Raw genomic sequence first — 72,089 nt, 5'->3', positions numbered from 1 at the left:
CTAATTGAGGAAGGGAAGTCTGAGTTCCCTGTTGCTGGTGATGGCAGTACATAGGAAATCCTTGCCCAATCCTCCCACCCAGTACTCGGCATGGGGCATGGTTGGAGAGCCAAAGGTCAGAGTCAAGGGAAGTGCTATATCTAAGGTGATTACAATTTATTAGGGTTATAAACAAATAAATCCTCTGCACTAATTAGGGAAACTGGCAGAGGAGCAAATAACTTGCAGCTGAAAAGATGAGCTGATAAGAGTCTCCATGATCAGAAGACTGTGGGTGCTGCCCATTTCCAGTCCCACAGTGAACTGCAGGCCAAGTTACAATCAGTGCTTCTCAGTGAATCCCATGGTCTCTGATTACAGCTCTCATCTCTAGATCCTCTTGATTTTTATTTAAGAAGAATTAACTTGAGCAAAAAAGGAACAACAGAACTCTTAAAAAGGTTGTTTCAGTGAAGAAAACACAGACTACATGGCTTTGAAGTACTTGCAGGTTGTCTCTGTCAAGTACTCCTATGGGAAAGAAACAATACTTTTCAAAAGAGGAAAAAGCATCCTTTCCCAGACTCTCTCCTTTGACATCTAAGTATTACTTTTTCTTATGTTTGGAAGGATGGAATCAGGTTTTCCCTTTCACCAAGCCTCAAAATTCTTAACAATGGAAAATTTTCTTGTTTAATCTTTTCACAGTGGCTTATTTGGGTTTTGGCTTTACTGCTTCTCTCCCGATTCTAAAGACTCCATCTGTAAAGCACACCCAGTGTATAGAGCTGGCTTAAATTTTGTCTGCTGCTCTTGTTATTAGGAGCATTTTAGTGATGAATGTTTATAACACAGCTTGAGGAATTTCATCCTCCCCTGGTAAACTGTGTAGGAGATTGCCTTAACGGACAAAGAAAAACGTCTCCTGGACTGCAGCCAGTAGCTTGGACTTGCTTACAAAGAAGAAAATATATGTTTAACCTTGTGGTATTGTGTATAGAAGACATACTAAAAAAATGTATGAGAAAAATCACCTCCCTTCTCACAACCTGAAAGGGAGCAATTGCATGATTGATGTGTTTTTCACTATTTTATGGCAAATCACTTAGGTGTGACAGGTTTAATTCTGCCTCTTGACCAGATGTCTTACAAGGCTGTCTTCCTCTATTTTCTTCTGAAAATACATCTAAATAGGGAAATAAATTACAGATAACTGTGAAAAACTGAAGAGAATTAAAATGTATGAAGATCTGGTAATAGGTTTTATTCACAGCTGTAGGAATTCTGACTTGAATTAACAGATTAAAAGCTGCAGCTTTCCTCAATAGTTTGCTTGAGCAAGACTTGGGACTTGAATTCAGCAAGCCATGATGTTAGTCAGATTTATGCTTGTGTAGATTGTTTAATCAGGGTCTGAATAATGACTTCAGGATTCGAGCTGGAATCTAGGTGCCAGAGGGTGTTCAGAGCTTAAGTTGAATTTACTGCAGGGCAGTTTCTAACCTACACTTAAGAGAAGCAGAATCACCGTGTCTTGTCTGGCTAATCTAATATGTTGCATTTATTGTAAAGGAAATATATGTCCTCAGAGCTATATTGAAGAATGGCCACTGACAAGAAGAGACCCTAAAAACACTAATGCCAGAGTTGTTGGTCATTTTACTGCTTGCATAAAAACTGTAGATTCTGCCTAACAGTTACACAGGAGAGTTTCAAATTGGGCCTAAGCATTGCTGAGCTAGGAGCCAGGGTGCCTGGTGCCTTTCACAGCCAGCAAACAGTAGCAGAGATCTATGAATCACCTGTTTCTTCCCCTTACTCACTGGTCTATATTAAATGTCCTCAACTGTATCCCCAGGGAAAATGTTATGTGCCAGAATGGGAAAAGCCCAGCAGGGATAGTTCCATATAGCTGATGGAGTGGTTAAAGTTGACAGGTCCCTTCTGCCACTGCATCTCAAAAAAGGAAGAGAGGATGACCATTTTTTCTTGGAGCACCTTATCACTGCTGCTGCTTCTGGGCTGGAGGAGAATATCTGCCCAGCTGCTGGCATTGCCTGAGGTGCTCAGGAATAGGAGAGCAACTGCTTTTTCCTTTACTGGCACCCTGGAGAACCAGGAATTATCTCCCATATTTCTGCAAGACACTATCTGTCCAAATAGGATTACAGTGGAAATACAGGCTTATCCTAGCCCCAGCTCTCAGGTTCACAGGATCCCTGACCCGTGGCAGCTTCCCCATTCAGATGTCAAGAAGCCCAGAAGGCATGTGAGCTACTGATAGAGAAAGCCAAGTACACATGCAGGGAAAGAAGGCAGTTTGGGATCCCCCCTGGCTTCTGTCACAGCCAACGTGCTGCTCAGAAATCTGTCAATTATAGTTTGTTTTTAATTTCCTAATGGATACATTTTCTATCTGAAAACTCCAGCAGGCTCAGCACTGTGTTGCTGCTGCTGTTCAAAATGAGAAAGCCAAAATGGCCCAGAGAGCCTTGCACAGGGAAGGTGCAGAGCCCTGGACAACCTGGTGTTATGGAGGGGCAGAAGTCCTTGCTCCTCCAACCCAACAACAAACACAAGTCTGAAATGCCAGATACTCCCTCCAGAATCAAATATGTGTATTTGCTCTAGTGTGACTGCCAAAACAGTGCATGTGATTTGCTAGGTTTAAATAAGGGGGTTTACACCATGCTAGTCCTCCAATAAAAAGTTCTGTTCCCTATTACAGTCCTAGTCCTGGTCAATATTATTTGAAGTTAAATATAAAGGGAATTCTTCTGCCTCTCTCCTCCACCTACCCACTCAGCTCACCCCCCAAATAAGTGCTTTATTAAACACTCAATTGTTTAATAACTTGCACTTGTTCCCTTAGCTAACTGAAATTAATTTTAGCCAAGATGGACAACAGCATCTATCTGAAGTGTGCAGAACTACTAAAATTACTGGGTCCAAAAGCACTGTCACTGAAGCTGGGCTCTTGAAATGAACTAGGGACATTGCTCCTGATAAGTAATATTGTTAAAGTGTTGCTGTGACTTTGCTGGCTCAGTTTAATCAACAAATCAACTAGCACGTGATTTCTTTAAACTACAGCTCTCCACATACTACCTTTTTCAGTATATTAAAATGTTAAACATGATGAAAAGATTAAACTTGTGATTAGTGCATGTTTTTCACCTTCTCAAGGTATTTAGAAGCAGATTCCACAAAGAAAATGAAGTAGAACCTAAGTAATAACTTGACTTTTTAAACTAAATTCCCATAATGATGCTGTTTTCCAGCTTGGTTTGAGCTAATTTTTATTGTGTCTTACTGTTAAACACTGATTATGGTTTTAGAGCCATCACATGTAAAGACTGCCATTGCTCCAAAGAGATTAAAGTGTAAAAAACACAAAAGATGCAGATAAGAAAAAATGCACTCAAAACCCCATGCTTATTTAGAACTATTGGTCACGCTTCTTTGCTGCACCACACTGCTGTTCAGTACAACCCTTTGGGAGAAGATGGCCAAGATAAGCAGCTTCATGATTTCCCCCTCATTCTCCTGTTTCAGTTCAAAGCAGATTGCAGGACATTTTGCCAAAGGTTGAAACTAAGTCATCCTTTTAAAGACCAAAGAGACAATGATGATCACATGATCTGTCTCCCCACATAATAGAATCTAGTATCTGTCTCAATTTCCATGACAAGGATGTCCTGTAATAGGCAGAGATCAATACATCCTAGGCACATAAAAGCAAGACTTGGCACTCTGCAGTCTGAAGCAAGTGGACAACTACTGATATCCAACTTGAAAATCCCTTTGAAAGGGTCTTTCTCACACAGAAGTCACAGAAAGCCTATACCTATGTACCCTGGTTACACTCTTAAATTCAAGAGGAAAGAATCCAGGTCATGGTCATCTTTGTTGCAGATACAAACTCTCTTGGCATTGAAAATACTACAGACTTCCTTTATTTCTTGATCCTTTGCTTTTACCTCCAGTTTTGACTTCTGATTACTCCACTTCTGGGCATCTATTCTGTTGCTTCCATTTATCTTTGTTGTTTGCTGGATGGGGGATTTTGGGGGGTTTTTTGGTTGGTTGGTTGGTTGTCTTGTTGGTGTTTGTTTGTTTGGGGGCCGGGGGTGTTTGTTTTGTGGTGTTTTATATTTGGTTTGGGGTCTTTTGGTTGGTTGGGTTTCTGTTTGGTTGCTTGGGTGGGGGTTTTTTGTGTGTGTGGGGGGGGGTTGTTGTTGTTGTTTGGTTTTGGGTGTGTGTTTGTTTGGTTTGGTTTGGTTGTTTAAAAAAAAACAAGAAAACAAACTTAAAGGACACAACACTCTGACCTGAATCTTGGTGAACTCTCAAAGTGCACTTCCATGGGATGAGTCAAATCAGTCGTCCTTTCCCTTCAGCTGTTGCCCATGTGCTCCTGACTTTTTTCTCACACCGATTTTAACCATGAGCTGATTCAGCCCACCAGTCTGGCAGAAAACTAAGTCAACAAAAGAGCGGTTTCAACCAAGTCATTGCGTGACCTAGTAAATACTGGATTTGGTGCGAGGGAGGATGTAAAAGCACCTCCTTCAGATGGCAGCAAGCTGTGTCCAGGCAGGTTTGTTTCCCTCCGACGGTCTGTTCTTCCCTCTTCCCTTTCCTTTTATCCTAGACTTCAGACCATCTGTCTGCTCTCTTTCCTCTGCTTTGTTAAGACTCATGGTTGTGTGTTCATATCTCAATCTCCTGAGGCCAAAATTTTAAAAGACAAGATCCTAGCTTCAGCAAAGGAAGCCCCGAAGCAATCAGTGGCTACTACCTGAACCCCATCTCTCTCCACTGCTGGGCACCACGGCTGCCACCGCTGCCCACAGGGCGATTGTCAGAATATTTCACAGCCAGACCTGCAGCTGACCACAAGCCAGCAAAATTAGTATCCTAGCGCAGTCCCGTCGGGTCTGACCAGGGATCTCACACGAGTCAGCTCTGGTGTGAGGCTTCCTGTTTGTCGCCGGCGCACCAGGACTCGAAGCACGTCGCCAGCATCGTTTAACGCCTCGAAATGTATAGCAAAACACGCAGACAAGTAGGGAACACCAAGGACGGGACATGTACGTGGACTTTTCTTTCACTATAAACAGGCTAGTTTCCAAGGACATCACCGGCCTTTCTCGCTCCCAGAAAAAGCGAGTCCCACCCGCACCGACGCGGGTTTATTCAGGCGGCGCCGCGGAGAGGGGCTGCTCGGGCCTGCCTCTGTGGCAGCCGCAACAAACCTCCAGGAAAGCGTCCAGGCCTCTGAGTGACCCCGAGCCGCAGAACAACCTCCGCCCGGGCGGCTCGCAGGCTAGCGGCAGCCGATTCGCGGGGGCAGCCCCGCGGCCCCGCCGTCTCCGTGCGGCACCAGCCAGCGCTCCCGCCGCGCTCCCCCGCGGCCCTCCCCCTCTGCCCCAGCCCTGCGGCCGTTGCGCGGCGGTGCTCGCGCGCCACCCAGTGGAGCCGGTGCGGTCCGGCGACGTCCTCAGGCGTCCCCCAGCGGGAGCGGGATTTCTCTCGGGTCACAATGAACGGAGTCGCCTCTAAGCGGCCCTGTGGCCATGTCAATGAGAGGAGGGTGAAGCCCTGCTCGGGCCTAAAGTTTCCCACAGCCTGTTGTGTGTGGGGAGAGACTGGGGCCTGGGCAACTACGGAGGGCTCCGTGCTCCTCCTGCCCTGAAGGCACACATGGTGTTATGTAGGGCACAATACGAGGTGTAGAGCTGGAAAGGCATTGGGAGCTGCGAGCTCCTGTCCCCTGCTCTCGCAGGGAGGCACATTACTGCCTCTGCTCTCACAGGTGTCACACCCCCTCTGAACAGCAGCATTTCACACTTCATTGTAAGGCACTTTTGCAGCCCAGCTCCTCTGATAGTTCTAGTTTCTAGGCTGTGCTTGCCCATGGCTTTTCTGCCAAGTGCATGCTTTAGCACGGGTACCCCTCCCTCCTGCTCCCCCCCGCCCAGCATGTGCGTAGCAGCCTCCTGCTCTGATCACCAGCCAGATCCGAATCTCTGGCACCTGCACCACTTGGCAGGAAGCAGATGTTGTGCATTTTGGTGGTTGCAGGTTTGAGGTGAAGAGACAGTAGCAAATGGCAGGGTGTGGTGTGGTTGTGAGACAGCTGTCATGGCTAATACTATGTGTGGCCTTGGGGAAGTCATGTGGACCACCTGTGCCTCAAACTGCCCCAGCTAAAGTTTCTTGGTCAGGGACAGGGGAAAACAAGGCTGGTTATTGGGTGTAATTTGATTAATGCATTGCCTTGGAGGCAACCAGTACCTGATTCATGCCTTGACTTTCCTAGGATGGTGCTGCTCATTGCTGCACAGCCCCACATTGCCTTCCAAGGTACTATATGCTAGCCCTCATCAGCAGTTCCATACATCATGGCCCAAAGGCATAATTGCATCACGACACTTAATACTGACATGATGCTGTTTCTGATAAAAATATCAAGGAAGATTTAAATGTTATTATCCGTCATTAGTCTACAGCCTAACACAAGTGAGTAGAAAGTTGTTACTCTGAGATCAAACAGATTACCTGTTCCACATGTTTACAAATCCCTTTTGTGCTTGCATGTGGGAGAACATTGCAGGAAGCTTTAAAATAAGCACATTTTTTAGTGTTCTGTGAGAAACGAGCTCACTGCTAAATTTTAAATACAATCAGTTTATTGTAACGTAAAGGCAAACAGCTCTGGGCTCATAGCAAGTTCGCTAACAGTTTCACACAATTCTTTCTACATTTTTGAATCAGGATCTGATGCAAATTAGTAAAATTGATTCCTTACCTACATGACTTTCTGCCTTACAACACTGTTGGCTCTTCAGAGTAACTCTTGATGTATATCAGATTCATTCTGAGTGCAGTGTTAGATTTTATGCTTACTTCAAGCTTCTTGCTCAGTAGGACTTTGAGTTGTGTGAGGGATGCAGATCAATAGACTTTTAAAAAAAGAAAAAGTGCCAAAAAGGATTGGTTTGCATCTGGAAGATACACCTTATTTTGCCATTTCCTAGCCTTTCCAATAACTATAAGAGCAAATCAACCTTTACATCCCCCGTTCTATTACAAAAGTGTCAGGCACAATCTCATTTAAATGAAAACAACTTCATCAAATTGCTTTGATATTAGTTTTAGTTTTGCCAGCTCTGGGACAAGTTCATTCATTTCTGCCTTTGATTTTTCCAGGTATTTCATTTGCTTAAATCCCACTTTCCCAATCCAAGGCTATTGAGTAAAACACAACGTACCTCCCTTATGAATATGGATGATCTTGAAAAACTGCTTTAGTAGGTTGCTAAAGTGGATTATGTAAGTATGCAACAGAAATGTATTAAGTATTTTATGTGCCTATTGACATACAAGTCTGTTTTTGCATGTGCACTTGAAAAGTGGAAAACAAAATAAGAAAGATGTTTCCATTGTTGGAATCTTACTCTGTTGCTCTCAGAAATAACTGGTATTTTGGTTTTAATATAAATTCACACAAGAATGAAAATGCTTCTGAAACAACTAGTCTGACCAAAAATCTGCCTCTTTAAAAGAACTGGAGTGATGTTTCCTGAGCTGTTTTTTTCTAGCTGTTCATCAGATTTGGATTTTTGAAGCTGCATGTTCAGTGACTGCACAGTAGTTTTAAATAACATCTGTTAGAAGTGACTATAGAGGACACATTTTTACTTCTTTCACAGAGAGCAGTATTGTTTATACTCCATAATGTACTGGATTTTTTGTTACTTCTGCTAAAATACTGTTAGAAAATTTAGGCAATCAAAGAGCCCAAATCACAATCTGGACCACCCATATACCCTACTGGTTTAAGCACACAAATACAGACTTGAGTGAAATATTTCCAAATTAAAACAAAACAAAACAAAATACAAACCAAACCAAAACAATAACAACGAACAAACCCACAAACAAAAAAACCCAAACAAACACAACACCACCAATTTTATTTTTTTTAAGGCCATCATTACCATTCTTGGATCTTTTACAAGAGCCTCTTTTTGCCATAAGGGAGCAGCACTAGAACTGTGAATGAGCAAGACGCTTGCAAACTCATCTCACTGAAACCATAGAGGTTGCCTGGTTTATTTACTTTTTAGTCTTCAGGAACTTGCAGCTCAGCAATTAAAATAATAAAATCTACATTTATATATTACTTTAACAGATCTGCTTCCAGCTGACAAAGGGGACTGAAACAATCTGCTACGCTAAAATACTGTGTATATAAATATATTTGTGTGTCTGTATACATGTGTTGTGTGCATTGAATACAGTAGAAATCCAGTCTTGTTACTGTATGTAGAAAAATTTTTATAACTTATTAGGGAGTTTCTTTTTGCTTTTCCTTAACTCTCCAATTTTCACCACTTATCCATTGTCTTTGTCCAAAAATGATCCTACAGTGACAAAGGAAACCCTTTGCCAGTACACAATAACTGACGAAGCGAGGTGACCTCTTGACCTGCAGTCTATCCTGCCTGAAAAATGTGTAACCCACAACCAAACCTTCTAGTGTCAATATGTATGTACAGAGTAATGATTTGGGCTGGATTAGGTGTGTACTTCTAAATCAAGTCTCCTGATTATCCCAGATTGGCAAGCCTTGCTTCACCCCATGGACTAGGCTTGGGGTGTAAGAGTTGCACATTGGGAAGATTCATTACAGAAGCACAACCCTGTGATCAGACTGGTGCAAGTCAAAAGTTAATCTGGGGCACAGCATGGATGTCACAGCTTCAGCACCAACTGTTTTACCTACAGATGCACACCTGTCATCTCTACTGCTTGCTAACATGCACAAAGCCTTGGTGGCCTAAATGGAAAGTTAAAATCAGAAGGGAAAGTTTTTGTAAGCTCAGAATTGCTAGCAGTGAACAGGGGAAGAAATTATGGAAGAACACACTACATCACCTGGATGAAGGGTTTTTTCAATGTGAAACTACAAATATCCTGGGGCCACATATTATTATGCAGTATTTCCTGCAGGTGAAATAGGTGAAACTCTTTAAAATACTTCAATAGGCTCTAAAGTAGCATTTTGATAGAGAAGCTCAAAACAAACAAAAAGACATTTCCCATTAATTAGAAGAAAATACATGGGGTGATGTGGACTGATATGTACACACACACACACACACACACGTGTACTTATAGTTTGACTGTTTTGACTTCTGACTCCTAAGGAATATATCTGTATGTGTAAAATATACATTTGTACACACATACTCATATGTTTTTTTATGACTGTTCATATATTTTTCATTTGGAGTATACCCAGGCACTCCCAGGACCACTTTTGTTTGTGAAGGAATCAGGCAGTGCTGTGGAATTACGTCTAATGTAGCCTTGAGTATTTATTCCTGTTGTCAAGACAACATATACAAACTCCTTGGGGCTGCCAACTCTTATCTCTTACATCAAGGAAATTGAATCCTGTACCTTGGCCCTAAAAATTAACATCACTTGCATAAATATATTTTGATAATGTCCTTGAGATTTCTGGTAAGATGAAGACAAACACCAAGAAGCAGGAACAGTGTGTACATCTTTTTATAAGATGACGTGACATCAGTGACCATTTGTACTTAGCTGAAATTGCAGCAATGGATCCTATCAACACAATAAATAAATAAACAAATGGTTGTATGTGCAGTTGAACTAATGAAGCCAGGTTTCCTATCAGGTTATATCCTGTAGATAAATTTTCTCACCTCTAATACAACGTAAGCTGTGCTTTAGTTTTTTTCTGTCGTTACAAAATGTGTCTCTTCTGTGTGGATTCTCAGTTGTGCAATAAGCAGTGAGCAATCTTCCCCATAGTAGAAGTACTAATTCAGGGCTTTCTCCTTTAATTTATAAACTAATTCAAAGAAACTTGTCATAAGCTAATTTCTCTGCTGAATTTAGCTGAGATTAGCCAAAGATGCAAAAATGCTGGAGAGGATGATGAGGTATGGTTACACATGCGCACACACACAGCCATAAAGGCAGCGACAGTTACAGTAACTCATCTCTAAGAACTACTCTAAGCAGTGTATCTCTATGTGAAGACAACAGAAAAGATCAGTGTGCCCATCCCTTTTTAACTCAAATTTTTTTTTTTTTTTTTCATTAAAGGCACTGCACAATTGTTTAGGGCTAGAGCAGCAGACAATGCTGACAAGTCTGACCATGAATGTTTTTGCCTTTGAGGCACACTTTGAGTACTGTGTCCAGTTCTGGGCCCCTCAGTTTAAGAAGGACATTGAGACAATTGAACGTGTCCAGAGAAGGGCAGCGAGGCTGGGGCCTCAAGCACAAGCCCTATGAGGAGAGGCTGAGGGAGCTGGGATTGTTTAGAGAAGAGGAGGCTCAGAGGAGACCGTCTTGCTGTCTATAACTACCTGAAGGGAGGTTGTAGCCAGGAGGGGGTTGGTCTCTTCTCCCAGGCAACCAGCACCAGAACAAGAGGACACAGTTTCAAGCTGTGCCAGGGGAAGTTTAGGCTGGAGAAAGTTCTTCACTGAGAGAGTTGTTAGCCATTGGAATGGGCTGCCCAGGGAGGTGGTGGAGTCACCATCCCTGGAGGTGTTCAAGAGGGGATCGGACGTGGCACTTGGTGCTATGGTTTAGTCATGAGGTCTTGAGTGACAGGTTGGACTTGATGATCTTTGAGGTTTCTTCCAACCTTGGTGATTCTGTGATTCTGTGAAGACAGTTTGTTGGTTTGGGGTGTTTGTTGTTGTTGTTGTTGTTGTTGGTTGGTTGTTTGTGGTTGCTTTTTTTTTACAGCAAAAGATTCAGGAGAATTCAATACAACTTGACAGAAAAGTAGGACTTCCAGCAGGCTGGCTGCAAGTCTGGTCAAAGGTATTTAAGTTTTCACAATATCTGGTGATTTATTAACAAGGTTGATTTTATGCCTACAAGACAGCTGTTGTAGTAGTAAGTATGAAGTGTTACTAACATATTTAAAGTTTCTGTATTTGTTACCAGCAGTAGATTAATCTCTTGTCAGGTGTTGTTTCAGAAAGAACAGCATACCACAAAAGAAAATCTAGAGAAGAATTACAGCTAAGGAATGTGATGTCAATTGTAAAATACAAATGTTTTCCATATGAAAAAAAATCACCAGTGAATTTCTTGGCTGGAAACAGCATGCCATGCATCAGTTGCTTACAATGTGATCATTCTCTCATCCATGGAACACAACTGCACATTAATAAGCTAACTTTTCTAATATGACACAAAAATCTGCCCATGTTGAAAATTTCCCAAAAGCTCAGTTAAAATATGTGGCCTGGTTTTGTACAAATAGTGCTGTAAGAAGACTAGCACCCTATACAGGAGTGTCAGTGTTGCAACTCTGGTGTGCAGAGCTCATCCCCAAACATTTCCCTGAGGCCAGGGGTAGAGTGACGCAGAATGTTCACAGTGCCTTATGGCCCTAGAGCTGCTGAGTTGGAATTTCTGTATCTTGACATCTTTCTTCTGTAAAAATGGGCTGAAATTAAGCTACAGGTTCAGGAGCCACTGGGTGGAGAAAGTGTTATAGTATTATTACCTGACAGAAGGACAGCACATGGACAATCTGGTGACAGAAGCTTTGTCTTCTTAGGAAGTAATGCTAAAAGTACACCAAAAATACAAAAAGTACATCGGGCTACTCATTTTATAGCAGATGGTGGTCTGAACTTGCATATTTTTTAGAACCTCAGATAAAAAGTTTCTTTTGAACTAGGAAAAAAATTTACATGTGTAAGATCATTACTTTTCTAATTTTTTTTACATTTATTTTTTTAAGAACATATGTCAGATTAAGGCCAATTTAATTGTATCAAATCTAGGTAAATTCACATTTAGTACCCTAGTTTGGGAAGCTGTTTTGTTCTGGCAGTTTTCTTACATGCATGCAATAATTACTGTGTTTCCGTGCTGCTCTCCCTGGCTAAAATAGCCAGAGGTGAGAAGCAAATAAGGCATTCAGGGCCAGACAGGTACCCCAGTTTTCACAGTTGCAACACACCCAGGCAACTGCAGACAGCAGTTCTCCTGGGTTATTGTTTTTTAAAACAATGCCCACTTGTCTAAGGCCTGTAGCCTGAGACAGCTACTTTGGAAAATCTTTGAAAAAACTTGCTTAGTTTTTTGTAACCATAATCTTTTGTTTCAGCTTTGTTCTGTGTTTGCCTTGCAGTTCTCTTTTAAAAATATTTTCCTGTTTTAATTGGCTTATAGAAAAATAGATGGTATTGAAAAGATAAATGTGATGGTTTGAGGCAGACCCCCTCCCCACCACGGGCAAAAATAATGACTCAAACAAACGGATTGCAAAAGTGATGGAAAGTTTAAATGGAAAGCAGTGAGTGTTTAGAGAGCCAGAAGTGCAGTGACAAAAGAGATCCCAAAGCAGACCCAAAAACATCCCATCCCCACCTGAAGGTACACCCAAGACCCCCAGGGCTCCTTCTTCTCCCCCCCCCCTCCCCCCCCCACTGCTAGGCTAGTCTCAGCTGGCCAGATCTGAGACTGCCCATCCCCCCATGGCCTTGGGCCTAGCCAGGCCCAGGCCGGGAGACATCTCCCCCAAGTTACTGGGTGGCAGAGAGGGAAGAAAGAGAAAGTGCCAGACCCTGCGCTGGATCTTATAGTGGTGCAGAGAATTATGGTAAGAAATACCTAGTTTCCTGAGTCCGCCCACTGGGCTGGACCTCTGGACACAGGAAGCACCCCACGTAGCAGAGGGCACCCAGCCCAAACTGCTACAATAAAATAAAGGTTCAAGTTTTCCATAGTGTTTCTGAACATTTGAAACACCGACAGGGAGATTTGTGTAGTCTTGTTGCATTTTAAAATCTAGTGGATTATATAACCCAATTACTTACAGTGAAATTTCCTTTTAAAAATAATTTCATTTTAGTGAAGTTTCCATGAAATCAAAGAGATTTCCTCGGTTAAACAATCTCAAATTACAAACATAGGAACAGATTACACGCTGTGTTTTGGGGGTTTCTGAGCTATGAAAACTGTAGCATACTGAAACAGTACTCATTTTTCCATTTTAATAAGATTTTACTTTTCTCTCAGATTGTAGAATAGAATAGAATAAACCAGGTTGGAAGAGACCTTCAAGATCATCGCATCCAACCTATCATCCAAAACCACCTAACCAACTAAACCATGCAACCAAGCACCCTATCAAGAATCCTCCTAAACCCCTCCAATGATGGTGACTCCACCACCTCCCCAGGTAGCACATTCCAATGGCCAATTACTCTGCGTAGAATTTCTTCCTAACATCCAGTCTGAACCTCCCCTGGCACAGCTTGAGACTGTGTCCTCTTGTTCTGGTGCAGGCCACCTGGGATAAGAGACCAACCTCCACCTATCTACAACCTCCCTTCAGGTAGTTGTAGAGAGCAATAAGATCTCCCCTGAGCCTCCTCTTCTCCAGGCCTCTCCTCAGCCTCTCCTCACAGGGCTTGTGTTCCAAACCCATCACCAACTTTGTTGCCCTTCTCTGGACACATTCCAGCAAGTCAACATCTTTCCTAAACTGAGGGGCCTAGAACTGGACACAGGACTCAACGTGTGGCCTAACCAGTGCAGTGTGCAGGGGCAGAATGACCTCCCTGCTTCTGCTGTCCACATTGTTCCTGATACAGGCCAGGATGCCATTGGCCCTCTTGGCTGCCTGGGCACACTGCAGGCTCATGTTCAGCCTACCATCGACCAGTACCCCCAGGTCCCCTCTCTGCCTGGCCGCTCTCCAGCCACTCTGACCCCAGCCTGTAGCACTGCATGGGGTTGCTGTGGCCAATGTGCAGAACCCGGCACTTGGATGTGTTCAATCTCATACCATTGGATTCTGCCCATCTGTCCAGCCGGTCGAGGTCCCTCTGCAGAGCCTCTCTACCCTCCAGCAGATCAACTCCTGCCCCCAGCTTGGTAGTTCAGATTGCAGTTTGATCTCGCCAATGGCTAGTTTTATCCTCAGGTTCTTCAAGGAGACTCAGCAGCTGTAGGTATTTTAAATGAAGTCTTTGAAAATAGACACTAGACTGCTTTACATTTTCTAATTTGCACTAAGACTGAAATTTTTTTTAATTCTTAATACTTGTTTGAATAATGTAACATCATTTTGTTCACTTTTAAAAGGCAATTAGTTAGTTAGTTTGTTTATTTTAAGAACTGCATTGTGTTCCATTGTTTCTGAGTGGTACGGCTGAAGAAAATTCCAACTGTTGAAGATCAGGTTCTTTCATTGCACAGATACAATGGTTTCCATAATGGTTTCCCTGAGACCTCACAACAGAACCCTCTGGAAACCTTCAGGAAGATGCATGGGCACAACAGGTTGTCTGTGATGGTCCTTCTTCCATTGAAAACCAGAAACAGGAGGCACAGGAGTCAGATCCAGAAATATTGTCATAAAGGAGAAAGAAGGGTCTTCCATCATTGGTAGAAGTTATGTCTCAGATGGGACACAGAAACAGTAGTATCTCCCACACCCTCTCAAACCCAAATTCCTCCATGACTTTGGGCAGTATATTATGGGCATTGGAGAGATCAGCTCTGGACCCTTAGATGGCTAAAACTGAAGCTTCTGTGCCAGGACTGCTCTCCTTCTGCCAACTGGGTGGGGGTTCCCCGTGATTGGTCAGCTTCAGCTCTCCACTAACGTAGAGGAAATACTGTTTCTCTGGGGCCTAGGAGTAGCAAAGGTTAAAGTGTAATGAAAACAAGTAGCCAACAGACTGAACAAAAGCGACTGAACCGATGAATTTGCCCCTGCACAGCGCATTCGGGGCACGTCTGAAGCGGGTGCAGCCCGCGCCCTCCGAACAGCACCGCCCGGCGAGATCTCCAGCGCTGCGGCCCATTCGAGCTTACAGCTGGAGGCCGCGGCCAGGCCAGAGGGCCGCTCGCCTGCCCGTTCTAGGGCTGCTAGGGTTACAGGGCGACCGCAGGGCCAGCAGAACACAGGCAGGGGTGGCCCGGCCCACGGCCCTCCTTCACAGGGCAGCGCTGCCCGGCCGGCGGCTGCGGCGGAGGCCCGTCCCCCTTGATCCGGGTATCGCCGTCCCGGGGCGGCCCCGCCACCGCCCCCAGTGCCGCGGCGGGAGAGTTGCGGGGCCGCGGGGTGCCGCACCTGGCCCGGACTCTCTCCTGCTCCCGGACCGGCCCGCCGGTACGTAATGGGGGCGGCGCGGGGTTCAGGGCTGGTGGTGCTGCCGGCGGCGACGACCCCTGCCGGGGCAGCCGGGGCTTGGGCGGGCTGCGGGAGGGGCGGTCTCCCACGGGGAAGTAACCACAGAGCTCCGGCAGCCCTTCAGCGCAATGGGGTCGGGGCGGCGGGGAAGCACCCCTCCGATCGGCGTGGGCTGCGCCACGGCCTGACAGCTGAATTTCTGCCGCTCTGAAGCTGCGGAAAATCCAGTTAATGAGTTTCTCGCTTTAAAGCGATAAAAATCCCAAGATGTGTAGAAGGTTAAAAGCGAAGGCTGCGGTCCCGCGCGTACCGGTGCAGCAGTGTGCGCTTCTCATCACCCTTAGTCCCTTCCAGCCCCACAAGCGTCTGGATTTCGCTGTCATCGCCCATAGCCCTTACTGCAGAATCTGCTAGAGTTGTATGGTAACTTTGTGTCTGCAGCGTGCGCCGGTGTTCTAGCCTTATACTTCAAAGCGAAGTTAAGTCATTTGGGTAGACTAGGATAAACATCCTTAACTCCAGTTATTGTCTCACTGTTTTAGGAGAGTGCAGAAATGTCTCCCTTTGAAAATAGAGGACTAATACTGGGCATAATGGCAGGGACTGCTGGAATAAGCCTGATGCTGGTTTGGTACCGTAAGATCCGAAAACCCAGTGCATCTGTGCCTATACCTGCGTTCCTAGATGTAGGTAACAGGCTTAATTCGGTGGGCTTGCAAGATGAAGTTCCTAATGAGCAAGGAGCAGTAATGGTTTTACATGGAAGGCAACTGCAGATACTGGAAAAATTGAATGGCTTGCTAGTCAGTGTGGACGAACTGAAGAGAGAGGTGATATTTCTGAAAGAAGCTGTTCCAAAGCTTGAAGAGCTTGTTCGAAATGAGCTTCAAGGCAAGGGAGACGTTCAGAGGGTCAGCCCATCACACAGAGCAGCTAAGCGGAGAAAAGGTGAGACAGCTACTGCTGCAACAGAAACTACCAGCTCTGAGGAGGCGGAAAGTGAAGGAGGGTGAGTCAATAATATTTTGAATGTACTACAGTATGCATGCAGTGCAAACTGCATGATTACCAATGTGAAACGTTGTATTGTAAACAAGAGCCCTTTTAAAGTTTCCTGTGCATTTTATATTTCTTTATATTCAAGGAAACCCACAAAAATTCAAATTAGTACTTTTAATTCAGAGAAAACTCTGAGTGCACTATAGCTGAAGTTGGATTCATGCCAAGCATAATACAGATATTTAAGGGTGCATTTGGTGACAATCTGATACAGTATTGCTACATAACTATGCAATAAGAGGCAAAGTTCAGAACCATGGTGTAATTTTTAAAGTTCCTTCTAATAAGAATGCAATCTTGTCTCCTGTCTCTACCAGAGTTTGTTCAAACCATGTGCATGCTCTTGTGCTTTTCATGATAAACTGTCTTCTGTGGGTCTTAAAGAGGAGTTATTACAGTGTTCTGCCTAAAGGTATTACATTCACTGAAAGCTCTGTCCAAATGCAACACTTGTACAAGTGGCAGTATGTTTATGTTTATTTGCTATTGTACACACTTTATGGTGACTGGAAAATAATCATGAGGGATTCAGGGTACTGACTCAGTAAGGTAGAAAGTTCCTAGTTTTTATCACATCTCGTAATCCCATTGTGGCTAATTAGATCTTTTCTACACCTGAGCTGAGTAACACGCTGATGTACAGATGTACCTGGTGTCCAGGAAAAGGACTGTATTTTTGGGTTTTTTTTTCATATGTTGCCCAATATACCCTCTAGTAATAATGTAAAAATGGTGATGACATTACTCTCTTGTAACAACAGCATTGTTTTGATACAATCTGATTATATTCTGATATATAATTTAGTAAGGATATGTTTACAGCGACTGTTTGTTTTTTTAACCATCTTCTCAGTGTGTTACACATTCCTGGGTAGGCAGCATTATGTCTGTAAGTTGCCTGCCTTAAGTCACTTTTTTTTTCTTTTAAAGATATATTAATTAACTGTAATATTCTGAAGACAGCAACATGCTGCATTTAATAATGAATGGAATTCTATTTTTTTAAGAGTGTCTCCAAATTTATTTTCAGTTTCTGTGGGCAGAATTTCTTATGTTACATCCCAGCCCACATGCTTCACAAGGCTTATATTTTGATACCATATTTTGAGATCTGTCAGTTGTATTATGAACCAGTTCTTTATTTTAAGTATTCAGGATTGGCAGGGATATTCAGACATTCCTCCTTCATATGATACAGAAATGTTTTAATTCTGTTAGATTCTCAGGCGCTTTTATCTGTTAATGGTTTGTAGAGGACTTTGTTATGCATAAAATATTTGGAGATGCAGGTAAGTCTAAGGGACTAGTTTACAAATAATCAGTTTTACAGTCGCAGTACAGGGTTTATTCTACACCTAGCATTTGAGAAGATCTTGTTCTCTAGTCAGGAGAGAGGTGTTGGTGTTTAAGAACTGGCCAAGGTTCAGGTTATTCTGTGTGACAAAGAAGCTGATGAGATGATCCAATATAAGTGATTATTGTGTGCAAGAGCTTTGAACGTGTCCTTAAGAGAAGCCTTCTCTGACAAGTATTTGTGTACTGTCAGAAGGAAGGAAGATAATGCAAGGTTATAGATGGTGTTAGTCATTTGGCTATGTGCTTTTCCGATGCTATTTTTAAAATCCCTTCTGAAAAGAGGTGATTTTTTTTCCTACTAACACCTTCTACTTGATGCGATTGTTTTGTATTTCTTCTCTAAATGTAAGACAATTTTATTTAATTTAAATGATTTCCTTTTCGTAATTTTTTTTTCTTTGCCAAATGGAAACATGTTGTTAATCCTAACGTGTTGCAACACATTAGGTCTTCTGTAACTTTAATGACAGTGTTGCATGTTCTGTGAGAGTTTGCTGTGAGAGATGATGTCAACACAAATTTTTCTTCATACAATCATAGAAAGATTGTTTTTCTCTTTGTGACAGACGAAACGTCTTTTCACTTTCTGTATTCCGTCTAAAGTACACGCAACACATTTCACTGCCTCAGCAGTATTCTCATCTAGAAGATAGGATTTTGCTTGTGTTAAGCACTTCTGGTTTTACCTGACAAATGGGTAAATGCTGGGGACTGACAGATAAAGTAATCTTAAGAGTTATATGGTCTTGTGATTGATGACTACATTAGTTTCAGATTTGTAAACTTCTTTCAGAAAAGCTTTTAATACTACTATTTTTTTCCATGGAATAATTGAAGCTGGCAGGCTCTGATACAGTTCTTACTGCTTTGATCTTTTGATCTGCTCTGGTCATATTCCTCAATGTCACTGTTGGTATTCAAAACATTGGGAAAAGAAGCTTTCTATTTTGCCTTTCAAAAATTACATATTTCTGTAAGTGGAAAATTATCATATGCTTTTTAATAATTGAGATTTTTTATATAATAATGGATAACCTGTATGGAATGTGCACCGAATGGACAAGACATTGAATGCTAAACAGCCTACAGTTTCTAATCTATGCTTTTCTGTATTACATTCTTAATAAATTGTTTCAGTTTCCATCAGTTACTAGTGAAAAACCTTGATCTTCAATATCTGAGAATGTGCAACAAACACTTTCATTTAGAAATATGGTAAATTGCGCCTAGATGTTCACCTGGGATGGAAAGTGTCACCTAATTCTTTTCTTTGTGCCTTTAAAGGTGTTTCCTTCCTGATAAAGCAGTGATGAACACTGTCATGTTTGGCATTCATGTTTGGCACTAGTCGCCTGGCATCCAAGCTTGTGAAATTACATTTGGTATCAGTCACCAGAAAGATTCACTGCAGTGTAAATTCTTTTCCTACAGATGTTTTGTTTATATTTTCCCCTTGAAGTAGTTTTCATATTCAGCAAGAAGAAACATTTCCCTTGCCTGCTTCTGAGTATCACTTCACTTACAATTTCTTCACTTAATTGTGCTGTTCATTTGTTTTCAGTGCAACCCTCAGCTGACCCAAGAACCTCGTTTGCCAAACTTTTCCTTGAAGGCTACGCATCTTTACTAAGGGATACACACTCTGCTGGGCTATACAGTGCAAATTTGATCCAGACCAGTCCATGACATATAATCACTATTCTATTGAGTTAACTGGAGCAGATGAGATGGTGGTTTTGTTATCTTGTGGGTTTTTTTTTGAGTTGGCAGGGAGACAACAGATTGTATTTGCTCTGTCTAAAAGCTGGGGTGTTGTAAAGAGATGTAACATGGTTAGGCCCCGTGGCTGCCAATTTACAGGCAATCCAACATAATTTTTGAAACATCAAAGTGAGTTTATACCATGGTGGTGGTTTGTACTACATAGCTCTATGGGTTTTTTTGGTAATCCAGTACTGTGTGCCTGGATTTACTGAACAGCTTAGCCACAGTATGGTGAGCCTCCAGGACAGTTTTCACTTGTCCTTTGAACTTTGAACGGTCCTTTGATTCACTGAGTCCAGTTGGTTGATCGTTGCTCCTTACATTCTTATCAGTGTTTCTTCTCTCTTAAATATATTGGTAATAAAGTCATAAAAATTACTGTAGCCATTAAAAATTTTATTGAATTTTCTCAAATGTTTGTCAGTGTGCTTGGTCACATTGTGCTGTAAATAGTCACTTTTCTATCTGTCATCCAATAAAATCTCTTGCAGGAAAATACCAGGCAAAATTTGGGATGTCATTGTTATATAAATTATTTGTAAAACAAGCCATAATGACTATTCCTCATATTTTTTGTTAATTGCCCTTTTGGATTACTGTAATTAGCCTTTAGACAGTTGGAGTTTTTAAAACTGTTAGAAAGAAGCCCTGTTTCTGTTTGTGTTAGTATTGATTTTTAATTTTTTTTTTAGAATATAGTACTGCTTTTCATAACATGATTTTCTTAGAATAAATAGGTATATAAGCCTGCTACCTGCTTTGTTGAAGTCAGTTATCAAGATCCACTTACTGTGGTTTTACATCAATAATATCTGTTACACTCTTCTTTTGTCTTTAATAGGTAGCAGGACTTCCTGTCCTCTAACAAAACTGGCTTCAGTTTGAATTAGTAAAGTACAGCTTACCCAAGTTGTTAGGAAAATCCTAGCTGTTTATTTAAAAAAAAAAATCTGTATTGCCTTCTTAAAATATTATATTGTCATGCTTAAAATATTTCAGGTATTTGAGATATGAAAGGATCAAACAGAGAGCTAGTAAGAAAATGAATGTAATCAGAAGCAAAATGGAAAGAGGCTTCCTTATGCCTTGTTTGCCAAAACAGTTGAAGTGATATTTAATGCATCTTACAGATATAGCCTATGTATGATGCAGCTCTGCACCCATTTCAGAATAACAGTAACTATAATGACATATAAATAAAGATCCTGCAGATACAATATAGGATGTGTCATCAATTTAAGCATCATCAGGATTATGTAAAACAGATCTGTGTAGTTTCCCAGCTCTGCTCTGCTCTGTGTTGGTTTTCAGTTTGGAGACTTACATCTGGTTTATATATACATTGTTTTATCCAAATTTATTTTTTACTCATCTTTCACATATTACTGAGTGGATTTTGAAGTTAAACTGTTGTGCTACATCTAGCACTTCTGTAGCTTGATAAGCAGTTGCAGTTGTTAATTTACAGATTGTAAGAGTATCTGCTTGTATTTTAGTTCTGGTCACTTCTGAAAGCAACATAGTGAAACCACAATAGAATCATAGAATCAACAAGGTTGGAAAAGACCTCAGAGATCATCAAGTCCAACTTATCACCCAAAACCTCATGACTAACTAAACCATAGCTACAAGTGCCACATCCAATCCTTTTTTGAACACCTCCAGGGATGGTGACTCCACCACCTCCCTGGGCAGCCTATTCCAGTGGCAAATAACTCTTTCTGTGAAGAACTTTCTCCTCACACTGAACCTAAACTTCCCTTGGTGCAGCTTGAGATGGTGTCCTCTTGTTCATTTGCTGCTTGCCTGGGAGAACAGACCCCACCTGGCTACAACCTCCTTTCAGGGAGTTGTAGACAGCAATGAGGTCTCCCCTGAGCCTCCTCTTCTGCAGGCTAAACAACCCCAGCTGCCTCAGCCTCTCCTCATAGGGCTTGTGCTTGAGGCCTTGCACCAGCCTCATTGCCCTTCTGTGGACACGTTCAAGTATCTCAATATCTTTCTTAAATTGAGGGGCCCAAAAGTGGACACAGTTCTCAAGGTGTGGCCTAACCAGTTCTGAGTACAGGGGCACAATGACTACCCTGCTCATGCTGGCCACACTATTCTTGATGCAGGCCAGGATGCCATTGGCCTTCTTGGCCACCTGGGCACACTGCTGGCTCATATTCAGCCAGCTGTCAACCAGTACCCCCAGGTTCCTTTCTACCTGGCTTCTCTCCAGCCACTCTGACCCCAGCCTGTAGCACTGCATGGGGTTATTGTGACCAAAGTGCAGCACCGGCACTTAGGTGTGTTAAATGACATCATGTTGGACTCTGCCCATCTGTCCAGCCTGTCAAGGTCCCTCTGGAGAGCCCTTCTACCCTCTAGCAGATCAACACCTGCTCCCACCTTGGTGTTGTCTACAAACTTACTCATGGTGGACTCAATCTCCTCATCTAGATCATCAATAAAGACATTGAATAGGATTGGGCCCAACACTGATCCCTGGGGCACACCACTAGTGACTGGCTGCCAGCTGGATGTGGCACCATTCACCACCACTCTCTGGGCTTGGCCCTCCAGCCAGCGCAGAGTGCTGCCGTCCAAGCCACAGGCTGACAGCTTGGCCAGGAGTTTGCTGTGGGGAACGGTGTCAAAGGCCTTGCTGAAGTCCAACTAGACTACATCCACAGCCTGCCCCACATCCACCAGGCAGTCACCTGATCATAGAAGGAGATCAGGTTGGTCAGGTAGGACCTGCCCTTCCTAAATCCATGCTGGCTGGGCCTGATCCCTTGGCCGTCCTGCAGGTGCACTGTGATTGCCCCCAGGATGATCTGCTCCATAATCTTTCCTGGCACTGAGGTCAGGCTGACTGGCCTGGAGTTTGCAGGTTCCTCCATCTATCCCTTCTTGTGGATGGGCATCACATTGGCCAGCTTCCAGTCATCTGGAACCTCTCCAGTGAGCCAGGACTGGTGGTAAATGATGGAGAGAGGCTTGGCCAGCTCATCTGCCAGCTCTCCCAGTACCCTAGGATGGATCCCATCCTGTCCCATGGACTTGTTAGTATCCAAGTGGCTCAGCAAGTCCCTAACTACTTCCTCCTGGATTTCAGGGGCATTATACTGCTCCCTGACCACATCTATCAGTTCAGGAGGCCAGTTATCCTGAAGGCCTTCTGTCTTACTGTTGAAAATGGAAGCAAAGAAGGTATTTAGTACTTCAGCCTTTTCCTTATCTTTAGTTATGATGTTCCCCTCCAGGTCCAATAAAGAGTGGAGGTTCTTCTTGCCCCTCTTTTTAGCATTAATATATTTATAGAAATGCTTTTTATTGTATTTCACAGAAGTGGCCAGCTTAAGTTCTAATTGGGATTTTGCCTCTCTAATTTTCCTCCTACATGATCTCACAACATCCTTAAATACATCATGAGGTGCCTCCCCCACTTTCCAAAGGACATGCACCCTTGTTTTTCCCCTTAATTCCTTCAAGAGCTTCTTGCCCATCCAGGCAGGCTGCCTTCCCCGGCAGCTCATCTTTTGGCACATGGGCACAGCCTGTTCCTGTGTCTTCAAGAGCTCCTGCTTGAAGTAGGTCCAACCGTCCTGGACCCCTTTGTTCTTAAGGGCTGCTACCCAGAGCACTCTCCCAATTAGTTGCTTAAATAAACTGAAGTCTGCCCTCTGGAAGTCCAAAGTGAGGGTTCTGTTATTGCTCCTCCTTGTTTCCCTGCATATTGAAAACTCAATTATCTCATGGTCACTGCACCCTAGACAGCCTCCTACCATCACATCTCCCACCAGCCCTTATCTCTTTGAGAACAGCAGGTCAAGCAGGGCCTGACCCCTGGTAGGCTCACTTAACAGCTGCATCAAGCAGCTGTCCTCCATACACTCTAAGAACCTTCTGGATTGCCTCCTCTTTGCTGAGTTAACTTCCCATGTACTGTACATGTTGTATTTCTGGGAAAGAAAGATGGGATTGATATATTTCAATTGCCATGGCCTACTTTTTTTAATTTTCCTTAATGTGTATAGTGCATTCCATGCTTTTTCTGCTCATAGATGTCATTTTAAAAAATCTTTGAAGCTGGTAACTAAGACTTTTTTTTTTTTTTTTACATTATTAGTTCTCAAGAGAACAATATTTTCAAAAGTTGAAATGCAGAAGATGAGGCTTTTCTCTCCATTTTTAGTATACAAGTGAACAGCGACTTTAATAACAATGCCATTCAGCTGCTCCTATATGAAACTGAACTATCCTAATGTATGTTCAGCATTTGGGACAGTAAGGCCACATGTTTATCTCTGCATGGTATTTATGGCTATTGTAAATATTTCTTTGTTCTTGACTGCCTTGTGCTGAGTACTTGCATACTAAGCATAATGAATTAATAAAAGCTCTTTCTCAGTTTCAAGTATCTCTGAATGATCAAAAGAAATAAGTAAAGCAATTTGTGACAGGAGTGTTACTGCTTATTTAGATCTTACAAGTGTTTAGAAAAACATTGTGTAAGTGATACTTATAGCACTTATGTTTTTGTTAGTAAGCTCATTCCTATTTCAGAAAGTAGGGGAAATAAGGTAAAGAGTTGAAGAGGCCTATTCAGGGTTACAGAGCATGTCTTAATGCACATTAATGACTTAAATTGTTCTGAATTTGAAACACAAGGATACATGTGTTTTTAATATGTATCTATCTCCTACATGTATCTGTGTTTTTAAAACACAGCATTAGGCAGCAGGGCAGTGTAATTACTTGCCTGTTATGTTTGGAATATGATTGTGATGTCCCTTTGAAGATAAAAATTTAATAATAAGCTTAATCCCATGAATAAAAAAATCCTTTAAGGTTGGACAACTGGGAGAAATTGTGCTCTGAAATTTTTGCAATTGAATTTAACAGTGCTTTGCCAATATTTTTCTGAAAGATGGTTATTGTTTTCTGTGATTTCAGTTACCTTACGGCTCATACTGATTCTGAAGGAGACTCTGAGGAAGAAAAGGAATGTATTAAATCATCTGATGCTGCTGTGAAATCAGAAGAAGAAGAAGAAGAATTACTTAATTTTTTACAGCAGGTGGACAACTTGCACAAGGGTTCAGAGGATGATAAAAAGGAGGGCTTCAGATTGCTGTTTGAGAAAGATGACAAGGTATTAATGGGTAAATTTAATGTTATGTTAACTTATACTTTGCAACACGTAAGATAGTGTCAGTATTCTTCTTGGGTGGGCATACACATTTCATTATTTTATATCCCATCCAGGCACACCAACTTTGAGGCTTGGTTTAATGTGTGTATTCTTGTATGCAACAAAGAAAGATCATGGGCATTTTTCTATGGAAATGATACTTATTTCTGCTGGGTGTGGAATGGTCTGTGCGAGAAGGTCATGTGGAATTAAGTAGTAACCAGACCAAGTATTCTGAAGAAATCAGACTATGAGCCATAGCCTCCTTATGCATTTCTGTAGATATTCACTTCATGTGTATGTTTCCCTTGACTTTAATTTGCATATGGGTAACTCTAGATAAAATTTCAGCATGGTTTGATGTGCAGTACTTAATGTCAATGTATCAGTTTCTTCTGATCTGGCAAACTGTAGTTCTCATTATATTTTCATATACATATTGAAATACCCAGGAAGGTAGATGAGGCACTAATTGTGACTGAGTGTGGTCCTTATGGCATTCTTAAAGAAAATATACAACACATCATTGAGGGACTTGTGCTTGACTGGATTACCTTTTTTTATATATATATATATAAAAAATAAAAAAACCTTTACAAATAATTTATGAAATGAACCCTCTTTAAACAGCCCAGGATCTTCCTGAAAGCTGTATTCTCCTTTGGTCGTGAAAAACTTATCATGCAGTTCTCACATAAACTAGTAGTAAAAAGATGCAAAGTAACCAAACATTTATGCCATGATCTGATAACCTGCTTTTAGCATTATGAAAGGAAAGTATTAAACTGATCAGAATGTGACTTAAATTACCAAGCTCTCTTCTTCTTTCAGTATGAAAATTGTGTGGACTTCCTTTGGAGGCTTGCACGTGCTTATGGAGATCTGTTTGAGATGACTACTGACAGTGAGGAGAAGAGGAAGTATGTTACTGATGGTAAGCAGAGGAAAGATGTTTATATAGCATACCATATGAATGTAGTGAAACATGCTTTGATCTTTGGTTAAGTTTTCCAGCACAAGGAATTTCTAATGGGAGCATTTGTACAACAATAATAATGTTTTGTGCAATGAACTGCCACAGTATACAACTTCAGTCCATTCTTTCCTCACAGGAGAGATCCATAGTCTACAAAGGCTAAGTATTGCTGGTCACCGTTGATGGCTGTTGGCTCTGAATGGTGCCTTAAAATTCTGTATTTTGTTGATAATCAGAAGTATGCAGAATATGATAAAAGGCAGATGCTGTCAGCATGGTTTGTTAATTGCATCTTTGGAAGAGTGAGAGAAATAAAAAAATGCCAAGGTAAAGTCAAGGTTTGTTTCTTCTGCTCTCCTGTGGGAAAGGACCACTCTTGTATACCAGCAGCTTCTTTTGTGGTGATGCTGGGGATGAAACTTTGTGAATCTGGAAAAACTGTTGACCAGAAACATAAGTGTGTGTGACAATGCTGCTTCCAGCCTTCTCTTCCTATGTGTCTTACTTGAAAGCTTAACCTCAACAAAGTTCTGATTTTCTTCTTCACATCACTTTGCTGCTTTTAAAAGGACTACCCTTTCTTTCACTGTCTAAATACATATTGGGTTGAGGTACAGGTTACATTTCCTTTTTATTTTGGGCTTTCTTCTCTTTATTACAATGAAACCTGCATCTCTTCCAACTGTGTCACTCTATTCTTGCTAATGTACTGTTCTTACAATAGTCCTTTTTGCCTGTATCTGGGAATACTTCTCTCTCTCTTTTGTTTCTTGAGTGCTTCTTCCCTTTTCTGCTGCACCAATGCCATGTTTTATAAGTGTACTCAAAGTTCAGATAATTTTGTCTTTTGTGACTCTCTGTTTTCTACTTCTTCTTCTATCAGCAGTGACAGTATCACTGACAAATTTTGGCTGCCCTTCGTTATCCTTAAAGGCAGTGTCATGCATTTGTGCTGTCATTACATATTCCATAGCCAAACTCAGCTTATCCATGGTCCTTGTCCCTATCATTTTGTCATCAAAACACTTGCACTGTCTTAGCTACAGAATTGATGTTATCTTTGCTTTAGTAGCAACTTGGCTTCTGGATTTGGAAATGACACAGTGCAGTGAGCATTACGACACAAGCTAAATTACAACAATAAAGTCTGTTGTTTGATCCTTTGCTTTTATCCATGACTACAGGTAACCTCAGCTGATGAAAGATAATGGCATAGCATAAGACAGGGGGAGATAAGGAATGATGGAATGAAATAGGGACTTAGGTGTTGAGCAGCTACCCTAGTTTGGCTCATTCTCATGAAGTGGTGGGTGGCAGCAGCCTTTTTCATCTCAGTTTTTGGAAGTGGTGCAGAGGGATTGAGACTGTGGGGGAGCTGGCAGTAGTTTTGTGTTTTTTTCATTCCACTGGGTTGGAGAACCACGTATGCTGGTCTTTGTTTTTGTGAAGTTGCAATACAGAAATGTCAGTGTCTTAATTGGTTGCAGCTGAGACTTTGCAAACAACAAGCATCTCATCTGAACTTCTTACTGCAAGCATGGTTTTGATCAAATCACCTACCATCATCTTTATTCAGTTAAAAGTGGAACGTAATGGAAATCGTTTTACTGAAAGAAGCTTCAGCTAGTTCATTCCTGTACCCAAAGCAGGAAACATCTTTGCTGGTTCTGCTGACAGGTGCTTCTTTAACATGTTTTTAAAGGTCTTCAATCTTACAGACAACATGGCCTCCTTTGGTAGTCCAGTCTGATGCTTCCCTAATTTAGCTGCACCTGAATTGGATTTTAAGAGAAAATACTACAATTGCACCCATATAAATATATGCATGTATTTATATGTGATTCTTACCCTCTGCTCTTGTCTAGCGAGATTCTGCCTGGACTAGTGCATTAAGCTCTGGGGCCACCAAACAGGGGAAAGACATGAACCAGGTCTTGAGCAGAGCCATGAGGATGATCAGAGGGCTGGAACACCTACCCTATAGGGACAGACTGAGAGAGTTGAGGTTGTTCAGCCTGGAGGAGAGAAACCTCTGGGGAGTCCTTCTAGCAGCTTTCCAGTACCTAAAAAAGGCATATGGGAAAGCTGGAGAGGGACTTCTTACAAGGACACGGCAGTGACAGAATGAGGGGTAGTGGCTTTAAACTGAAAGCAGGTAGATTTAGATTAGATGTGAGGAAGAACTTCACTGAGAAGGTGGTGAGACACTGGAAGAGGTTGCCCAGAGAGGTTGTTGATTCCCCTTCACTAGAAATATTCAAGACCAGGCTGGACAGGGCTTTGAAGAACCTTATCTAGTGAAAGGTGTCACTTCCTATGTTGGGAGAGTTGGAACTAGATGGTGTTCAATGTCCCTTCCCACTCAAAGTATTCTCTGAATCTATGATATATGTATGTATGGGTATGTAAAAGATGTAAAGTCAGGCTATTACATTGTCCATCTAAATGTTTACAAGAGCAGGAAGCAATTTCTTCTTTTTGCAGCTAGAGTATATTGGCTTGCTTTGTTCTTGGGAGTAGCCTAAAACCTGTGCAATAAATTCTTCAATATATTGCATTCTCTTTACAGGAAAGATTAAAGCTGAAAAGGCTGTCCAGCTGGATGCCAAGAGTGCTGAGAGTCACCAGTGGTAAGTTTGAAAAAGTGTGCATTTTTGCAAACTTCTGTGTATTTATCAAAGCCAACAAAAAAATCCCAGCTGTTTTTGGAAGTAAATAATTACATTTATCATGCTTCAGTTTGACATCAATTTAATAAATTGTTAATTAATATTCTCTCATAATTCGACAGAACTCAAGTAGCATCAACGTCAGCTAAACATTACATTGAAGTATTTTGTGTAGCATTTACTATAGCAGGTGAAGTGACTCCGTAACTACTTCAGTACATACCACGAACTGTAGAAGAGAGTGCATGCTTACCCCAGTATATTATTGCTCAGAGAAACCATAGTTTTCCATTTACATTCCTTTTCAACACTTTGCAAAATAATGTATTTTGGCCTTATATTTTATCCTTTCTTGTAATAATCTAAACTCTAATAATTAAAAATAGACAGTGAGAAGGCTATAGAAGTTTCATTTAGCTTCTCAATTTTCACTTTACCATATCATTTTCTTCCAAGCTTGGAACTTGAATGAATTTTTTAGCCCTTGCCAGAACTAACAAACTCTCTGCAAATGTAAATTTTTACCAGATTAAAAAAAAAAAATTGTGCTGAGTTCTAGCTAATAATTCTTCACCTTGCTATTTTATTATCCAGTTTTACTGAGCTCATGATTTCTTTTCTAATATTGTTAATTTTCCCTTCCCATTCTGGTTTCTATGTTCTTCATGAATTTTGTCATTGCACATTAACCTTTACATATCTAAAGCAAGTCTTTTATCCCATGCTCCCTTCACAATCTAAAAAGAACTCTGCACTTCTGGAGCACAATTCACCCAGCTGCATTTTACTCATCTGCATTAGAGTGAGATTAATTTCTCTCGGGGCTCAGTTGACAACATCTCCATTGCAAACAAAGGGAGCACACGTCAGCTAGCTCAGGTTTAGATACTTCACTAGACACAAATGTTTTCATTTAATTAGGTGAGTCTCTGGCTTGGTCTTTCTTTCCAAATCTTCAAAGATGGCTGTGTTATTGTTCCACACTAGTCCTGCCTGCATTGCCATATTTCTATGATTCTTTTGTTTGTTTGTTTGTTCCCTGCTCCTTATAACAACTAGGAATCCAAACAGCTGCTTTGTAACAATGGGGTGGTAGAAGTCATGTGTAGCGGGAATCTTGACTAAGCTTCACTGTCACAGACAGATTTGCATTCACTCTTTCACATGTCTTGGAAGTAGTGATGATGCCACCCTGGAAGTGAAGCCTCCCCAGCTGGCTATAATGTGGTGGTTTAAGACAAGAGCATTTCCCAGCTGTTAATTCCTATCAGCTAGAGGTTGCCATAATGGCAGCAGAACAGAAGAGGATATCTGAGCTTCAGTACTCAGTGCAAGGTGATTTGAAGCCCTAAACTTGAACACCTGCTGAAAGCAATTTTTTAGCCATTTTGGCTGTTTGCCTACCCCTCTTAGCTAGAGTTACATGTATGAACAACCACAAAATCACATGTAAGTCCTGCCCCTCTCTCCATCTCTTTCTCCTCAGCCCACGAGACTGAAAATCTCCTAGTATAAATACAATTTCACTAGCAGAAACTGCATTGACCAAAGTTTGCATGTTGTTCAGGGAGGTGTAAGTGGTCTGCTGAACTTCACATAGAGAGATCCTGTACTGGCAGGTCTATCCAGCAAGGGAAGAATTAGGAGTGTAAGGAGATGTTGCAGAGGTAAATGTAAAAAAAAATAAATAAATAATCTGTTTGGGATGTTTAAGAGGACAGTCTTAAAATTTGTAAGCTACTCCTTGTAACAGGCAATGGATTTCTGTATGGTTTGCAGTTTCCATCTTTTTTGTGTCTGAGTTGCAAGTGAGTTGTCAGGGTTACTGCTAACCTGGTAGCTTTCTACTGGTGTAGATGGGCACTACAGATTTTTTTCATATTTTACCTGCTTGCCTTTTCTGAAATCTTTCTGACTTGATGCAGAATTTTTAAAATGTGATTTTCCATACTGATTATGCTGCTCTAACTGAGGCTCTGAATACTGGGCAGAATGGATTTACATGCTCTAGACAGACATTTGTATGTTTTTGTCTAGGCTGCCAACTGCTGTTCAGTCTGTGGTTGCAGTAGATCCTTTTATGCTGCTGCTTAAGCAGATGGACTTGTTTTGTAACTGTACATTTCTTTTTTCTTCCTGGGTAGAGGTACTATACACAGACTTCTTTGATTTCATGTTAATTTTGAACAATTTCTTGGGTTTATTAATGCCCTTTAGATTAGTAAATGCTCACATCCCCTACCAGTTTTACTTTCGAAGTGTTTTGTCATTTTGTGGGTTTTTTGAAATCATTGGCTTCACTGATGGAATCACTGAAAGATAATGAACCCAGTGCAAAACTTTCTGGAACATCTGTGATGGCGCTCAGGTTCACATGAACCTGGTTCTGCAACCATCTCTACAGGTGATTTTTCTGAATGATAGTTCCATGGTTAGATTTTTGAGGAACATCAGGCAGGACAAAGGCCACAAAAGGGTCAAGCTATATCCCACTTGATGCAATCCTCTAATATTCCAGACTTGTGTGTCTTGGTAGAAATTAATTTGTTTGTTTGATTATGTTTGTTCACGCTGAAGTCGTTTATAAGCTTCTGCACTTACAGAACAATTTATCCTGGGATGTTGTCAGGTTACACTGATATGCCTGTAACCCCTCTCCTTTCTTTTCTCTCTCTCTTTTTTTTGTATGTGTGCATTTTGTTGATAGGAATTATGTTTGCCTTTTTCTTTTCTGCCAAGACTTTTTGTACTACCCAGGAGATTTTGGTAGTCAGCTATATATCAGATCTGGATTGTTCAAGTCTGGCTAATGCAAATTTATCCAGTTTATCTAAACATTGCTTTACATGTTAATCCCCATGAAGGGGAAATAAGACTTAGGGGAACCTTCCCTGTAGAAGCTGCTTTCAAAGTTGTATGCAAACAGAATGTTACCTAAAATAATAAATAGATAAGACTGCTTGTGAACAGAAAAGAGTGCAATACAATTAAGGCATGAAGAAATAGTATGTAAAAGTAATATGAAATACACAGTTATAAGAAAAGAGAACCCAAAACTTAGAAGAAAAAAATACAATAAATATTTATACAAAAATCATAGAGTCATACAACCAAGGATGACCTACCAGTTTTACCTAGATTCAGAGATAAAGGGTAGTACTCGGCTCCAAACTGACACTTAAATGTCTCAATTGTATGCAGCTATATTTGAGCAAGGGACTTGCTTTTCACTTGTAGGGGATGGAGCATTGATACACAATGTGTGCCATTTAATGTGCCAGGATATTTGCATGGCATGGCATATATGACACAGGACCCTTGGGGGTCTGTACCCTTCTAGGCTAGCAGCTGGAAGTGGTGGGAAGCTCTAGGACATTTCCCATGGCTGTAGGCATCTGTATCCAGGTAGGGATCCTTTGAACTGAAAAGTTTCTTCAGTGACTGTAATAAGAGATTAGATACACAGATGAGGAGCTCAGCATGAATGCAAGCTCAGTGTGAAAACAGTGCTGTCTCAGACCAAAATCCTTCCTTTTCATCTCAATGCCTGCATAAAATTTTCTTAAGATGTGTAAGGTAAATAATCTCAGCCTGTGTAAGATCAGCCCATCTGTTTTTCAGACAGATTTCTCATTTTTCATGTAAAGTTATCATTCTGTATTAGGTATTTATGAGGAAGCTGGATTTCTGACCTTTACTGGGGAAAGCTTTGGTTGCTATTTTACTAATCTGTACTTAATTATTTCTGAGGGTTTTTGGTATTTCCTATCAGCACAACTGAAGTTCTAACTCGACTGGTGTAGCTGATATCTATACTGTTCGCTCATATATTATTTCTGAGGTTCTCTTAAACTGTCTTACTTAACATCTTACTAAATGAATAAGGATTAAATAATAGGCCTGTTCTTTTTCCTGATCCTGTTCCCTGTTTTCTACTTACAGTTAGCCCTTGAGAGGTAGTATAATTGAAGAAGAAATTGAATTCACCTTTGTTAGTTTAATCTTTTATCATGATTTTCTCATTGCTGATTGTTTCGTACTTTCAGTTATGTTTCTTTTCCTTCTGCTATATTTCTAAAACATCTTATTGCCTCCTTTGTATTTTGTGAGTTGCAATACAGTTTGTATTTAGCACTTCTGATATATGTCTTTAGATATTTCATGCAGTTCTGGTATATCTGTATCTTTAATACTCATCCCATATGCCCAGCTTAATCCTGTGGTCTTGCTTTCACTTTTAGAGTCAATTATTTTTGGACTTCTAAGTCAATAGAGAACACCTCACTGGAGCTGAATTAGTCTTTAAAACTACTTCCTGCCTTTCCTCTGTGTGTAAAGGGGTTATTTACTGCTGTGCTTTTGAATATTGTCTCTTAATAATTCTTCTATATAACTTTTTATAATATTGCACTTTTCATGGTTAGGTTTTCTTCATCAGAAATATACTCTACCTGTCAAGCAAGGATTATGGCTGTAGATCTCTCTGGAAGCTTATCGCTGCTACTTCAAAGCTCTGTTTACCATCTAAGTGTCTTTGTCACACCCTGGCAGACATAATTATTCTGGTAAAGCCCTGGAGTAGGTGGAATTATACTGGCCAAAAATATCTGTTTTCCAGAATAGGTTTTTCTCCCATTTTATGGAACTACTATAAGCTAGCTGGGAAATAGAATGTACCTTTTGTCTTCACTGGGAGAATGTAGTGAAACAGTCTCAGGAGCAAACTCTTGCTAGTATAGACCTAGAGTTCTGCTGCCTTGTCCTTCAGTTAAGAACAAAAAAGAAAAAAGCTATTTATCTTCTTAGTGGATCACCTTTTTCTAATAAAACTCCATCTCAAGGTATATCAATAATAAAACTGGCCAACTTGTGGATCAGAATACTGACATGTAACTACTATTCATCCTCTAATTAAATTTGATAAAACATATGCAGAAAGAACAGAGCAAAATCTCTTGAAACAGTCAATTGGTTTTTGCAGCTGTGAATAATTTTCATATCTGAATCCAGATTTTTGAAAACATGTGAGCATACTTAGTTGCAAATGAGATCAAACCCCTTCAGATTTCTTGAATTATGACCTCCAAAAAAATGAAGTAAAAAGAAACACTGGAAAGGGAAAACATAGCTGTAACTTTTTACTGTTTGTATGACCACCCTAAAGCAAGGCAGAGTAAATATTCTAAGTTGCTTTGTTCAGATGGTGTCAGTTATTCAAGTTGTGAAGGAACTCACATGCAAAAGTTGGCATCAGCCATTTGCAGGTCTTGTTTTTCCCAAGCCTCAATTAAAATCTTTTTGTGGGTCAGTGATTCCCAAATGATAGCTGTGAGGTGAATCCTCAAAGCTCCTCTTGGACCATGGAGCATCTTTTATCATGCAGCCTTTAATTGAAAGTGCTACATGAACTATTCAGTGCTACAGTGGCTTTGGAGGGCATTGCTTTACAACTTCACAATTGTAGAAAACACAAAACATAGAGGCACGTTAATAGTGCTTTTATTTAAAACTAAACAATCTCTTGTAAGTTCTTTTGCAAAACAAGTGAGGCTTTAATGTTTGTGGGTTGTTTTTCTTCATGCATTTGGAAGAGGCTCCGAACTCTGTTGTTGCCAGAGCCCCACACCTCCTTTTTTGCTGAGGAGGACTTGTTACCAGCTTTGCAAAGGACAAATAGACCAGTGCACGTGGCCAGTGTTCATGACATATACTTAGGTCATTCTTTGCACTGAGCTTTGGTTTGTTTGCCAGAAACAAATGGTGATGCTGCTAAGTTTGGGTTACTCTTCTAGAACTTTCCTGTTAATAGGAGCTCTCTCTCATTTAGATTGAGGTTATCAAGTGAAAACCTACTAATTTTAAGTGAAGACTCCCTCTGCACAACAGCGACCCCCAAGACATTTCTCTGCTATGTGTATGTGGATTATTTGGAAGTGCAGAAACAATTTTCACAAGCCCAGGGTTTAAGTTCTGCCTGGAATTCAACTGATAGATTAGCTTTTAAGAGCTATTACTACCCAGCCTGATAAAGTCAAGTTCTTAAACCCATATAACTTGGTTATTTCGAGAAAAGTGTGGAGCTACACGGAAGCAGGAAAAACATAACTCATATGTAAGAAGGACTTTTATCTTAGGTGGCATGTACAGACAAAGGGATTTTGTACAAACCTCCCACAAAAAGAAGTGAACATGTCAGTTACTTTCATTAGCAGAATTATAAGAGATGATTTGTCAGATCTGGGGTGTGGTGACATAAAAATAATTCTCTAGTGAAACAAAACTCTTTAAAATCGCAGAATGCATTGTACGATATTTTCATACCACTGACAGCTTTAAAGATTAAATCCTTACCAGGTTTCTAACTAAACATTTGTAACCTTCTGCCCTTAATGATCTCTTATTTAGGCTTAGAAGAGACATAACTACAAGCATCTGTTTCTGTCAGTGTCTTACTTTTCAGGAATGGAAGCCTTGTGCAGATATACTTTTAGTTAAAAGTTAATATGAAAATTGTTTCAGGTTAGTAGTTATTTGCCCTGTGTTTGATTCATAGGAACACCTCCCCAAAAAATTACAGTAATCTTTGTTGTTAATTATGCTTAAATTTAGTCAATAATCTGTAAGTTAATTACTGTTGTAAACATAATCTAGAATACAGAAAGGTAACTTCATAGAGTCATGGAATGGCCCAGGTTGGAAGGGGCCTCAGAGATCATCTACTCCAAAACCCCTGCCAGGCACACCTCTCAACTAGACTTGGTTGCACAACGCCTCAGTCAATCTGGCCTTAAACACCTTCAGAGAGCAGGGAACCATGACCACTCTGGGCAACCTATTCCAGAGTCTCACCACCCTCATACTGAAGAGCTTTTTTCTAAAAACCAATCTAATCCTACTCTCCCTCAGATTGAAGCCTTTCCCCCTCATCCTATTGCTTGATGCCCTTATGAAAAGTCCCTCTCCAGCTTTCCTGTAGGTTCCCCTCAGGTGTTGCAAGGCAGATACAAGATCCTCCCCAGACTCTACACAAGGATGAACAAGCCCAGCTCCCTCAACCTGACCTCACAGCATAAAGTATTTCTGAAAAGCTGTAACTTGTTCAGTATTAAGTGGATGAGAGGAACACGCAGTTTCTTCTGTATTTCTGGTTAGAGCTTTTACATGATAGAATGGTGGTAGGGCATGCATTAGGCACCATCTGGTTGCTGGGTGTAGTGATTAGATTTCATAAAAGTCACTTTGTGCACACACAAAAGAAATCATGTTCTAGTGGAGGATTGGGTTGTTGGGTTTTGGTTCCCCCCACTTCCCCACTGGGTAGGTCAGTGGAGTATTTCAATTCAGAAATGTTGTAGTGCCTCAGAGAACTTGGAGAAGGGGCCACAAATGCCCTATCTGTTGATCTTCTCCATGGGCACTTTTCCTCTCCACCAAAGAAAGGTAGCAGATGTTGGCACTTGCATGACAGTAGCCCTTCACAGTCAGATCTGTAGCCCAGCCTGTAAGGAGGAGTATGATGCATCCACAGGAGAAGGTTTTTGAAATAGCACTGCATTGGTAAAACACTGCATCATCTTCCAGCAAGTGCAAAGGTAGGTTTGAAATGTGAAAATACCTATTTGCTAGAAGTTTTTTGCCAGAATGATCACAGAGGAAATAATTCTGGCAACCTAGAGCTCCCTATTACATTTCTGATAAAGAATAATTTATCTCTGAAAGCCATTTCACTCTCAACAATTACAAAGGTTATGTCCTGCTAGTTTCTTCAATATTGTATCTGCATCTATCTGCACAACTAAAGATAACTTTTATTTCTATAACAGACAAGTTTCTGCCACACAATATTTTAACACAGCTGGGGGTTTCACAGCATCAGAAACACAGAATGTGGCATCCACATGTTCTAGTGGTAAACTTCTGTGAATATGCATTAATGGCACCTTTTTCCCTTGTTTTGGTATATTGTATGTGTTGCAATAGATTATTAAGCCTGGATTCTTGAATGTCCTTACTTTCATGTTGTGTTTTGTCTTTAAAAAAAAACCAAAATGTGCATTTGTTTCTCATGTTTTTGTACATGTCACCTATGCAAATACCTGCTACATGTGAGATTTGCCTGGAGCCCAGCTTCAGAGCTCTGGTGAATTTGTAATATGAAAGCTATATTTCTGCCAATTTCTGCAATGTGAGCACAGTTGTATTCCAAGAATAAGAAAAAAAATGCAATAAAACCCAGACAACAACAAAAAATGGCCCTGCCCAAAAGCCCAGCTAAACACTTCGCACCTTGGTGCATTTTACTTTGTATGTTAGCTGTCTTTCACATTCTTAGCCACTGCTGCCATACCCTTACCACCATGAGGAAGGTGATACCAAACTGATACTATGCTTTTCCATGAAACTTAGTATTTTTGTAGATGAAATACCATGGTAGAAAAATAACATAATTTTAAGTACATAAAACAGTGATCTCAGGAAGAGTAATGCAACAAGGATTATAAACAGTAATTCAAAATCTCCCTACATAGGAACTGATATCTCAGCAAAGTCAGATTAAAAAAGACAGCTTGAGGGTCTGGCTGCATTGCAGAAACTGTCACAGTACATAAATGCATGAAACTGGTGAGGGAGTCAATGGCTAAGAAATAAGATGGGATGCACAGAACTCTGAGCTGTACAGAGATGGGGAGATGCAGGAGGACATTTGGAACTGCAATGAAATGAACTTTCTTTTCACAGAATTACAGAATTGTCAGGGGTGGAAGGGACCTCAGGAATCATCTAGTTTCAAGCCACTTGCCATGGACAGGGACACTTTCCACTTAGATCAGGTTGCTCAGAGCCAGATCCATCCAGGTCTTGAAGCCTCATCCCTAGAAGTTTTTGACCACTTCTTTGGGCAACCTGTTCCAGTGTCTCACCACCCTTATGGTGAAGAACTTCTTCCTAGCATCTAATCTAAATCTACCCTCCTCTAGCTTGGATCCATGCCCCCTAGTCCTGTAACTACCTGGCATCCTAACAAGTCCCTCACCAGCTTCCTTGCAGGCCCCATTCAGATACTGGAAGGCCACAACAGGGTCGCCTCAGAGCCTTCTCCCCAAACTGAACAACCTCATGTCTCTCAGCCTGTCTCTGTAGGAGAGGTACTCCAGCCTCTTGTTACCCCCACACATTAGCCTTTACTGGTACTACTTGACATGTCAAATGTCTCAGGTGAAGAGGAGGGAGTGGAAAATAGGTATGAAAGAAGTCAATTAAATTCTTTGGTATTAGTAAATATCACAAACTCTCCTGTTCACAAAGTCATACCAATTAAAATAAAAATAAATAAATAAATAAATAAAATAATGCTGTTGACATTAAGCTGCTAAAAGGGAGACCTGCACTTCTAAATGTAATCTCTGTATCCACACATTTCTGAAGTCTGTAAAATAAGAGGGTTTTTGGAGTTGGTACACACAGAAGGGGATACAACTAGGGAGGAAGAAGCCTGGAAAGTTAAGTGTTATTTCTGATTATGGCCCAGTGAAATATATACAGGGGAAAAAAAACCCAAAACCACAAACATCAACAAACCACCAACCAAAAAACTGGCTGAAGCTGAGTGTCCTAATGTGATTTAATCTTGATTTGAGGCTTTGAATCTTTTCTGTAGATCTGCCTCATATGGTATAGGCTGTGGTTGCCAAAGTCTAAAGTGTTGGTAGCATCTCTCTGCATTTTTTGATCATTAAAATTCAGATTGCTTGATACAACTCGCTGGATCAACCTGCTGTTCTTTCTTTAGCAGCACTTAAGTTATATCCTTTACAGTTTTATCTTGTTAGAGTACATACAGTACAATCCTGGAACACCAGAAGGGAAAATTTTAGTTCACCTTGATCTGGACCCCTCTATTTGAGGGACAGGTGGGCACATGGCATCCATCTCTATCAGCTATGGTTTCTCATAATGCATTTAAGGTCAGGAAGACGTTCTGCACAGAGAGAGTGATTGCCCATTGGAATGGGCTGGCCGGGGAGGTGATGGAGTAGCCATTACTGGAGGTGTTCAGGAGGAGACTTGATAGGGTGCTTGGTTGCATGGTTTGGTTGATTAGATGGTGTTGGATGACAGGTTGGACACGATGATCTTGAGGGTCTCTTCCAACCTGGTTTATTCTATTCTGTTCTATTTTCAGTGATATTGTAACAAAGGGACATGGTGTTTACTTATTGCTGAGTTAGTTTGACTGTGTTTGTGCTCAAAAAAAGGAGTGTTATTCGTGGCTAATTAATCTCTATGCTTCTACACTGATTTCAGTAATATAAAAAGTGTTGTTTCCAGGTGGAAGAAAAGTTAGCAGAACTATAGTGTCTGTCTCAGTGAGGTTACGATCATCATGTTTATTTAGATAAGCGTGCCTGTAGCTAACTTTATGCATTATCCAGGAGCAGCATTAGCTCAGCAGTTAGGTCACTTCCTTGCAGCATTTGTATAGTATAACTCTCTCTTTATTTTGCTCTGTGAAGATATTATAAAATGGTATTTTAATCTTGATGTTCAAAGGGCAGAAGGCAAGCAGCAATTAAGATAAAAAACAGTATCTTTTGCTCTAATACAAGATATGTCTGTTGTTGCCTGTTCTAGTGGATATTGGCACATTGTTGTGTGATTAAAAAAAGAAATAAGTTATTTCCCCTCCATAATTCTTGTAACAGCGTGCAAGGTGATGATCATAAAACCGGAGGACCCAGACGCTGCTTGCTGTGGCCGAATGTCACCACTAGAGGGGGCAGGTGGCAGCGGCGCGAACAGGTGCGGGGAGCTCGCCTGTTGCCCCACGGCACCCGCGCTCCTGCCACCGGCTGCTGGCTCTGCCGGCGGCTGGGCCCTAAATCTGCATAGGTGGTTTGGGATTGAATGACAAGAACCCGCTGGAAGCATTTCTAGTTACCTCCTTCCTCGTTTTCTCTGGCTATCTTCCTAATATTACTCTTTCCATCACTGAAAATAACATTTGCCTCGTTTCTTAAACTCTTTGAAAATAATTTAAAACACTCTTTTCTGGGAGAAAACATCCCATCCCCTTTGTTAGAAGTGAAATTAATATCTAAAATGCCATAGAATGTAAAAATAATTTAAAATAAATAAATAATTGATTTATGCTGATTCCTTGCCTCACCCAGTTCAAAAGTATAAAACAGAAAAAACCCCAAGCTAATACATGAAAGACATTCTTATTTTCAACTTGAGAGGGGCGAAAAAAATACCCCAAAGTATTTAAACTTAGTAGGTTAACTTGTTTTTCATTCATTGAAAATTTAACTGGGACTTCCCTCCACAGAGATTTGAGCTGTAAGTAGAAGTTTTTCTTTGAACTGGTTTAAACTAAGGCCCTATTTCTTGTCACGCACAGACCAAGAAATACTGCAAGATGCTGGATTAGCTTGTTCGGTTTTCATTGTTTTCTTTTGTAGCCGCAATCCGTTTAGCTATGGTATGCTGACTTTATCTGATTAGCACTTAATGAGTGAAGGGAATAGGGGAAATGCAGCCTGAGTTACTTAAGCCTAACAAAGTTTTTCAGTACCTTCCCCCTCTTTCTTAATACCTGAACTTTCCTGACCCCCACCCCTTGCTTTTTCCCTCTGTTGTAGCCGGTTCCCATATGAAATGTGCTCCCACTGCAGCTTTAACTGTCAGAAGTAGTAGTGCCATTAGCTGGATTTTGTTCAGTGCACATTGGTCACAACACACATCCTGCTCAACAGTGTTTGACAGTCTGTCTGTAGCCCTTACAAATTCAACTACTGTTATTATGCAGACTCATATGCCTTACCTGGGAACACTTGCTGACTAAAAATGCAACAGTCTGTAGTATGAGTATTACTAACTTAAAACCATTAGGTATAACTGTAAGCAATAAAATAATTTAATTAGGTTAGCAGTGTTATTTTATTGAGGATTCACTGGAGCTTGAGCAATTACATTACATACAGAAATTCAAGAAAGCTGAGCTTCAGTAAAGCTTAAAAAACTGTGTGCACTATACAGGTTGCTGATCTGTTACCATAACTGACTTGATAAGTTTCTTGCATACATATCATGTTTTCTTCTGGACTTCAACTTGGTTTCCTTCTTTTAGGGTTAATTTTTGTTTTGCTTTGATACTGCTGCTTAAATATATCTGTGGAGGGGGACTCCACCACTGCTTTGGGCTGCCCTATCCCAAGGTGCAGGGAAACAAGGAGGAGCAACAACAAAACCTGCTGCCCCACCACCACCCTGCTTCATCTTCCCAAAGCAGCTCCTGCTCCCTCTACACCATCGCGCCCTGCCTAAACAGCTTCTGCTTCATCACCACCATTTTTGCACCCAACCCAGAGCCAGGGGTAGGACCCTCAACCAGCCAAGATACCACACAGAGGAGCTCAGCCTCACTAAGGAGGCCCAGCCAGCACCCATGGATGATATTGGAGTAGTCATCAACTTTGTTCCTAACAACCGGGGGGCCACCAGGCCCCCCGGCCTTTGTTGTCACCACCACCATCACCCAGTGTGCACCATGGGGACTCACCAGAGATAAGAGGAGGATCCTCCAGCCCAGATGGGCTCAGCTTGGGGCTTCTACTTTTCCTGGTGGGGATTAAAAAGGGGAGTGGGCCAGGAGGGCAAAGTGGCCACATTTGGGGTGGGAGGAGACTCCAACAGAGCCCAGGTGCTCTGAGTTTGAGGGGAAACAGGGGGGAAATGGAGGGGGGAGCGGCATGGAAAAGGGGCAGATATGGTGGGAAATGGGAGGTGGTGGTGAAAGGATGGGATTTTAAAATAACTTTTTTTTCTATAAAGCTTTCATAATGCACAACTGCAGTTTATGGTTTGTTTGCCACCATGCAAAAAGAGCAAACCCACCAACACTTCATAAAACAAAGCACAGTGGTGGTTATTACAATGAAATCTTTCCATAATTATCATTTTGCTTGTGGGAAGGTCTGTGCTTTTCAGATCAAGATAACAAGTTTTAACAACAACAAAAATAAGTTCTGCAAGAGTGATTTTTTTCCCTGGATACCAGCAGACATCACCAGGATGACTGAGGGACTGGAGCACTGCCCTGTGAGGAAGGGCTGAGAGCCCTGGGGCTTTTTAGTCTGGAGAGGACAAGGAGCAATGGATATAAACTCCAGCACAGAAGGTTCCACCTCAACATGAGGAGGAACTTCTTCACTGTGAGGGTCACAGTGCACTGGAGCAGGCTGCCCAGAGAGGTTGTGGAGTCTCCTTCTCTGGAGACTTTCACGACCCATCTGGATGTGTTCCTGTGCGACCTGTGCTGGACTCTATGGTTCTGCTCTGGCAGCGGGGTTGGACTTGATGATCTTCAAAGGTCCCTTCCAACCCCTAACATCTTATCACAATATCACCAAGGTTAGAAGAGACCTCAAAGATCATCAAGTCCAACCTATCACCACATGACTAGACCATGGCACCAAGTGCCACGTCCAATCCCCTCTTGAACACCTCCAGGGATGGTGACTCCACCACTTCCCTGGGCAGCACATTCCAATGGCAAATGATTCTCTCCGTGAAGAACTTTCTCCTCACCTTGAGCCTAAACTTCCCCTGGTGCAGCTTGAGACTGTGTCCTCTTGTTCTGGTGCTGGTTACCTGAGAGAAGAGACCAACTCCCTCCTGGCTACAACCCCCTTTCAGGTAGTTGTAGACAGCAATGAGGTCTCCCCTGAGCCTCCTCTTCTCCAAGCTAAACAATCCCAGCTCCCTCAGCCTCTCCTCATACGATTCTGGTAGTTTCATGCAGAAATCCAAAGTTGTCTTAATACCAATGAAAATTTGTCCAAGGAAGGTACAATCCTCATATGTGCAAGAGATTCCTTATGCATAGTATATTCCATAGCTGTTGATGTAATCAGTGAAAAGCAACAGAAGTCTAGGTAGAGTGTCACTAAGACAGTACTGTTGGTTAGGAAATCTGTATCTTAATCAGTAGAGAACTTTGAAAATATTTTCTGTTATACCTGCTTAACAATACAATTTTTTAAATGGAAATTAGCTCACATTTCTTTAATTACTGTCAGTATCTCCACTTAATAATAGTAGTTATAACAATAATCTTAGCGATAGGCAGCTAGTAATAGCAGTAGTGATCATATTGGAGCAGAATATGTGTGAAAGGTTTTAAATAAATTAAAACATATTAAAGGAATGTTGGAGGTGCCAGAGTGCTCTGAGGTGCTTGAGAAGGGTAGAGGGCAACTGTGGATGATTTTTGAGGTATTCCTGCCAAGCATGCCCAAGGGATCTGCCTTCCTGGATGAGGCACTGCAGCAGTGCGCTGCCAGACATTCCCAGTGCATTACAATGCGGAGCACAACGTGTCCAGTTAAACTGCTGTCAACGCTGGAAAGAGTCTGGAAGTGTCACAGTCTGATATAAATGGAAGAACTTTTGTCAGAGACATCCCTGTTTTTTAGCTCCACTGACAGACCAAACAGTGCCATTTAAACTTCTTGTTTCCATTATTGGTTGTTTTTTCCCTTTTGTCTGCTCCTGAATAATGTATAGTTCATGCCAAACCTCTATCCAGCCATCAAGATGGAAGAAAACCAGGTGTTAATCTGTGAATTAGGTATTGAAATATTTTGTAATTTGCTTCAAAGGTTAATGTAAATCATGAAAAGTATGTGTGTGTGTTTTTCTTTTCCCCTCTCAGGTTTGCAATTATGTGTGGCTATATGTCTCAGTTTGAAAGTGTACAAAACAAAATCAGGAATGGTTATCTCTTTAAGGTATGTTTTTGTAGGGTTTTGGGTTGGTTTTTTTTTTTAAGCTATTCCTTCAAACTATTTCCTTATATAGTGCCTAAGACAGATTTTTTTTGACACAATATTTCAGTCTCAGAGGCCTAATTTGGTGCTGATGTTAAAGTGAAGAAGTTGGTTTTATGTATGTAACTAGAGGAATAGAAGAACTGAGGTAGGATTCTGGGAAACAGCAGTTAAGATTTCAGTTTTGTTTTGTAGTCAGAGGTGGGAGAAAAAGGGAGTAACAGTTCTGTTTAGAAAATGAACACATATGAAATATTAAATGATGAACTAACACAGTTCTGCAGTCATTCTTCATACCACCGTTAAGTACTTAACACTGTCCTTTCAAAGGTAATTGTGTTTTTGGTTAGCGCTTTGTGTTACATGTTCTGTCTCCCTCCTTGTCCTTGCCATTGCTTAGGTGCTTTCCATCCCTTGCCCTCTGAGCTGAAGTCCCTCCTTTCTAGCTGTCAGTTAGAGGCAGCAGGCACTTCCAAGGGAGTGTCTGGGATGGGTCTCTATCACATCATGTCCGTGTTAGGGCTTGGAGTGTCGCAGAGCTTTCCTATGAGAGAGCATTAATTACATCTGAGCTGTGCCAAGTGAGCTAAGCCCAGAGTACTGGAACAAGCTGGAAACAAAGTGAAAATGACAAATAACCCAAGCACTGCAGTTGCTTAAGGATGGAGTTTGAAAGGACACCCACCCCACCCCCCGCCTCCAGTGTTGGCCGTAACTTGTTCAGGGAGGTTTCCCTCTTCGGAAGTAATTACTGAAATCAGCATGAATCTTTTGGAAATGATAGGATTTGGAAAAATAATAGCATGAAAACATATCTCCTGTCTGAGTAGTTAGTGGACAAAATGATGAATAATAGGCTGTTATATCCATGTAACAGGTTTTTTAGTGACTGGCTTAATTAGAAAAACAGAGATATCTGGGAGGGAAAAAAAGAACTTTAGACATGCAATTTATTTTGAGAGGCACATGGTAGTTAGAGGTGAAATAGCTCATTTTTCTTCAAACTGAGGTTGAGCAACAAGACTTTCTTTAGTCAATTAAAGAGTGAAATAAAGATGCCCATGATGTGTAATGGAAGTGGTTTGAAAGAAGCACCTCATTAAGTGCTTTATAAAATGTTATGTTTTCAGTGTAAACAGAATAATATTTTCTGAATTTCACTTTATATACTTCCCACTTCACTGGGGCAGTCACATTCCTGGGTGGGAGAGATTATGCTTCAATGATGGGTGCTGGCATGTAAGATCCATCAAAGAAAGAGAATGGTTGCTTTCTGGCTGATTTGGTGTCTGACAGTTTCCTAATGCTAACTGTAAATTAATTTAATTTAAGTTGTTGCCTTTTTTAGACAAAAGATCTTGAGTTCTTTGATTGAACTGTAAAGCTGTTTTGTTAGTTTTAAACACAGCATACCTTCTTGCATTGTGTGCAAAACTGGTGAATAATTTTGTTCATGGTTTCCCTCTAAGAGGGATGTTAGAAATAAATTGCAGCAGAGGAGGCTTTCTGAATTTATTTATGATTTGCAACAAGCTTCTTTGTACACATACTCGCCAAACAAATATCTAAAGTAACAATGATTTTCTTTCTAATAGGAGCACCTAGACAAAGCAATTGAACTTAAGCCTCAAGATCCCTTTTTATATTACCTAAATGGAAGATGGTGCTATTCAGTAAGTTGGTTTGGTGTTGGTTGGTTGGTTGTGGTTTTTTTTAATCTATTGTATGAATTGAATATACTGAAAAAATGATAATGCACTTTGAATCAAAGAATGAGACGTAAGTAATTGATAATTAGAAGGGAGAAAGGGTGATTTCTGGTGTTGTAAGCCTTGCTGTCAGTTCTTTATTCTGGCACAAACTTTCTGGATGACCTTGGACCTTTTGGTAACTTTATTTCTCATCCATAACTGGAGTTAGTGGCACTCACATGTTGTGAGCTTGTCTGTGTCAGGAAGGCTGCCTTATTGGCTTGGTAAATTCTAGAAGAATGTCACAACGAAGATCCAGGTATAAAAATTCACCAAAAGGTTTTTCAAGAGATAAAATCTATGTTCTGCCAACACAACAGGTGCTTTTAAATACTGTGTAAATGACATAGTGATAAGTACTTGTATATGAAAAACTGAAATAATTGTTTTACAAGCTTAACTGTCTTAGATGGCTATCCTTATTGCTTTATCTTTAGTGCTCTGAAGAATCTTGCCAAAAGAAAATGTTCTTGCATGGTCTGTGCTCTAAAAAATTACTGGGAGGCTTCTCAAAGTAGTAGTATCTACTAACATGCAATGAATTACAGTTTTGTCCTTTTCCTCCAGCTACTTCTAGTGCTAGTCACTATGAAATGCCTGCAAACTGTAAAGAAGTAAAGAAGAACCTGTGATACTTTATAACCTTTGACTTTGTCCTTATCTGCAACAAGACAATGCAAAGTAATCTTTCACCAGTTTTTCAGATCATCTTTTTAACTTCCAATGAGCAGCCTTCAGCAAGTTGATTTGAATAAGGAATGACACCAACTTTTTCAAAGAGCTTTTTATTTTGCCTTTCACACTGTATTCTTGAATATCAGCATTAGCTATGCAAAAGTGAGTTGCTGAAGATTGTTCTATTCTATACTTACTGCCCTGCCTTTGAAGAGCTTTTTTATCTCACCAGTCATTTCTTAAGCACTTGTACTGTATAGTGTCCAACAGCTGACTGCAGCTTCCGTTTCTGCCCCAGATGTTTTTTCAAGGCTTATTTCTCATTTGAGATATTTCTTTTGGAAACTGTACATATCATCTCAACAGACCCCACTGCATTCATATTGCACTGGTGTTTTTTCTTAACTCCTTTCATTTTAGTGACAGCCACCACTTGCTGACTAATACATGTGGTTTGTTGCACTATATCATACAAAGTCACATTTCACATTTGCAGCATCTCCGCAGGACTTCCATACTGAGCATCAAAGCCACAGATTAGCATTTGCTTTAGTAAGGACTGATTTAGTTGGGTTTTTTTTATAATTCTTGCCTGGCAAGAATAATTCTTCTGTGACTGTCATGATGAAATAGTAATGTGCATAGTAAAATACTGGAACAGGTTGCTCAGGGATGTCGTTGAAGCCCTGTCCCTGGAGACATTCAAATCAGACTCATTGTGGCCCTGGGCACCCTGATCTAGTTGGAGGTGTCCCTGCTGACTGAAGGGGGGGTTGGACAAAATAACCTTTGAGGGTCCCTTGTAGCCTGATGCAATCTATGAAGGTTTCTTATTTTAAATACTTGTGTAAGTTAGTTCATATGATTTAATATAGGTAGTGTTTAGAGTCTGTGAAGTTTCATTTTTGTTTTTGTTAAGGAAAAGTGGAAACTGCCTTGCTCTTCCAATCAGCAAGAAATACTTGTTGGAAGTGAGTTGATCTGTATCATTGAGTGTAGGAATTATTTTTCTTTCCTTAGAGGCTTTTGTGCCATTACATAGTAACCCTTTATCATAGTGTGTTTGTGGGGCTTTTTAGTGTTTTAATGTCTAGAATAGTTTTTTAAACAAAGTACATAACTACTTAAGACGACTACGTGCCATTACAGGACTAATATGGGGCAGCTAGCATAGCTGGATCAGAGCCTCTGGTAAATGTTAGTGTGGTCTTAAAAATTTGATCTTTTTGGATTTTCTTTCTGCAAGTTACATGCTATGCATCAGATTCATCTCTGGTGTAACTCAGGATTTGTTTGGGTTACATCTGGGAACAAATTGACCCAGTTCATTTGTCTGTGTGCCCTGTAAGTCTTCTTCCCTTACTGAAAAGTGAAATGCCCAGGAAATTCAAGTTGTATATATGCCTAAATGGCTGTACAGACTGTCCTGGCTCCTCAACTGCCAAGAAAGAGAATATTTGTGTTTTAAGCTGTTGTGTTGGAATTTTAAAATTGCTGTCCAGTTGCTTAACCTTTTCCAGAAGTCAAAACATTGCAAAATTATTTAATACTACTTTACACTAATGTATTCTAAAGAAAGGAGGGGGAGGGGTGAAGAAAAGAAGAAAAGAATGTCTTTGGGGGTATTTAAATATGTGCCATTAATACTTTACTGAAGCTGGATCAGTAGGATAATTTTCCTATATGGAAGACAACTGTGTGATCTGTCTTCAATGAGCTGTTAGCAGGGAAACATTGGAAGAGAAAATCATTCAGAGCAGCAAGTCAACCCTGGCTGAATTTTCAGTCCAAGTGGTTTAGTTTCCTTGGTACCTGGCAAACAGAAGTGGTGCCTTAGGACTGGCGGAAAGCCAGTGTCACTCCAATCTTTAAAAAGGGCAAGAAAAAGGTTCCAGGAAACTATAGACCAGTGAGCCTTACCTCCATCCCTGGAAAAATGATGGAGCAACTCATTCTGGAGGTCCTTGCTACACACGTGAAAGAGAAGAAGGTGATCCGCAGTAGTCAGCATGGATTTACCAAGAGGAAATCATGCTTGACTAATCTGATAGCATTCTACAATGCTGTAACTGAGTGGGTAGATGCAGGGAGACCAGTGGATGTAGCCTACCTTGACCTTAGCAAGGCTTTTGCACCATCTCCCACAACATCCTTGTGTGTAAGCTCAGGAGGTGTGGGATAGAAGAACAGTGAGATGGATTAGGAACCAAATACACAATAGAGTGCAAAGAGTGGTGATCAGTGGTGCCAAGTCCAGCTGGAGACCAGTAACTAGTGGAGTCCCCCAGGGATCAGTGTTGGGTCCAGTCCTGTTCAATATCAATAACATTGATGAGGGGACGAAGTATCTTCTCAGCAAGTTTGCTGACAATACCAAACTGGGAGGCTTGGCTGACACACCTGAAGTCTGTGAGGCCATTCAGTGAGACCTGGACAGACTGGAGAGCTGGGCAAAGAGGAACCTAATGAGGTTCAACAAGGATAAGTGCAAAGTCCTGCATCTGGAAAGGAATAAGAAACTGCACCAGTACAGGTTAGGATGTGATCTGCTAGAGAGCAGCCCCATGGAAATGGACCTAAGAGTCCTGACAGAAGTGTGCTGGGTATGAACTTTACAGTCAGCTGCAGTCCAGCTCTGTGGGTTCCTTCTTCCATCTCTAGTAGTAGTACTGAGATTTGAGTAGAATAAATGGATGGGAACTTGTTGCTTGACAGAGCTATAGAAGAGATTGTTTGAAAGAAGCATCTCTCCTAGCTTTGGGATAATGAAAAATGGCCTCCTCTCCATGGCAAGAGGCCAGGCTGTCATGGTGACCAACTCCTCTCCAGCCCTAGGAAAGTTTAGGAGCTGGCCAGTGGTCCCTCAGCCCCTTGCTTTTTCCTCTTGAGCAAGTGGGACTAGCTCCATGTTTGCCAGCTGGGAAGCGATATTCCTTGGGTGACCCAGTATGTTTGATCTTGATAGTCTGTGGAAACACAGTGTTCCTTGCAGTGCTCTTGTGAATTTTCAGCTGCTGGTAGGGACTAATGTCAGGGTTTGAGAGACCTGAAAAATCAAAACCCACTTAAGGTTTGGAAACCATCTGCAGGGCACAGACAATCTTCATTCTTTAATCTTCTTGTTGCAGCTATTGCTGCAGTAGCTGTTTTTCTTGTTACTTTCGGCTGTCCTATACCATTCTTGGAAGATGGATTAAATGAAATCACGGTACCACTGTGTGGCTCTCCCTCCCCCACAGAGAAAGAAACCACAGCTAAACTCAGTCAGAGAAGCAAAGCTATATTTACAAGCATATATGGAATGCAGGTTATATATAACACAGTATATACAGTATTTTACAATATATATACAGAAATATCCAGCAAAGAAAAAAAATAACACAACAAAATTCCCTCCTCAAGAAGAGGAGGGTTTCCCTCCCTGTAACCCCCTCTCTGCCCCCCTACCTCCCTTTTTTCCCAAAAAGGGGTTAAAGAGAGAAAGAAAGGCAGTTATTAAGGAAAAGAGATGTTATTAGGCTTCAAAAGCACATGCAGGAATTAGTTTTGCTTATCTCAAAGTCAGCTCTGGCTAGTTTGCTGAGAAGCCGACAGGCTGGAAAGGCAGAACAGGCTGGAATGGCAGAACAGGCTGAAACTCAGAAAAATTCCAACTGCCCTAAAACTTAAAGTTGGATTCTGCCCATCTACCAATGAAATTCGTTTAGAATATCATGTTTTCATTTTGATACAAAAACATTCAGCCAGAGTGTTCCAACACTGTCTCTTTCTTAAAGGCACAGCCTCAAATGGTCACAGTGAAGTTGATGACAGTTAACAGTTTCTTTGCACTTGATTTTATATGGATCTCCAGATATGCTTTGCACTGTTTGGAAGAGCCTTGACTGTGGAAGTCAAATTTGCACTACATACAGCGTGCTTCACCAGAGTTTCTGTTGCCTGTGCTGGTTCACACATAGAGAATGCTTAATTAAGTTAGTCAGTATAGTAGGAATGATGTTTCCATTTCACTGAACATGGCATAAGATTTTCTGTAATAAAGTTATTTCAAATTAAAGACTCTGCTTTTGTGTCATCAAGGGAAGGGTATAATTTACAGTTCATCATTACTGCTCCAGGATTCCTTCTGTTTCTTGCATAAAACAGGTCTGGGTTTTTTTCCCCATTTATCCCACCTTAGTCATAGAGAGATGCAGACTGACTCAGGTGGGGTGCAGTTAAGCTCACTTTTCTTTATCCCTCCATAAGATATAATTTGTCTTTTGTAGTTGAAGGAAAGAAAGAAGACAGAGAAATGTTCATGCCAGGCTAATGTAGGTGAAGAGGAATTGGCTAATGGAAATGCCTCTTTCTGTACTGACCATGCAAGGAACCTGAAAAAATCATTTAAACTAGGCACTTTGTTTCTGGATGTCTAGAGTTAGCTGCAGTGAATCCATCAAGCCAGTGACATATAAATCTGACTGCTCAAAACATCACAGATCTCTCAGACTATCTGTGTAGTAGTCACAAACCACAATGCTGGAACCAGCACACATTTAAAGAAAACTCACTGTTGTGCAAATATTATATTTCAATTTAAAATGTTGTTTTAGCTTGGTGGGGCTTTTAATAGAAAAATGGGAATGTGCATGTATGTTTGTGCTTTTTAAAGTTTGAATAGTGCAAAACAGCACCCAAGCCAGACAAAATAAGAACTAAAACCCCAATAAATTGGTTCTGGTTAAAACTTGTAAGAAAATAAAATGACTGCCAGGAAGAACTCGTTTTTCAATAGGTAATGATGGCTCCACATGGAAAAGCTGCAATTCCATTTCCTCACAATTGCACAGCAGACATGTGTGGGAATTTTACCTATTCAGTGTATGTGTCCCAGGGTGTTGTGTGGTCTTTCAGAGAAGGGTGTAAATGTATGCAGTTATTTTTTCCCCCTCTCTTCCTCCCTTTAGTAAGCTAGCTCTGTCTTGATGTGATGGGCCTACAAATATAGCAAGTTCCTTCGTCTTCCAAAAGAGTAGAGAACATTGCATCAGTAGATTGGTGTCAAGAAAATGATACATTTGCAAAAATCCTTTTAATATCTCTTGCAGAATATGTCTCAGAAACTATGGAGTGGCTAGGGAAACGACGTGCATGAAGGAATTGTGTACATATGTATAATATGAAGTTTTAACCAGCTCGCTGCAGTTTGTAAAATAGTGTGAAAGCACAACAGTGCAGAGAGGAGAAGCATCCTGTTGAATAATAGCTCTGGGATTGCTGCAGAGCTTCTGTAAAAACTTCTGTGTTCCTGTAGAAGAGGGTTGAGAGTGGGATATGTGTGGTAGACAGAATGAAATAAACCTTTGATTTCTTAATATTGTTTCTGTTTAAAGTATAATTGTTAATTGGGTTTGTGCCAAAGACTTATCAACAGCATTTATCAAATCAAATAAGGCACTGGACCCTGCCAAACCATCAAGACTTGACCAGAAGGTCTTCTGTCTCCAAGCAATGTTGTTCCTAGAGTGACTGGGACAGGATAAGAAAATGTGGTACTATGTATTTTCCTGCTGTGTCCTGGCCTGTACTTTCAATCTTTGCAATGGCATTTTTAGTACAGTTTGCAACAAGAAATACATTGAGCTTGATGTCTGTTCAAATGAGAGAGTTGATGTCTGTGGATAGTGTACTGTGGATGTATTCTTATGTTTTACTGTAACTGCCGACATTTATTGCTGGATTTAGCTGGAGGGGTTGTGATGAGCAGAAACAACCCTGAAGAGACAGGGAAGCCAGGGAATGAGGTGGGAATAACCTAAAGCTATCCAAAAGCATTTTCATTTTTACAACAGTAGGGCAGGCTTGAGTTCAAGGATCAACTCTGGTTTTTGAATTCCAGCTCCTTCTGAAAAAGAAGGAATATGTCTGTGTGACTCCTGTTTCACCTCCAGGTCTCCAGTGAGAGGCTCTTTCTTCACCTGTGTGTATCCTTTCTCTATGTTGTCTCTGCATAGATCAGGCCAGAAATTACTAGGAAAATGCAGAATTTTGATTTTTACAATTTTAAAGTCAGCTGTATTCAGTGACAGGATCTATTAGTGCTGTGCTTCAGATACTGTTATAAAAGAATGAAGTTCTGACTTCACAGGGGTAGTCAAACTGTCTGGAGGGGAGTAACTTCACTTCTCCAGTTAAACAGGCTCCAGTCTCACAGTGCATTTCTTAGTAGCTCCATCTTTTATTAGTGATGTGAAGTGTGTATCACCAGATTAGGTAGTGGAGCCAAATACCTTATGGCAATAACCAAAGCAGCTTCTGTCAAATGCCAGTACATGTAAGGGAAGAAGTCATGTACATTCTTTGGCAAGCTATATTTGTCAGGTTTGAAGAGGAAAAAACAAAACCTGTTTCTAAACAGTGGATGTCACCAGCTTCTGTGTAGTAAATGAACTCGTTTTACAAGTCCCAAAAGCATTCACATTTTGACACTAGCAACAGCTTTTCATGATATTGGAAAGTACATGGACTACCAGGCCAAGCTGCCTTGTGAAAAACTTAAGGGGTTTAAAGCGCTATTTCTAATCTTAGGTATGAAAAAATGGCAGGATCTTATAAAACATAAACTGTACTTTAAGCTTGGTTCTGTGGAATAATCTCATAGCAATGATGATGGTGTTTTCTCATGTGTTTCTTAAAGTACATGTTTTTCCATAAACTGAATCTAAAGTCCAGAAGGCTGTGCTTTGAGCTGACAAACTGATAGTATCAAACACTCCTTTACAGGGTCTTTTGCAAAACACCAACCTACTTAAGTAGTTCAGTGGTACAGGAGAGTATTTACGCCAAACCTGAGAAGAACCCTAAAGACTTTATATTTTGATGTTTTACTTATAGGTAGCTCAGTTGTCTTGGATTGAAAAGAAAGTAGCTGCTGCTCTCTTTGGGACTCCACCAACTTCAACAGTAGAAGAAGCATTGCAGAATTTCCTTAAGGTAAGTCCTAGCCAAGGGTTTTCCTGTGTGATTATTCACCAGCTGCTATGTGACCATTGTTAAAATGTGTGTTTAACAGGTCACATTCAGTAGCCATAAATCCAGGACTTTCCTAAATACCAGAGGTCTCTACTCAAATGTGTTTTCTAAAATTAGTATGGAGATGAGTGGGATGTGAGAGGGGTATACATATATGTCACTGAAACAAGCTAACCTTAACAATGATTCATGATTTGCCTGTTTCTGCAAGAGGATTAACAGATGCAAGGAAATTTCAATATTGTATCACTTCCCTTTTTCTGATCTAAAGCTTTATCCATTGAATTTCAGTAGAAGCCTTTCACATTTGTGGAGATGGGTTGTCCTGGGTTCAGCTAGGATACCAGTAATTTCCTTCACAAGAATCTGGGAGGGCTGTGCCAGGCTAGCTAACTAAACCAGCTATAATCCATGCCATAAACATGCCCACTATTAAAGTGGGGGGCTGGCACAGGGCAGCAGTTGTCTGGCATGAGGAAAAGTGTCAACTAGGCTGGATGAGTGTGTCACATTTTATACTACTTGTTTGACACACACATATATAATATAATCTATATATAGTTCTTATTCCAGTTATTCTTTCATTCTTTATATTGTTCTATTAAACTCTCCTTATCTCAGCCTGTGGGGTATTCCATTGTGCTCCCAATTTCTCCTTCCCATCCTGCAAGGGTAAGCAGGGGTGGCAGTTGTGTGAAAGGCCACATGGAGCTTGGTTGTGGCTGGTCCTGAAACAAGGTAGTAAAGCAGAAAAGAAAACTCTCATATAGGTCACTCATCTGGGCGTTCTACTTAAGTGCAAAGTGATGAGAAAAACCCCCACATAAATAAAATAAGCTTCTCTTTCAGTGTCTTTTATATGAATAATTTCTACTTCTGGAGCTGAAAATAATTCAGTCAGGTGAAAAATTTATACAAGACATAAAATTCCATTATTACAATTACTTTCAGACAGTTTTTCAAAGGAAGTGGACAAACATGTTTTCTTCACTATCAAAAGTGCTTGTTTTTTGTGATCTGACTCTATTAAAAGATGGAATGATGTCCTGCATTTTGGATAGTACAATACATTAGGGTCATCCCTATCGACGATGGTGATTGGAATCAATACAGCTGACCAATATGATCGAGTATTTTCCTTTATCGTTCCAGTATTGCAGGCCTATGGTGCAGGCCAATGGTGCAAGTATAGCACAGTAAAGTAAAGCATGGAAGAAGAAGAGATAGGAAAGGCAGAAGTGCGTAGCAAGGGAATTTCTACAACTTATATAAACTCAGAGTGCCTTGTTGGCATGGACTCATTGGTTCCCTATGAGTGACCACACATCACACTATTATAGATTATTGGTCCGACTACTGATGACACACGAGGTTTGTTGATGCAGGTGCATGTCCTGTTGTCCCAAGATAACGTGCTGTGATTATAGCTACCAGTGCCTTGTTTTAGTTACATGCTGCAGGCACAGCACTGTTTGGTACACTGCTAGCTGGCTCTGCACTTATGCTGAGCATGGCCTACCACCATGTCAGGCTCTAGGCCTGCACTGCCAGATTGCTCACGCTGCTCGTCGCTGGCATTGCCACACATCCCCATTTAAGACATTTTTTCTTCAAGGTCAGAAGCCAAAGGTGGTAGAAATACTTTGAAATGTTCACTTTAGCCTCAGGGCATTTTGTGGTGGGCTGCAGACTAACTGTGGTTTTAAGTCATCTTCTGCAACAAAAATCAAATTGCTGTCTAAAAGACAACTATTTGGATTTCATTTTCAAATGTTTGAAAGCACACAATTGTGGTGAAAGCAACATAGATTTGGTGCAAGGATTATAACTACTATAAATTTTCACTGATGCCATTTTTCTCTCCCAAATGCTTTTTATTGATTAAAACTGCTTCTTGATTAGTAGTTAACTAGTAAGGTTTTTACTCATCTTTCAAGCTTCTCTATCCATAATATGTTTTAATAGAAAGACAATCCTTCTTTACTGACCTGAATGGTGAACTCATACCCAGAAGATACCAGTCTGAAGGAGAAAAAATAATTATAAAAAGGATTAATACTGTTCATTATCTGTTACATGAAGTATGAATGGCTGATGGCTTGTTATATCTTTGATGAGGAAATAAATATTAATAATCTAAAGAGAGCAGTGTCTTCCAACTCACTGTGTAAGTGAATGAAACCAATATTCTGTGGAATAGACTGATATCTTTTCAAAGTACTTGGGGAGAAAGGAGAGCAAGCAGTACAGAGCACTTCTGTGTTCAGCACTTCATGTGCCTGATTTAGTTTTGAATTTTCTTGGATTTTTGATTGATTTATTTTAAAATAGTTTTACTATTGTGCTAAACAGATTGTGGTGCATACAGCAGGGAATAACTCAGTCTGATGTTTGAGGAAGCTTAGTGCATTACTAAAAATGTTACACAAGTTTTATATCTCTTTTCTTTCCTGTTTTTTATTATTAGGCAGAAGAAATGCATCCAGGGTATTCCAAATGCAATTATGTTTATTTGGCAAAGGTAATCAAGTTATTTTAAAAATAACAATTTGTAGACTCTGGTATTCTTACACTAGTCTGATTGGAAACAAAATGTCTTTTTCTTTGCAGTGCTATAAAGATCTTGGCCAGAAAAACAATGCACTGAAGTACTGTGATTCTGCACTGTCAATTCTCTCAGTTACTAATGAGGTGGGTGTTGAAAGTAAGAACTTTTTCTCTTGTGACCACTGTCTTGCCTTTGGCACTCATTATTGCACTGTCAGTAATAACATAAAGTTTCACTTTTACCTTTCGAATGGGGAAGTTTCCTTCTTCCTCCACTCTGGGTTGGCTCATTACAGTTGTCTGCATCAATAGCTTTGAAAAAAATTTGTTTGTGGAACTGTCAGGGACTCATCAGTGTCAGAGAGGCTTTCAGAATGTGTAATTCATCCCATTTCATTAGACTATCTTAAGCATGAACAGTTGAGTGGATCACTTCAGGTGTGCTGAAATTTTGCCACGGACCTACCTTTTCTCAGTTGAAAGCATTCTGAATTTTTGTCTTCCAGTCTCTGTCTCTCCTCCTGAAAGTCTCTGGTTGATGATTCTTGTCAAGGCCTCCAGGACAATGAGGTAGCCATAGCAGAAGTAGATGAGTTATTCAAAATAGTCTTTGTCTTCAACCACAGAGCAGTTAGGGAAGTACAGTTCTTCTAGTTACATCTCCTGGAATGTAATTTATTCCAGGAGATATTATATTCCTTTTTAGGCCCTTTTGAGTCTTTTTAGTATGTGGACACAACATTTCTAGAGATATTTGAGAGATTTTAAGTTATTTAATTTCTTAAACATAAACCAAGTCATGGCAGGAAGGTTCACTCTCTCTGATCTTGTGTAAAAGCAAGTTCCATAATTACCAACCTATGACTGGAAATGTCTTACCATCCTAGTGACAAGTTAAAACCTGAGCTTTGTCAGCTGAAGGGACCCCCTTTGAGCACAGCAGATGTGGTAGGGAGAGAGAGAGAGGTGATTCCAGAGAGTAATATCCCATTTAATTCTTTGAAGTTAAGGAAAAAAACCCAAACATGAAATAGCTCTGTAAGTTGATTGACAATAAATACTGTGTGTGGAGCACTAACATATTTATGTCAAGTGTTCCTGCTGTGAAGAAAGACTGCTGCATGCCTCATCATCAACTGCTCTTGGGTGGCCTTTATTTTTGGCCCAAGTTATAGTATGCACCAATCATAAATTAAGCAGTCATTGCTTGAGCTAAGTGTTTCTTCAAATATGTATAGATACATAGATGCAGATATGGCATTAATAATCTCTTAACTCAGCTTTATTCTTTACTTACTGTTGAAATGTACCTTCAGCTTGCCTGTTACAGAACACAAGAAAGACTACTATAAATTACCTGTTACTTGGTAGTACCAATGATGCAAGGGAGAGACCACAGAACTGACCTGAACTCAGCCTGTTTGGTATATATCTGCACTGACTATACTGGGAAACTGTATTCAAATCACTACAGGATATATAATCTTGCAATGAACTCTTAAGCTACCTGGTAAAATCTGCAAACAAACATCACAGAAACTTCTGGTGGGCAGAAGACTGCCCATATTTAATAAAGTGGAAGTTACTCATATATTCATAAAGACTCCTTGAAAAAGTAGAGGTGGCATAAACAGGGAGTCACCTTTGCTAACAATAGCTGGTCTAATTTTGGTGACCAAAGGTAATTGTGAGAGACAGTTGCTATCTCTTGGTGGAGAGAGAAATATTTATCCATGTGCCACATGCTGCCTCCCTGTGCCCTGATGGCTGAGAGACTAGATGTAAGATGTGTGTAAGATATGTGCCTGATACATTTGACTCCTAGACTACGCAGTTAATGAGTGGTGAATCCTGCCTCTAAAGTTCAGTGTCACCAGTCTAAACATGAGCTGGACTTCAGTGTATGCTGGAGGGTGGTGGTCTGGAGGGTGGTGGTCTGGAGGGAGGGTCCATGGTCCCCATCACATTTCCAAAGTACCAGCATACCTGAAAAAGAGAGGGGACACTGAGATGAAAGCAGGAATTTTGGAGCAGTCTGATGAGTGGGTGGGTTGATATACTCTGGCAATCTGGGGGGTGGTGAGAATAAGAATGATACTGGTTTGTGAATTAAAAAAGTGCAGCAAATGGGCCCCAAAAATTTTCAGTGTCCCTTTGAAGAGGACAAGAAAGTATGCCCACTTCTGTTTCAACTAGTCCTATAGCTACCACAGATTTACCTGCTTTGTCTTGTTTGCTTGTGAAGTTTATTGAGTTAAATATTAAAAAAAAAGGGGCAGAGGGCAGGAAAATATGGCATTGGGGCAATGGTGTGTGATTCAGTTGAAAAAACCAGCAAGGCAGTCAGAACAGGGTAAAACCAAGTACATGCTGGAAAGAATTACAGTAGAATGGAGATCTGGAACACAAACTATGCTTATGCTATTTCCTCAGTTCCCATCTGAATTAGAATATTACATATTGTTTTGGTTACTGTGTTAGAGAGTGTTACTGATTTTTGAGGGCAACCTGTTGGAACTGAAGTGGTTTAGGTCTTGGACCTGTAGCTAGAGTAACATTTAGTCAGGTTAGCTTAAGAAAGGGGAAAGGCTACAATAAATACACTAGAGAGGCTTTGGGGAGACAGTAATAAATGCATGCCGGTGAAGTGCCTGAATTGACTACAGCCCTGAAAAGACAGGGTTCATGATCTGAAAAGTAAAAACACTGAAGGACAGCAGAAGTCTGAGTTTGCTTCAGCACAGGATCTTGAGGTTGTCAGTGGGTAGTATGTTGTCACAGTCAGGCAAAAGCCATCATTCCCAAGTATAATCAAAGTTTCTCATGTGAGTTTTCTCTCTTCAGGCAGGGGAATGCCTTTATTGTTTTTAAATGTTGGCTGCTGCTGAGAAACATGTATATGTATAAAGGCATAAAATCAAGAGCAGACCAAGAGACAAAACTGCTGGAAAGGTGCCATACTGAGGAAATACATAGTACTTCATGATACAAATCATTCTTCAGCATAAGTATGAAAAATAATAGTAGACAATGATTTACTTTTTATTGCTTCTGAGCATCCACAGTTTCCAGCAACCTCAGTGGGAACCAGAGGTACTCAGCATTAGTAAAACAGCCTATAGCTCATTTTAATCCTCAGGTCAAATTCTCAGCTGGTCTAACTCAGGGCACTTCTTTGATACTTTGTCTAGGGTTCATTTCATGAAACGTTTCAAATTAAGTGAGATGATTTTTGTCTGAATGTTGTATCATATCCAAGTATCCTTTCTACCACTTACAGAGTATGTTTTTAATTCAAGGGGTAGAGGGGCTTCCAAACAGAGATAATGCTTGTTAAAGAAAAAAAAAGAAAAGCAATGTCCAGTTTCAACCTTATCATGAACCTAAAAAAGGACACCAAAGAAATCATAAAAGGAGAGAGAATTTCTGACTCCTGTAAGTCCTAATACCAGTTTTAAAAACGTTTGTCATGCTTTTTACCAATTAGTCTTTTTGTTGTTGTTGTTTTGGTGGGGGGGTTTTTGTTGTTGTTTTGGGGTTTTTTTGAAAGGAAATACAGGAGGCTTGGTGCAAATTACATTTGGAAAAAACAAATTAATGTTGCAGTACTACTTTAGAGACTTCTCTGTTTAACCTCTCTAAACAAAAAACTCCATTGAGTCATATGGTCCTTCCTTGGCCATAAATACTGTCATGCTGTAGAGTGGCACTTCGCTGCTGGAGGTGCATGGAATATTAAATTGTCCTGCTTTTCTCTGGTTGCTATCCAGGTGGATAACCTCAGGGTCCTGGGAAAAATTCACTTCTTCAGTGAAGGTTCAGTGCTGCTGTGAGTTATTGTAAAGTACATAACAGCTGCTCTGTTTATCTAGTAGATGTAGCATTACCCTTACTGAAACACACTACTTTGTAGTGCGCTCAAAGCCTTGGTGAGTGTGACTACATGAAGGGCTGTCGAAACCAGATGTGGTGAACGCTGTGATGGAAAATGCCTTTTTTAAATTTCAGGGGGAAACTGCAATTTAAATTTGAAAAATGAGCATTTGTCTTGCATATAGAAAGACAAAAAGAGAGTGTGTGTTTGATTAAACATACAGCTCTTTGCATGTAAGGGGAATAAGATACTAATTTCTTGTTTGTAACAAAGATTCTTGGGTATTTTCAAGGCTGGAACTTATAGAAAATTAATGTCTCAGTGTATGATTATAAAGTAAATTAGTAAAGAAATTTTTTCTTGTATCTGGAGAGGAACATGGGCGTGAGAACGAACTCCATTCTTGTAGGCGCAGTGAGCTCACCAAAAAGGGATTAATAGACTAGCAGAGAAGGAAATTAACATTTCAAAGTTCTGGTCTCTGATATTTGTGGAAAATTAATCTAAAAAGCAGGAGTTACGTGACAATAAATGTAGTCTTGGAAGTGCTGAAGGCAGCAAAGCAGGAAAAATGAAAAGTAAATGTATTTGTACTGAGAGTTCTTGAAAGTCTGACCTGAAATACAGATGATAACTTCCCTGAAGCTGAGAATATATTTTACAAAATTATTTCTCAAAAAAAAAATCATCATTTCAAAACCACTCCCTTCTTCCCAGCAATTACAAATGAAGGCAGTTCAGACTTGAAATTAACAAGTGAGAGAGATTTAGATGTTACGGAGATACATCTTTATGGCATTCACTTGTTACAGGTGTAGAATGACAGGAAATAGAGACTTTAGTTAAAGACTCTGCCTTCAGCCTTAGTGACATTTGGAACTCTGTAAAAATGACATATGTGGAGGGGGAGGTAAGTCTAATAACAGGCAGGAGCAATATTTGAATGTTTATGCAAGAATGCAACTGCTGAGGAGAAATCATGGCTGTAAGATTTTCTCACTTTGTTTTTTACATCATCACAATTGATGTCCCTGGACATTAATTTATACTTTCAATACTGTCTGGAAGGAAAAGAATGGGAGTTACAGAGGCATGGAAAAGAGGGCCGCATGTAAACTTAACAACCATCAGCTGTTCCCTTTGCAAGAGACCATTTATATATCTTGAATTTCCTACAAAGGGTTTTCCAAGAAATGCCTACTCCAGACACCATACATTGGACATAGATAGCAGACCTTGTGGGAGTACTTTCAACACTTCTCATTTCAAGCTGCTTGGGTAATCTGTCCTAAGTAAGATTTTGAGGAGAAAAAAGCTTAACCTTTAAAAAGTGGTTTTGTTTTCTCATCAAACAGAACTTTCTTTTTCTCTCAACCTCAGCTCAATGCAAAATGCCATTTTCAGAGGATATTATATCATTTAGATTTTATGCACATTTGTTCTCCAAATGCTATTCAAAGTCCATGGTGTTTCAATTACAAAATAATGGAAGCACTCAGATTTGTGTTAATTTTGAATTCTAGGCTATTATTTTCCCACTAATACTGTTTGAGGAGTTAAACAAGAATTTCCTAATAGCTACTGCCAACTCAAAATTAAAGTATCTTTTGAATATGCCTCATAAAGCTATTCCTTAATTAGTGATCCTGTTTACACTAAATATGAGCGCTGCAAGCTTATGGAATGGGCCTTTTGAAAACTCATTCTAAAGAATGAGATCAGATTTCAAACTGTAAAATGCTGGCAAAAGTGAGACATTTGTGGAAGAGCTGCTAAAAGAATTTGAGACCTCCTATTTCTCTGTATCTAATTGATCAGACTGATTTGGTCTTGCATGTTTTTGAAGTTTTTGCCAAAAGGTTTGTTTGCATTGTCTGCTCATTCTTTCTCTCCCTCCAAAAACAATTCCAAAATATGAAGATATTTTTTATAGTTAGTAGTTTCCTGCAAAAGGATGAATCTATCCTGAAAAATATTGAGCTTATTATATTTAAGATAAAATTGGCTAGTTTATCACAAAGTATTCATTTCAACATCATATCAAAGGTAACATAGTTTTGGCGTAGTTCGTAGTGCAGCAAGACTGATAACAGATGATTCCTCAAAGCATGGAGTGTTTGTCCTGCCTGACGAACCTGATCTCCTATGACAAGATGTCCCAACTATTGGATGAGAGAAAAGCGTGGATATTGTCTACCTGGACTTTTGAAAAGCCTTTGACACTGTTTTCCACAGAATTCTCGTGGACAAACTGGCTGCTCATGGCTTTGATGAGCACACACTCTGCTGGATAAAGCACTGGCTGGGTGAATGGGCCCAAAGAGTGGTGGTCAATGGAGTTAAAACCAGCTGGCAGCTGGTCACAAGTGGTGTTCCTCAGGGTTCAGTATTGGAACCACTTCTGTTTAAGATCTTTATTGATGACCTTGATGAACTGTGTCCAGTTCTGGGCCCCTCAGTTTAAGAAGGACATTGAGACACTTGAACATGTCCAGAGAAGGGCAACAAGGCTGGTGAGAAGCCCTGAACACAAGCCCTATGAGGAGAGGCTGAAGGAGCTGGGATTGTTTGACCTGGAGAAGAGGAGGCTCAGGGGAGACCTTGTTGCTGTCCACAGCTACCTGAAGAGTGGTTGTAGCCAGGAGGCAGTTGGTCTCTTCTCTCAAGCAACCAGCACCAGAACAAGAGGACACAGTCTCAAGCTGCACCAGGGGAAGTTTAGGCTCGAGGTGAGGAGAAAGTTCCTCACTGAGAGAGTTGTAGCCATTGGAATGTGCTGCCCAGGAAGGTAGTGGACTCACCGTCCCTGGACGTGTTCAAGAGGGGATTGGACGTGGCGCTTGGTGCCATGGTTTAGTCATGAGGTCTGTGGTGCCAGGTTGGACTTGATGATCTTTGAGGTCTCTTCCAACCTTGGTGATTCTGTGATTCTGTGAAGTGTGTCATCAGTAAATTCACAGCTGACACCAAGTTAGGTGTAAGTGTTGATCTGCACAAGGGCAGGGAGGTTCTACAGAGGGACTTGGATAGTTTGGATCCATGGGCCATCATTAACAGGATGAGCTTCAACAAGGCCAAATGCCAGGTCCTGTGCTTAGGTCACAACAATCCCAAGCAACACTACAGGCTTGGGGAAGTGTGGCTGGAAAGCTGTCTGGCAGAAAGGGACCTGGGGGTTCTAATCAACGAGCAACTGAATATGATCAAGCAGTGCGCCCAGGTGGCCAAGAAAGCCAATGACATCCTGGCTTGGATTAGAAATGCTGTGTCCAGTAGCAGTAGGGAGGTGATTTTCCCCTTGTACTCAGCTCTGGTGAGGCCACACCTCAAGTATTATGTTGAATTTTGGGCACCTCAATATGAGAGAGATGTGGAGGTGCTGGAGCAAGTGCAGAGGAGGGCAACGAAACTGATGAAGAGACTGGAGAATGCATCTTATGAAGAGTGACTGAAGGAGCCAGGCTGTTTAGTTTCAAAAAGAGGAGGCTGAGGAGAGACCTGCAAGAACATTGTGGAGAGGTTGGTACTGGTCTGTTCTCACAGGTGTTTAGTGATAGAACAAGAGGGAATGGCCTCAAGCTGCAACTGGGTAGGTTTAAGCTAGACATTAGGAAAAAAATTTTCAAGGAAAGAGTGGTCAGGCACTGGAGTGGGCTGCCAAGGGGCCTGGAAACACACAAAGCTTATATACTCTTAGCAGTAGTTGAAAGCAAGCCTGTTTCTGGCAGTACTTTATCACTTTAGCCACACAAAACTTACCTAAATGGTTATTGGTCAAGCATTTAAAATATTTGCAGTGCACAGGTCAACAACAGATGTCCTTTATCTTGTCTGCTCTCTACTCTACCAGCTCCCAAGGTTTTGTTTTAATGAACGTGTCTGTTTCTTTATCAGAAAGCTGTGGTTCAGGCTCAAAAGTGATTAATTTGTCTCCTTCAATCCCCACATTCACGGAGGTGGTAGTATATTACAGGTTGAAGGAGGTTCACAATTGGTTTCCTGTTTTTGTAGTGACCACAGGAATTCAAGCTTCCAGATGTTTCAAATATCTTGTCTCAGGGTCAACATACAGGGTGAAAGAAAGCCTCGATAGGCATCTTTCTGAAGGGGCTGTAACTGGGCTTGATTTTGTTCCAGTCATTTCAGTGATGACTGCACAGAAAGAAAGGCTGTAGGTCTCATTGTGATGGTGGCAGCTGAACAGAGGAACATCCTGAACACCAAAAGCTCTATGTTGTGTACAACAGTAAAATGAAACAAGATTACAGGTGGCACTTAGTCTTTAAAGTTATTGAAGAACTAGTAGTAAAAATTTTATGTGAATTCTGCCGTGGAACTATTGTCAACTACATATTTTAAAGCTGTGCTTGCTATGATCTTAAAAGCCTTGAGAATTCATGGTTCATTCCCAGAGGAAGACACTTAAAGTCTTGAAGAATATAAAATGCCCTAACTTGTGACATACAGCAGCCATGTAGAAGACTGCAAGTGTGGCTGGAAAGCTGCTCAGCAGAGAAAGACCTGAGGGTGTTGATCAATAGCTGTTTGAACATAAGCCAGCACTGTGCCCAGGTGGCCAAGAAGGCCAACAGCATCCTGGCCTGTATCAGGAATAGTGTGACAAACAGGACAAGGCAAGCGATTGTCCCCCTTGATTGACTGCCAGGAGGGAGGTTGGAATGAGGAGGCAGTCAGCCTCTTCTCTTTGGTGTCAAGCAACAGGACTAGAGGAAATTGTTTCAAGCTGTGCTAATTTTTAGAAAATATTAGGCTAGATTTTAGAAAATATTTCTTCACTGAAAGGGTTGTCAAACATTGGAATAGGCAGTGATGTAGTCACCATCCCTGGAGGTGTTCAAGCAGCATGTGGACCTGGTGCTTAGGGAAATGGTTTAATGTTGACCCTTCAGTACTGGGTCCAGGGTTGGACTGGATGATCTTTGAGGTTTCTTCCAGCTAGATGTATTCTGTGATACTGTGATCAGAAAAAATGGCCTCAGGTTGCACCAGGGAAGGTTTAGAGTGGGTATTAGAAGAAACTTTTTCACTGAAAGCATTCTCAAACAATGCAATGGGCTCTCCAGGGTGGTGGTTGAAGCACCATCCCTTGAGGTGTTTAGAAGACGCATAGATGTGGTGCTAAAGGATATGGTTTAGCACCAGACTTGGCAGAGTTAGAAAATGTTTGGACTTGATGATATTAGAGGTCTTTTCCAGTTGATACCATTCTATGATTTTATGGCAAGTGGCTGATTGCATTGGTTTATTGAAATATCTAAGGGAAACACAGTATTGTGCAATTGTATGTAAACTGACATCTGCATCATCTGTGAGAACCTGAGAAGGGATATCACATAGCTTCATATGATTTATGTTGTCCACAAGAGCTATTACTCTCTAATTAATGATCCTTGTGTATGTTTGAGAGACTCTTCTATTACAGCCCAAGATTCTTTCTGGAGCTGTGAAGGAATGACACAGCTGTACCCAAAAGCAGGAGTGACCCAACACCTCATTGCTGTTACTGTATATCAGAATACAGCTTTGGACCACCCCTGCAGCCCAGCTCATTTAATATACCAGGCAGCCCTGCTGACTTCAAGGAAACCCTACAAGATATATGTCAGCTTGGGATTTGGCAGTGGTTGCATGCAGTTATGTTATAGTTGGCTGGTGTAACCATTTGGTCATGGGGGTGTATCATTCTCTGTTGACAGTTGGGACTTTGTCAACAAGTGTACACATGTGCAGTGCCTGGGTTGAGTAGGCTTAGTGCATAAGGAAGTAATTAGCAGAAATGGAAGGTAAAATCATTATCTTTCTGTCTCTGCTTTAACTGCTATTTAATTTTTACATGCACATTTATGCGTGTAAGTCACATTTTATTTTTTCAGCAGAAATTAACTGTCAAAATATGGCCTACCTCCAATTAAGCCAACATTCCCATTTCCCCACCAGCTCTCTTTTCCTTCTTGCTCTTGTTTTCAACTCCCCCTCTTCCCTTGTTTAGTCCTTGACCTCCCAGGTCTTTGCTTCCTGTGCATATGCCATGTGGATGATGAAACACAAAAGAAAAGCAACTAAACAGGAAGAGGGGAAGATACAGTCACTGACCCTGTAATCTGGATACCTTTTGTGTAGCTGTTTGCAGAACGTTTTGAACTCATATTCAACTCTGAAAATGAGATAAGATGTGTTTAATACATGTCAGCCTTGACAGTAGAAAGTCAAGGTTGAAAATGGCTGTGCATTCAGTCGGCGCTGAACTAAGCCTCAGGGTGAACAAATGGAACTGACACAAATATATTGCATTCCTCCTATGAACTGCGCCTCTTCTTTCTTCTCCCTGCTGCACTCTAAAGGGATATCAAAGCCTGCCCATCTGAAGCAAACAAACAAAAAACAACCCACAAATAAAACACCCCAAAACACAACCCCCAGCTTATTGTTCATTTTCAGAAAGCCCTGTGGCTTTCTGAGTGAGAAACAGAGTTGACCCAATACATGGCTTTATCTCCCCATTAACAGTCAAGCTTTTTGGCATTAATGAAGTTTGCATCCTTAAAAGTGGAGACTGGTATACTGAGCACAGTTGTGGCTTCTCCCTCCTTTTAGTATGACACACTTCTTGGTCTGGAAGGACTCTGTCCAAAGATGACATAATATTTCCCGTCATTGACCATTCTGAGCTTTGATTTTAATGTTGTTACTGAATTTTTTCAATGCTTTTGCCATCTGAGTTCTTATTATTGACTGACTCAGTGAATGCATCCTGTTAAGTAGTTTGCAACAATAGTAATTCCTCCTTTTACTAATGTAGTCTTGTCGGAACTGGCATCCCAGAGGTATGACACTACACATTTGCAGTTTCCTCTCTAACTGGCTCTTAGAATAATTATGGGTTTGTTTCATTCTTTTTGCTTGAACTCAGAAGAAGATTCAGGGAAGATTGCCCAATATTTTTTTGACCTTTGCAACTCATTAAAGTCTCCTTAATAGCACGGCACAGTATCTGGCCTTTTTAGGTTTCACAAAGTTCACTATGATCTTCACAAAGTCACCACAGTCAGTACAAAAAGAGTGTATTGATACAAATTTTGAGTTTTCCAGTTTTTATCGAAAGCTACAGTGCGGTGCTCTAGGCAGCCTGTAGTGTCATGGAGTTTAAAGGGTGCTGAATTCAGTGTGACATTTCCTTCTGTTCAAGCATTTTGGCAAGAGCTTACTGGCTCTGCAGAGTGTACTTTTTAAGGCCTCTGATAAATGATTAGGCAGATAGTTTAGCCTATTGTTGCCAGTGGGAGCAAGGCAGCAACTCCAAGAGAAGTGTCCAGCTAATGTATTAATGCCTTAATCCAGACCAATAATACAATGTAGTTTGACATGTCTGGCATATGGTTTCTATCATCTCAATATTCTTCTCTATTCCTCCATGACATTACAGACAACTAACCAAAATAAAGAGAAGCAGGAATTCCTTCACCCGTAAAATGTATTTTAAAATATCCTGTATTTTGTTCCAGCTTTTTGGTTGATTGGATAATGAAGTGATCATGAAATTCAGTGATTACTTCACTGTCTACAGTATTTGCTTCCAGAATTGCCTGTGGTGTTATCTGGGAAAGAAATACTGGTCTCTGTCTTTAGAAATACTTGCACAACATTGGTGACATGCAAGTGCTTCTGACTCGCACTGCGAAGTACATAAGGGTTCATGTTTTTTCATGGGTGTTTGAACCCATACCAACCTGGAGGGACGAGGTGCTGGCTTTTCAGAAATGTGATTTTAAACCAAGGTGCATTTTGCAAAGTAGAGGTTTAGTCATGGCAAATAAAGTAAGTGGATTATATCCAGGTGACATTTCAAAAAGAAGTAGACTAATGGAGTTCTAGTGCTTTTGCAAAGTTTTACATGCATATACCCCTTTCAGAACAGATTATACATGGAACAGCCAAAACTCACATCACTGGTTACCTGCAAAAGTGTCTGTGAGCTGTTTGCTTTAAAGCCCTGTGCAAACTATGCATTTACACACTGGCCTGAAAGGAGCTTTTCCCTTCTGTCCCAGAAGGTATAACATAGTGTTGGCTCTAAGCATAGCAGGTTACTTGCCTCTTGCTTCTCCATTGGCTCCACTCTGCCATGAGTCTGGCAGCCCACAACCACCAGTATGGAAGATACCAAGGGTGTAGTTAGTCCATGGTAGTTGCTACAGGTACGTATGGCTGTGTGCACTGAAACCATAATCCAACCTATGGCATTAATTACATTTCTCAATGTTTTCTTGCTAATTGCACAATAACTAATGAGTAATCATCATGGAAATACCTTTAGAAAAACTGCACGCAGTTGGGCTGCAAGATTACATAAAGTTTAAGGCAAGGCAGTAATACTTCATGCAAAGTACACCAATAAAAGTTACAGCCTAAACTGAAAGGCTTACTGGTCTGCTGAGAGGGCTCCTTGTGGCTAACATTTTAAGTGCTGTAACAGAACTGTAAAGGGAGGACTGCCATCTGGCTCTTGTTTTCACTTCAAACTTTATCTTTGCAGTCACTGATAAATTGACTTACTGTACAGTCTTTTACATTCTGTGGCTGTTACAGTTGTGTGTTATGTCTTCTGTTAGTAAAGAAATGTGGGTAGGCATGTATTAGGCAAATGAAGGGATTTATCCTATCTAAATTGATGCATGATTGTCTGTTTCTTTCAGGACAAAGAGGCCCAGAAAGACTTAGAGGCTTTACTTCTTACGCTGAAGCTGTGATGCTACGCACTTTTTAACTCCACACTGATAAAACTGCAAAACTAAAATGAGAATCTGTAATGACTGGGAACTGTAGGTGAATTCCAGCTAGTGGGAAAACTGTCATCAATTTTGGTTGGCTTGGATCATGGCCTTGAAGCACCTGGTGATTGTGATATGAAAATGATGCATTCATTTGTGTTTATTTATAATCTTGTACTGAAGTTTAATTTTAGATTGCTGAAGTCTGATTCTCTGAACATGAAGTCCACTGCTGGCAATGGACATACTGGGGGTTAGAATACAAAATGCATAGATTTTGCTCTCTGAAAGGTGAATCGAGTAGTATGTGATGCCAGCATAGAACTGTGTGCAGCAAAACCAAACAAAATGTTTATAGTAAATTATATTTGTATCGACAAATTTACAAAAGAAAATCATGAATCTTTGTGTTTACACATTTCTCTACTCTTATAAAATTAGAATCTTATTGAAGTTAAAGAAAAAAACTGTTGTTTCCATAAAGCTCTTTTTACTTTAAACCTGAAGTTGTTTTTACATGGAAATGTGAAAACTTTATAAATTAAATATCAAAGTTATATTTTATTTGTAACCTCAAGTACAGTATTAAAAATCACACCAATGAAATCAAGTGTTTTAGAGTAATCTCTTACTGCTTTGATGTTTAATGGATTGTTACAGGACCTCCATCAAGTTTGTGAATTCTGGCACTTTCTCTTTCAGCAGTTGCCTAGCATGGTGGCATCAGTGTGTCTTTGTGCAACCTAGTCCTGCATGTGACCATCACTAAACTTTTATATCATCTATATAAAATAACCTGTATGTATAAGTAGACTAATCAAGAACCAACTACTCCTGCCTGAGTGTGTAGGACAGCAGTTACATTTCAGTAAAATGTAACAGGTAGGGGAAAATTTTGTTGATGATTAAACTCATTCAGAATCCACCAAAGTCTGTAGAAAAATAAAAGGACATTTTTCATTTGCTTTCATTCCAGGATCTTAATCTAGGTGTAGGGAGTGTATCTGGAAGAAGTAAGCATTTCTGTTAAAGAAAATACAGTTGGATTAGGAGGAAAACTGCATGTTCCCTTGACCTGTTTGATATGTAAGGTAACAGCAGCCCTATTTATGGCTAAGACAAGGGGGACTCACATGGCACCGATATATTGAACTAGCAATGGTGGCTTTCATTTTGGACAGATGAAGGACAGTGATATTACCTTATAGTACAGGAAGTAGTCACCTCAACAAAGACTTGAAAGTTGGGCAGATGTGAAGGAGTATGTGTACCTATGACTGAAGGATCTCATAGTACAAGAGTGCTTTAACTAGAACCACCAGAAAGCAATAGATGCAATAGACTGGAAGATGACAAATACGTAGAGTTAGATTTGATTTTAGCCTGACTTCATGATTCCTCATAAATTACAGAGATTTACTTTTTTTCATGAAAGAGGGCAGCCCATTTTTCCAAAGTTTTTCTTTAAAAATATGTTTTCAGGCATCACTGTGAGACATTCCTGAACAGAATCTGAAAGTTCAGAACTAGTTACGAGTTTTTGCTGTTATTTTTATAGTTTTCATTATCCTGAAGATCAAAATACACATTTTAATTGGTTTTAATGCTCTTTCTAGGAAAAATATTTCCCATACCTCTTTTCAGAGAAAAGGGCAAATAACTCCTTCTGTGACAGAATAACTCATTTAAGAACAGAGAGGCTGCAAAGGTGACACATCTTTATTTTGGTAAGAAACTTTGGTGAAGACTGCTTTTGACATTTTTATATCCAGTTGCAGGGAGCAACTAGAGGAGTATTCACAGTTGTAAAAAGCTATTGCAGAGAAGGCAGTTAAAAAAGAACCCCAAAGCCTTGTTCTCCAAAATCACAGGAGAAGTAGTTGTCAATCTTTAGATTAGACATAGGAGAAAATAATCCTGGCATTCACTTTGCAAAACCCTGCAATACATTTTCAAGAACATTATAAAATCATTTACACAAGTTTTAAAGTAAAAGTTAAACAAAGAAGACTTTAAACATTGGCAGTGTTTAAGGCACAGTTCATCCTCTGGCAAAGATTGGTATAGATGACTTAAGATCCCTCCTGGCCTTGCTGTCCCTGGACAGTGCACAACTCCCACCCCCAGTGAGCCATGGGCACTCCTGCTGGGTTTCTCTATTCAGTGAATTGTCCCTGCACACAATGGCTCTGTATGTGGGGCCAGGCTACCTAATGAATTTGCTCAGTGAAATGACTTCCTAGCATGTTTCAAGACTTGAATTTCAGGCTGTACATCATGGCTATCCCTTGACTACTTATTTTTCATACCTGTGGGTTTAATCGACACGATCAGATTTTTTAAAATGAAACTTAGGATTTTATGAATTAAAATTACTGATCCTTCTTTTGAATTGAGCTCATGCCTCTGTTTTAATTTTTGGTCATTACTGGTCTATGGGGAGAATCACAGAATAACATCTGGGAGAGAAAGAGCTGCTTTTAATTGTTCTTTCTAAGTGGTCTTCCATAGTTTGCAGGAATATTCCTAACATGGGTGAGCTGGTTTATACAGCTAAGATATTTTGTACTTTTAAAATATTTTACTAGCTAGTGTAAAATATTTTACCAGTTAGTATACATGAGCATTCTCAAATTTTTCTGTGTTTCAGCTTTGTTAATCTGAGAACTTTTGCAATTGAAACATGCTCCCTACAGTTTTCTTTCATTGCTCCTTGCAATTTTGCATTTAGTTTTAGGCCTAGTATATCCTCTGTGTCATGTCTGCTGGAGAATCAGCAAAGGGCCATATGTTTTCTTCTCTGTTTAAAATATCCACAAGCAGTCATTTGCTTCCACAGTTTTGTCTCTGTGGAGGAACTGGAAGTGTACTGTATTAACCCCTGCAGACCTTTAAAGCCATATGGAGTAGGCTACAGGCTGCCTGAAGCCACAGTGCCTTGGCCATGTTGCCCGCTACCTCCTCTGACTCTTCTGCTCTGGCATTTCTTGTTTGGTTTTTACTCCAGTACATACACCGTAAATTCTCAGGGTGAATTTGTCTCATTAGATATTTGCAAAAGGTGGGCTCAGGGGACCTTGATTTGGTACTAGGATTCTTGTGCTTCGTTACAGTTAAAATTACTAGTTCTATCTTTCTGCGTAATTGAGCTAATTTTTATTTCTGGGTAAAGCTAAGGGCTCTGTCATTGGATCCTGCTTCCTTTGTGGCTATCCCTTTGCAACAGCAGGTAATCACAAACTCAGTTATATTTAAATTTTGTAGCAGTTAGCCACTGGCACATTGTGGAAATGGTTACAATGCAATGCTTTCATACTACTTTGCATGAATGACTGTCTTTCTTTTACAGAATCTTTGAGAGATTTTTTTTCATTTTTATGTACCAATATCAATACACTGACTTCTGGAATTAATTAGAAAGTTGTCCAACAGTGGTGAGTAGCTGACAATTTAGAAAGGAAAGTGACAGTTCATGTGTCCAGTTAAATTAAAAACAAACAAAACAAAAACCTAAATCTTCCCCTGCAACTCTCTTATTATAGTGGTAAAAGCCTGGACTGAAAAAAAGCAACACCAAAATGGTGAAGAAGTGGTTATTAGAGATCCAGCCACATTCAGCCCCAACATATCAGCTTATCTGGAGCTAATTATCTTCAGTCATCACTACCTGAACACTTTCCACCTGAAGTACCCAGAACTGAGGGATGTATTGTGAACATCAGCAAGGTCCATGGGTTTTCTAGAATTTTCCTGGACACCCTGGAGAGTATTCCTGTGATGTTTTCTTTCAATGAGCACAATAATCATGATTGCATCTACTCCAAATCAGAAAACCCTGCAACAATGTGACGGTTAAAAATTGTATTGCAGCATTCACCTAGTGCAAACTCAAGAAGTAACTGACTTAAGGGCCACCATTACTGTTTGAGTTTATTTTTCCTTTTCTGCATATAAGGTTATAATCTTATTTTCCAGCATTTTTCCTTCTTACAGACTTTACAGTTCCTTGGAGAAGAAACAAATCAAACTGTTGTGAGAATATAAAAAGAAGTAAGCTTTTCTGGCCCCATCTATGTTTGTGTAACCCATGCATGTGTGACACTGGTAAATGAAGCACTAGAACTCAGAATGTGAAGTATTAGTTAATTTTTTTTAAAGGAAATATTTTACTCCTTTCTATAAAATAAACACCCATCCATTCTAGAAATATCTGTGGGAGCAAAGTCCAGTGTCAACTTGAATGTGAACAATCAGCTCTATGCTTGGTAGTGCCTCTGATCCATGATGTGCCTGTGGGCTCACACATCTTTCTTATTAAGATTAATTATGAGCTGGTTTAAATTGCCTAACTGTATGAGCCAAAAACCCAGCCACACAAGATTGACTGAGAATACCAT

General features: G+C 40.5%; 1 protein-coding gene across 1 annotated transcript; it reads left to right on the top strand.

Annotated features, from left to right (window-relative positions):
* Positions 1 to 15,001: 15,001 nt before the first annotated feature.
* RMDN2 (regulator of microtubule dynamics 2) lies at positions 15,002 to 68,575 on the top strand. The gene is made up of 11 exons (XM_054162358.1): positions 15,002 to 15,184; positions 15,748 to 16,214; positions 24,329 to 24,527; positions 25,398 to 25,500; positions 28,112 to 28,172; positions 42,928 to 43,003; positions 44,638 to 44,715; positions 52,345 to 52,443; positions 54,950 to 55,003; positions 55,093 to 55,173; positions 67,618 to 68,575. Exons 2-11 carry the CDS (start codon positions 15,760 to 15,762, stop codon positions 67,669 to 67,671), a joined length of 1,260 nt encoding a protein of 419 aa, XP_054018333.1. The 5' UTR covers positions 15,002 to 15,184; positions 15,748 to 15,759; the 3' UTR covers positions 67,672 to 68,575.
* Positions 68,576 to 72,089: the final 3,514 nt, after the last annotated feature.

Source organism: Dryobates pubescens, chromosome 6 (genome assembly GCF_014839835.1).
Source record: "Dryobates pubescens isolate bDryPub1 chromosome 6, bDryPub1.pri, whole genome shotgun sequence".
Taxonomy (NCBI): Eukaryota; Metazoa; Chordata; class Aves; order Piciformes; family Picidae; genus Dryobates; species Dryobates pubescens.
Note: the sequence above shows the minus strand (reverse complement) of the source record. Positions and strands in the feature narration are given on the sequence as shown.

Bases quoted from the DNA above. Each gene is read 5' to 3' on its own strand.
- RMDN2 (XM_054162358.1), top strand. From the start codon at position 15,760: ATGTCTCCCTTTGAAAATAGAGGACTAATACTGGGCATAATGGCAGGG. The intron at 24,528-25,397 runs GTATTAATGGGT...TTCTTCTTTCAG, and splicing joins TGTTTGAGAAAGATGACAAG to TATGAAAATTGTGTGGACTT. The intron at 25,501-28,111 runs GTAAGCAGAGGA...TTCTCTTTACAG, and splicing joins GAGGAAGTATGTTACTGATG to GAAAGATTAAAGCTGAAAAG.